Genomic DNA, 72,089 nt, shown 5'->3' on the forward strand with positions numbered 1-72,089 from the left:
ATTCATCTAAAAAGATTTCTATACACTCAACCCAATTTGATTCTTTCTTGAAAAAGATATTTTTCTTTTTTATTTACTTGAGATATGTTAAGAATATTGTTATACTTTGAGGGCATTCTTTCTTTATTGTCAATTCTTCGATCTTCTGTGTGTTTGATTATTCACATTGTTTTTCTTTTTCCTTTTATTCCTTTGTTGCAAATAGATAAAGTGGATATATATTGATGAATCAGTATGATTCTTTCCCTTTCTTACAGTATATTGGAAGATGGCATGTTAAAGGGAAAAAAGAAGGGGAAATTAACATAAAACCAACAAAAAGAAGAAAATTAAAACAAAATAGAGAATTGATGATACCTTTTTGAGAAATTTATAGTGAATTCAGTAGTAGCACAGTGCCTTCTTTCCCTCTTTCAACTTTTAATTTTTATTACTCATCATTAAAAGCACATAAGATTATACAATTCATCACACGATGAATTTGCATTAATATGCCATAACTTAAAGAACTTGGAGATAAGTTAAAATTTTAAATAAGGTAAAATATTAATTGATTTTATTATCCTAAATATTAGGACTTTCTATATAATTCAAATAAGGATAAATTTAATAAGCAAAATTTTAGTTGATTTCAAAATTCTAAATATTGAAGAAATAATTAAATGACGATTTTCTTTAGTGTGAAATCTATTTTTAAAAGATAAAAAATATAAACGACATTTCGTTAAAGATTTTTGTGTTATATCAATTATTTGTTTCATTCATTTTCTAAAAGAATCGCAGGACTTACATGCCTTGGCCGACTTAATAAATCAATAATCTATAAATCACGACTTATTAAACTTGGGAAAGGTTTAAATTTTACCCCATATACTATACAAAATTGTTCAATATTTGCCACGTTGCATTTTTTGGTTTATTCATGTCCTTGTAATTGGCAAATCGTCTTGTGCCCTTATCATATACAGAGAGCTCTGGGTGAAATGGATGAATACCACGTGCCGAAATTCTTTTAAAAAAAAAATCAAATCTACCTTACAACTTTGGTTAACTATAGTAAAATGTTAACCAAACTAAGTCATCTTTGGAGTACGCATTAGAATAACTGGCCAATTATATACATCAAATTCACTGCTTATTCACATGAAGCAACCGTGTATGTGAAAATCAATAAGAAAATAGAAAGAGTGTCATAAAATACACCTTCAAAAAGATTAATACTTTACTATTAAAATTAAACCTATTCAAATTTAACATTTCTTTATTTACTCTTGTAGACATAACTTGTTACAGCACCACTTAATATAAATTTTTATTTATTACTAAGAAAGACAAAGATGAAATTGCATATTGAACTCATACTCATTTAATTGTTGGTAGTTAGGAGAGCTACCCTTTATAAAAATCTTCCTTTGTTTTAAAGACTTAAACTTATTGTAAAGTCCAACAATGTCACATTAAACGGGACCAAAAAAAAAAAAAGGAAGTAGTACTCACTCCGTTTCAAGTTATGTGAACCCATTTGACTGGACACGAAATTTAAAAAAAGAGAGAAGACTTTTAAACTTGTGGTGTAAAATGATGCACATATATTTTGTGTGGCTATAAATCATTGCAAAAAGTAAATTATTTACAAATAAGGAAAGGGGTCATTCTTTTTGACACGGACTTAAAAAAAAATAAGTTCACATAAATTGAAACAGAGAGTATTAATTATCAGCCAAAGCCTATATGCTTCTAATTTGCCAGTATCTAATTGCTTTTTTTTATTTGAAAAAAAGAAGGAAAAGCAGTACTATAATCTACTCTTATTTCCCCCCTTTTATAATGTGGGAAGAGGACTAAAATCACATCACAGGTCCACACTCACACATAAACAGTACAACAAAAAGGACAAAGAATTGCAGCTGTTATGTGTCACAGAAAGTAGCAAAGAAACAGACTCCACAACTCTTAAACCATTGCCCCCCACCCCATACTCTCCACCTCTCCACATTCCAATTTCATCCATTACCATTCTTTTCTCCTTCTCCTCCTTCTTGGAATATTCCCCATTTTACCCTCCCCTCTTCACGAGCGTCGGCACATTAACTTGTTTTTTTTCTGACCCACATAGCAAAAGCTGCTTCCTTTTTACAAATTTTAAGTTTATCTCCAAATATTCATTCATGGTTGAAGAATTCAAGGAACCCCACTTCACTTAAGTAACACCAAAAAGCTTGGAATTTTTTCTGTTCATGGCTAAGGTGTGCTTTTACAATGTGAAGATGAAGATGAATATAGAAGTGGTGTGTTGTTTGCTTTTGCTGTTTATGGTGTCACTATGTTGTGATGCTGCTGAAGCTAAACAGGGCATGTCTCTTACTGCCCAAAAGTTTGAGGTTCAAAAGCACTTGAATCGCTTAAACAAACCTGCAATCAAATCCATAAAGGTTAAACCTTTATACCCTTTTTATGCTCCTTTTTTCGTGTGTCTTTTTTTATTAATGGTCTCTTTTGGGAATAATAACAGAGCCCAGATGGTGATATTATTGATTGTGTTCATATGTCTCATCAACCAGCTTTTGATCATCCTTTGCTCAAGAATCACACTGTACAGGTTAACAAAAATACCCCTTTTTCTGTTTGATTCCTAATTCTTTTGGTTTATCTTGGTGGGAAAATTTTGATTTTTTTGGGGTTATTAGATGATGCCAAATTATCATCCAGAAGGGCTATTTCGTGATGGAAAATTGTCTACAGCAAAAACCAAGAATGAAGGTTCAAAGTCAATTACTCAACTGTGGCATTTGAATGGAAAATGTCCAGAAGGAACAATTCCAATTAGAAGAACTAAAAAAGATGATATTTTAAGAGCAAGTTCCATGAAAAGTTATGGTAGGAAGAAAAAACATTCTACTATTCCTAAACCAGAGTCTGGTCGCCCTGGCCTAGTTAGCCAAACTGGTCATCAGGTAAATGAATTTTGGTATAAGAAGTAAAATGAGAAGTTTTGTTTCATTGAATTAATGGTTTTCATGTTCTGCTTCTATGCTTTTTTTTGGAGTTATTTTAGCATGCAATAGCTTATGTTGAAGGAGACAAGTATTATGGTGCAAAAGCAACCATAAATGTTTGGGAACCTAAAATTCAGCAACCCAATGAGTTTAGCTTGTCTCAACTTTGGATTCTTGGAGGTTCTTTTGATTCAGATCTTAATAGCATTGAAGCTGGATGGCAGGTACACTGTTCTTTTTCCAGTTACTTACATCTTTTTTAGATCACAATTCAATTTATTTGTTTGTTTGAACAATTAGATAATGATATTATTGTCATATTATATGTCTCTATTTGGTTGTCTTGTGACTTCTTCTTTTTTACTTTTCTTGTCCTTTTGGGGATAAAAACAGGTTAGCCCAGATTTATATGGAGATAACAACACAAGACTTTTCACCTACTGGACTGTAAGTGAAATAGTTTTTCCTTAATACAGCTAGCATACATACATAAATATCTAAAATCAAAGGGTGTGTGCTATATAAAGTTCATGTTTGAAAACTGAAAATTGGGAAAAATTATATTTTGTACAGAGTGATGCTTATCAAGCCACAGGCTGCTACAACCTGCTATGCTCAGGATTTATTCAAATCAATAATGAAATAGCAATGGGGGCCACCATTTCCCCTCTTTCCGGCTATCATGGTTCACAATATGATATAAGCATTCTTGTCTGGAAGGTAATTTAATTTAAGAGATTCACAAATCTTGGATTGGCCCTTTTCAGTTTACTTAATTCTTATCAACAATTATACCTCATATTGTATTGAAAAATACACCCTTGTATGTTCCACAGCATATTTTATTGAGGTGTCCATTATTTGCATGTGAATGCATAATTGATTAATTAACTTATGAGAAGACAGAGAGAATCTCTGACATTTCCTGTTGAGTCCATGCTCTTCTTTTTTCGTTTTCATAAAAATCTGTTCCTCGTAGGGGAGCCTCCTTGCGGTAACCGATAAAGTTATTGCCATGTGACCAGGAATTTACGGGTTCAAGCTGTGGAAACAGCCTCGTGCAGAAATGTAGGATAAGACTGCATACAATAGACTCTTGTGGTCCGGCCCTTCTCCGGATCTCACGCATAACGAGAGTTTAGTGCACCGGGCTGCCCTCTAATAAAAATCTGTTCTTTAACTTTTGTTATTTATCTTGAAAATATTTTTAAATTTGATTTGGCTTAACTTATAGGACCCAAAAGAGGGAAACTGGTGGATGCAATTTGGGAATGACTATGTACTGGGATATTGGCCAGGCTTTTTATTTTCATATTTAACAGACAGTGCTTCAATGATTGAATGGGGTGGGGAAGTTGTGAATTCAGAATCAGATGGACTTCACACCACAACTCAAATGGGGAGTGGCCATTTCCCAGATGAAGGCTTTGGGAAATCAAGCTATTTCAGGAATATACAAGTAGTTGATGGTTCAAATAATTTGAGAGCTCCTCAAGATCTTGGGATTTATACTGAGGATAACAATTGCTATGATGTTCAACTAGGAAAAAATAATGACTGGGGGAACTACTTTTACTATGGTGGACCTGGTAGAAATTCTAATTGTCCATGACCAAGATTCTAAGTGTTTTTACTTAATTTTTTTTCCCCTCTTATAATGTAGTAAAATTAGTAATGTAGACAATGAGTCCTTTGTATGGTCATTGTTTTACTCTGTAAAACTTTTATTTTTTAGGGGATATGTTAGTGCAGTAAAATGTGTATCATTGTTGGTCTTTGTATGAAAACTTTTTCACCTTTCTCTTTAGGCCTCCAGTCTATATATAAAAATGTTATTGGGGTTAGAATGGAGGGGTGAAGTTTCTTTGAATGAAAAGGAATAATCCCCTTTTACATGTAACATTGTAGCTGTTTGTTTGCTCCTGTCTTAGGAGCTGTATCATTAATAATGTAGGAGTTTCATATGTTTAAGTTTTTACTTTTCATGTTAGTGTTTTCTGGAAAAGGTTAATAGCTTTTAGAGTGAGAATCTTCATAGGTTAGTGGGTAGCATATATATATAAAGGAGATTCCTAGTGGAGCTGCATTGAAAGATGCTTCAATCATGATTAACATATTGTCACTGTTATTCCTTTCTGTCTCAGGAAAGCTCTTTGAGACTTTCTTTGTGTCATGTCTATGTCAGTGAATTCTCTTGTTTTTGCAAAGGAGTATTTAGTTTCCTTTTTAGAATATCTATCTTTAAAACTTCTGAGACTTAACTTATTACTGCACATTTACTGAACTACATTAATTAGACTACAATGAATGAGATACCAGTGAACTTTTTTTATTGGCTTTTAAAGGAATTGTTGTTCCTAGACCTATAAATTACTTCCTCGGTCCATTTTTAGTTGTTCACTTTTGTTTTTACAATTTTTTTAAGAAAAAATAAATGAATTATATATTTTATAATTTTACCCATAATAAGACAAGTAAAAGTGAACGGATAAGTATAATGTAGTTATTGATGTCCTTGAATGTTTAAATTTAGATTTCGTACGAGAAACTTGGGAAAGAGAAAGAAGATGTAGACTTTGATTCATAAAACCGTCGACCCCCTCACTGGGTGACCCTCCTTTTTCCTCCATTTTTAAAAATAAAATAAAAATAAGAAACAGAAAACAAAAGAAGATACTACGGTGTAATCTTATCTTAAGAGGCAATGAAACAATTCCGAAAATAATTTTTTCAGATAGCTAAAAACACAAATTAAAGGTTACGAGAAGAAAAAAACAAAGGTCATTGCATATTTTACAAGGAATACATATTTCCAGTCAAGGAATACATAGTCCTAGCGAGTTATTGCATGTTTTTGGGAGCTTAATATATTATGTTCTTCCCCCTTACGTATTTTCTACTTTTGAGAATGATCGTTTAGGAATCATGTGTCCTAGACAAATCAAGCTATATACTAAACTCTATTTGTAGCCATATTATTTAGTACTTATCTTTCCTAGAAAAAGATAAAAATAGTTCCAGTCGTAGCAGTTGGCAACACTACGTCTTTCTGATTCAAGTCCTCCAGATCACTCCAAGGTTCATCATATCCTGTCACAAAAATTATGATATGAGCAATCATCTAAAATGGTAAATAACTTTAAATTTTAGTCAATTTATCAACTAATTACTTAAAGTTAAATATAACTAGCGTGTAATGTCTTTTCTACCTAATAGTTATTCTCTCCGTTTCAATTTAGATGAGGTAGTTTGACTCGGTACGGAATTGAAGAAAAAAAGAAAAGACTTTTGAAACTTGTGGTCTTAAAAGCTTAAGGGGTCATGATATTTGTGTGGTTATAAAAGTTTCTCATTAAGGGTAAAATAAGTAAAATAAAGAGTTTAAAGATGAATTATTTCCAAATTTAGAAATGTGTCATTTATTTTGGAACAGACTAAAAAGAAAAGCAGCTCATCTAATACGAAACAGAGGCAGGGGCATACACATAAATTTTTGTAAGTGGTGTCGAAATTTATAGAAGAACGAGAATAATAATGTTAATTATCTTACTTTCAGACAAGAAATAATCTCCGTCTATTGATTTTGTTGAGTCTTAAGTAGAAAATGTCATGAGTTCAATTATACTTCATCACAATTTTTAACTACATGCTCTTTCAAATATTTGCAAAAAAAATGTGCTAGCTGAATTCGAACTTTTGACCTCTTTGAACAAAATCAAGCAGATAGCCAACACACCAAAAGATAATTTATCAACCGGTGTCATTTGTTTTTCTATTTATTTATTTTCTCACAGTATTAATATGTATAATTAGTAAAAAAAATTGGACGAAGCAGTGTCGCGCGACACCGCTTGATCCGGCCGTGAACTGAGGGACTAATAAAATATGTATATTCCAAATTCACGAGAAACATCTATTCACCAAATTGTTTGATAACTATTGCAACATCTTAATCTCAAAAATTTATTAAAGTGTTATATGATTTCTTTCTATCTAACTAAGTCTTTCGGAGTTAACAGATATCCGACACTTGACTTTAGAGGAGAAAGGGAAGGGCAAGGTGAGTTGACAGCGGCATGCAGGAAGTGATTGGACTACTAATTATATCGTTGATCTTCACATCTTTGATTACAGACTTCACACATTTAATTTACAAATAGCTTTCTTATCATCATTGTTTCTTGCCATGGTTGAATTAAGGCTCGACATTTCGGTGCAACAAGCATCTGGAGGCACCCGGTTCTCTTTTAGCCAGTCGTCAACCATTCTATGCAAGGTTTCATAGGTTTAGCTATATCTTTGCACTGAATATCAGCATTTGATGAAGAAAAATAGAACCACAACTGCACAAAGAAGAGTAAATGTTCTCATAGTGAAGATTACTGAGGTTCAGATAGATTTATATGGTGAAGACAAAATATGACGATATTGGGAGTGTAGAAAGAACCTATCTGGAAAAGAAATATTTGTTTCGGTTACTTTTTTGAAGTGCTTTATGTTGAATATGATGGAAAATGGAAGAGAAAAATCAGGAATAAGCTGGCATATTGTTTTCTTGTATGTGAGGTCAGTATTTCAACTTTGGATTATTTTCCTACATCTACATATCTAAGAAGGTTACATCTTTAATTTCATTTCGACGTGTAAGTAGATACGCAAATGGGGGAAGGCGGTGCGTAGTTTATTCTCGGCAAGAAAAGAGTGTTTTAGGCCTCTAAAATCCTGTTTAGTAGAGGATTCAAAAAAGTTACGTGTTAATGTGCCAACTTGCTATAAATTAGAATGATATACGTCTATTTGGAAATTATATTACTGCTCCAACGAACACTTAGATACACTCAAAATATTCATCAAACACTCTCCGATTATTAATATTACTATCATATATTTTTTTCGAAAGATATTTTTCACTTATTGCAAATACTAGATTTTTTTTTAGAAGAACATTCTTTTATGGAAAATGAATTTGATCATATCACACACACTTGATATATATCTTTAGCTTTTTTCCTCTTCCTGACGAACCTAATTTATAACTACACTACATAAGATCTTTTGCTACGCATTCGCCCGCATTTTGCATAAACTGAGAAATTTTGCATGAAATTTCTTCACGGAAATGATGAGGAAGAAGAAGAAAGGAGGCCATTTCAGATTACTACGTACAACTACAAAAACGCTCACACAAGACGAGAGACAGAAAATTTAGAAATGACATGAAGAAACAGGAAGAGGAAAACAAAATACGTACACAAGACAAAATAAAAAGAAAAAAGCACAAAATGTATGCGAATATTTATAGTCAGTCCAGCGCATCATCTTTGTGATTTACATCCTCCAGACTAGTCCAAATTAAGCTCATTTTATCCTGTCAAAAGAACAAACATAACACGATAGTTTAGCAAACATTAAATATAGTAATAAGTAAAAATCAATTCACTTGCAACTCATTAAAAGTAAAAATTAAAGCTTTAATTTCTTGGCTGGTTTGTTCCAACTTGACGGAAAAAGAAAAAGATGATTCACCTTTGTCTTGTTACGTGGTCAAGCTAGTTATTTGAACATACTCGTCTGTTCACTTTTACTTTACAGATATATTAAAAATAAATTTTTATTTTTACTTGTTGCTTTACGCATATCAAGAGAAGACAAAAAAAATTTCTGAATACCCACAATATTTATTACTCATTTCAAATCATTTTCTTAAATTCAATAAAATATGCATAAATTAATATGGGTATCGTGGTAAATTATGCACTTCATTTATTATTTCTTAAGGGGCGTGAAAAGTCAAAACGTGCCAAGTAAAAGTGAACGGAGGGAGTATATGTTATGATGATCACAACATACGGCTACAAGGTTAAAGGAATTAAATTTTACATATTGACCACTACCAACCACGAGGTTGTGAGTTCGAGTCACCCCAAGAGTAAGGTGGGGAGTTCTTGGAGGGAGGGAGCCGAGGGTCTATCGGAAACAACCTCTCTACCCAAGGGTAGGGGTAAGGTCTGCGTACACATTACCCTCCCCAGACCCCACTAGTGAGATTATACTGGGTTGTTGTTGTTGTTGTTGTTGTTGTCATAATCTAGAACAACAACATTCGCCATTATTAAGAATTTATCTTTGAGCGCAGGATCAACATGAACGCAATACACTTTTGAGATTATGGTTTCACAATATTTATTGAAATTTTAATGCTCTTCTAAACATATGTATGGCATGTTAAAAATAATAGGTTCATTTGAACACGTTAACTACATGCTACATATGTATCTAGTACAAGTGTTCTGATTTATTTTTCAGGCTACTAATCCACTTTTTATAAAAGATTATCCGTAATCATGCATCAAAGTTGGAGTATTTTTTAAGTGACTTGATGGCTAGTGTAAAATTTATTGACGCCGTCATCAGGGCGGCTCTAAGGCTTTGGGTAGTGAGGCCATTGTCTTAGACCCCAAATTTTGAAGGCCCCCAAATTTATTTTAAATTCTTATTATTATTGTTACTATTATATATTATATAATTTATATAAATAATTAGAAAAAAAATATTACAGTATCTTTTTTGTTACTTGATTGAAGTTATTTTATACAATAAATTTATAAATTATGATAATTTTCTTCCCCCATTAATTAGTATATTTGACATGAGCGGGTTGCTCTAGTGGTGAACACCCTCCACTTCCAACCAAGAGGTTGTGAGTTCGAGTCACCCCAAGAGCAAGGTGGGGAGTTCTTGGAGGGAGGGAACCGAGGGTCTATCGGAAACAGACTCTTTACTCCAGGGTAGGGGTAAGGTCTGCGTACAAACTACCCTCCCCAGATCCACTAGTGAGATTATACTGGAATTAAGAGCCTCCGAATATGATTTCGCCTATGGCCCGAGATTTTTGAGCCGCCCCTGGCCGTCAGCTCATGGAAGTTAAACTCGTATAAGTAGAGCCAAGCCAGGTGATTTACGTACGTACCAGGACACTTGACGTTTGGAGAGAAAGTGAAGGGCAAAGTGACTCCACATCTGCGAGGAAGTGCTTTAACTGTAGCATCTGTAGCTCTAAGATTTTTAATTGCTGACTGAACACATCTGCAAACAGCTTGCCTGTTCTTAGCCGCTGCCATTTTTGAAAGAGTTGAAACTCCAGCACAGCAAGCAGCTGGAGGCATCCCAGTTACCCCACTCCCTCCCCTAAAGAACACCACACAAGGTCTCACTGCTCCTACCACGTTGCTGCACTGAATTCTTGTTTCACCATTTGAAGTAATTGGGAAAAGAAAGAACATCATCAGTATCAGAATTATTGTCGGAAGAAAAGTATATGTAGGCTTCATGGTGAAGTATATGCAATAAATGTTAAGGATTGAGATTTTGAGTTTTGTTTCTTTCCACATGGTTTGTGGTTTTATATATAGAAGTTTTGAGGGGACATGAAGACAAATAAAAGTTGTTGATTGATAACGATCAAATATGCTAAGACAAATGGAGAAGATGAGAATGAAATGCACCCTAGGGTATGGTTTATCAGTTAATTTAATGAAGTAGGTGAAAATTATATCCGATGAGGTTCAAATTTCATTAGAGATAAAAAAAAATAAAAAAAATAGGTGATGGCCGGCAAAGCAACACAATCATATATGATGGTAGGATGGAGGTGGCAGAAATAATGTGAAAGAATAGAGATGCGTGCAAGTCGACTTGAATACTACTGTTATTACAAATATCATGAAAAGCATTGCTAGCAACTTACGTATGATTTTCCGGTGCAGGTGCGGAAGGTGCTATGTTGAGTTTGTTGGCGATCGAGTTTGCCAAAAAAATTTTGCGGCTCATAGTTATCCGTGTCTCAAATGCACACAATATTGGATGAGCCAATAAGGAAATGAAACGGAATGTTTTAGCTTTAGCTTGGATCATATCATACATTTGGCAGATTCCCCTCGACTAGTTTTGACCTAGCTAGAAGGATATATATATATATATATATATATATATATATATATAGTGCTAACTTGTGATTGACATGAACCCTGAACTACATTGAATAGTCTCAATCAAAGTAGGACAAGATAAAATTTGAAACTTTTTTACAAATGATAATTATATATAACATAATATAATTAGTAAATCTTGTGGCCTTAATTTTGTGGCCTAAAGTAATTACTTTACGTCCCTTCCGGGATATCCGATAAAATTAAAAAAGGCAATTACTTTACTGCCTTGGGATTGACCAGGGCTCATAAATTATACTTGTGAAATTAAATGAATGTTAGACCAGCATAATATATTAATTAGGCTAATCCATCAATAAATACCACTAAATCTAATCACACAGAACAACCTAAAAAATAGAAAAGGGAAACCGAAACTTTGATATATTAAATTCTCATAACATAGAGCATTTACATTATAACGTAAACTCAGCTCGTTTATTACTCCACAACTAGTAAGAAAATTTCTCAATTCTCATTGTATTTTCTCCTCATCAGAGAAAGCACAATTTATTACATGCAAAACAGAAGTGCAAAAACTGAACACAATGTGACAATGTCTACATACACCAAACCAGGAAAAGCCACAGTTACATCCCAACAGATTAAATATATCGCCTTCCTCATGCCAAAGGAATACGATCTAGCAGAATCATCATCCTTAAAATACTTCAATTGATCCTGCAAAGTAGTAAAATTGGAGAAATTATCAGATACACATCTGTAATTTGGGATAGGGAAGATATCAATTCTGTATATTTCATCACTAATGGCTGATGATATTGCCAAGAAATTCACCTTTTTAGAGCATGTGATAAGATGCACATGAACCAAAGATTGCTCCAAAAATACCAAAGCTTTGTCGTTTAAAGTTTTGGTATATCCATTAAAAATTCATCTGACACCATTAATTATAAGGTCTATTTGACTAAATTATCATACATCCATTAAAACATTATTTGATACCATTAGTTATAAGGTCTACTTTACTAAATTACCTTCTTTTTTCTTAAACGAGTAATTAAGGACTATATATCCTCTTGGTGCAGTAAGAGTGTAATTAGAAAAAATATAATGTTTTCTTGACTTTATAAAGTAACAAATATTTTAGACAAAATTTTCGGCCAAAGTGACAGATAAGAACTAAAGGGAGTAACTTTTTTCTGTTTTTTTTTTTAGCAGGGAAAGGGAAGAGTAATAGTACTTGGTGCAGTCAACACTGGTTGAGATAGGGAAGGACAAGGAGATTCCACAACTCTGAGGAAGACCCTGTGCTAGTTGAGCATTAATGTTGATTTTTTGAGCTGCATTCTTGAGACAAGTGCAAGCAGCTTGCCTATCTGGTGTAGTTGAAGTAGCAGATGCAAGAGATTGACAAGCAGTACAACAAGGTTGTGGTGGCTTCCCACCAGTGCCTTGTAAATAGCTTAAGCAAGGCCTAATTGTGCTAATCACAGTGCCACAAGTGATAGCACTTTCTGAAGCTGGTGCAAGTAAGAGAATTAGCAACATAAAACTAATTAGAGCCATGATCAGTGGTTGTACTGCTTTTGCTCGGCTTGAAAAGTTCAGATTTGTGTTGAATTTGTTGCTGATGAGACTCTTTTGTTGTGAGTCTGGTTTTATAGATGAGATTTAAGAAAACTCATTAGCACAAGAAATTTATAAAAATGAAAAAAAATGTTTGATTTAAGTGATTGAGTGCAAGAAATAGTAATGTAACGCATTGATTGTATTTTTTTTGGTTAAGATGGTGTACAGCTTTCTGGAAAAAGTCAAAGTTTGGTGAAATGGAGATTGAGGCAAGGAACTGCTATCCATTCAACATAATGGCTATTCACCATTTCACTTGTCTATTTAGTAAAAAATTAGACCTCTTCTAAAGCAAAAGAATACACCCTAGTTCAAAGCGGATCAATGGTAACCGGGTTTTGTATGCTTAACATAATCCATTACATTTAGGCCGAACATGTACTCATATATAACATCACACTCATTTTGAAGCTACTGATTCTAAATTCTGAATTTATCTATGTCCTAGTCGAGCATGGTAGTTACAATCATACTTACAGCTCAGCCCTCTGTGAGCTGTAGTTGCATATTCGATCTATTCTCCACTCTTACCTAGTAATAATAATTAATTAAGCTGCAATCGGCAGTTCCAATGGCACGGTCTAGAATCAAGCAGGACTATATAAGTAAAATTAATCTGGAAAAGGCCACTTGGAAGAAGTAGAGATGATAAGATTTTGCTTGAATGTTAAGATATGGCATTGGTAACTTTTTAGAATAATAAAATTTGCATAAGGAGGACTAAATGTTGTTTCTAAATTATGGAACGTAACATTTACTTTACTAGCTTGAGTGTCAAACATTTGATTCGTTACTTCTTTTTTATTAGGTTAAATTGTATAAGAAAACATTTTCCAACTGCATCATTCATATGTATTACCAGAGTTTTGCAAGTAATCCTACTCTAGGGGCAAAGTCATTATATTGAAACATCAAGGTGTCACAGAAATGAAGTTTCTTGAATTCATGTCATTAAGTGGGCGTTTGGACATAAGAATTGTAAAATTCTAAAATAGGGGGAAAAAAAATTTCAAGTGAAAATGATATTTGAAATTTAGAGTTGTGTTTGGACATGAATATAATTTTGGGTTGTTTTTGAAGTTTTGTGAGTGAAAATTTTGAAAAACAGCTTTTTGGAGTTTTTTCAAATTTTAGAAAATTTCCAAAATGCATTTTCAAGTGAAAATTGGAAATTTTATGAACAAACGCTGATTTTAAAAAAAGTAATTTTTTTTTTTGGAAAATAGCGAAAAAATTCTTATGTCCAAACGGGCTCAAGTGTACAATATTTTTACTAATTTAATGATCTGAATTTTGCGTTAACTTTTAATAAAAGTGTGTAATTCTTTATACTAGTATTAGTACCCGCGCGATGCGCGGTCAATATTAAAAGAAACTAATTGTAGTATATTGATATTTATATCTTATTTATAATATCACATCAAAATTCCTATTTTAATATTTAAATTATCTGAAAAGTTCAGATCTTTTAATCCGAGAAGTTCAGATCTTTCAGCGAAATTCTCAAACTCGAAAGGCACTATGTATCCATCCCTCCTTATCTTTAGAAATTCATATTGTTCACATCGGTTGAAATCCCTGAAAGTAACAAAGGCACCGAGAGAGGAAAAAAAAGGCGTCTGCGAGAAAACATGAAATTTGCAACATAATGAACAATTTTCTAAAATAAATTCACTATTACTTTGGCTTAGCAGATGTGGTAGAGAATTATATCCAAAAAATTATATTATTATTTTTCAACATGTAGTTCCCCATCTTTTTTCTTCTCTAGAGAAGATCGAGGTTGGCAACAAAATTATACATATGTAAGATAGTTGCAAGCTCTCTTTATGAAAGTGATTATCTTTAAGGTCTCAACGAATTCAGGAATTCTTTTTTAGCAAGATAAACAGAAACATATTCAATATGTGTTCTTCCATTTTTTCAATTCTTTCTCTTTCATCCTTTCTAAATTGATGAAAATAGTAGAAAGACCGGAAAATGTACATAAAAATATATCTTCCAGTTTACCATCCAAAATACAGAAAGATAAGAAGGCAAAAAGATAATTAGAAAATTCAAATAGTTAAGTAAGGAAGATCATATATAAAAACAAAAACTTGCCTGAAAAAGAAATGCGCGTCCTTGTTTCTTATGTCACTATATGACTTTCTGCAATTACCAAAAGGCTAAAAAGATTAACATTCGCAATCAATTAATAGAAAAAGAATGCAGTCAGCTCTTTGATAAACATTTCAATCAAATGAGGTGTGAAGTATACTGAGATTAAAAAATATTTCAATCCCAGTAAAAATTGGGATTAGTATCTACAGTATCATACATGAAAGCAGACAAATTTATATATGACTATGAAAGAGAACTTGTCTGAAACAAATAAATTCGGTGTCACGACCCGAAATTTCCACCTTCGGGATCGTGATGGCGTCTAATATTTCACTTGCTAGGCAAGCCAACGTTAGAATAATTTAACCATTTTTAACAATTCATCTTAATTAAATAGTAACGAAACCAACAACCAGAATAATATCTGAATTTAAATGTGCAAACCAAAAATAATACAATGCCTAAATACCATCCCAGAACTGGAGTTCAATACTCTAATAAATACCACATTTAATAAGAAATTATTAGACAACAAAACATACAATTATTATGATTTATTTAGGAAACAAGTCATGACAAGTAGCAAATAAATTGTGGAAATGAGGGAGAAAATAGGCAATTTAATATTTAATATGCTAGCAAGTAGCAATTACGACGCATAAGTCAAATAGGCATGTAGCAATAATAGCATGAATTCAAAACACAATATTGGACAAGGAATATGAGAAAAATGATTAATATAATAATTAATTCATGATTTAACATAATTTATGATTTTCAGATAAATATGGAAACAATCAATTTCACAACGTATAGGCACTCATCACCACGCCTATACGTCGTTACACATAAAATTCACGTAACAAATAATTCAAGGGTTCCTATTCCCTCAAGTCAAGGTTAACCACGACACTTACCTTGTTTTGCAATTTCAACTGATCACTCGACCACATCCTTTCCTTTTGAATTAGTTTCCAAACCAATCAAACCCAAGTCGAAGTTGTGAAAAACCTCTTTGGAATCGCCCAAATCTGAGACTCAAAACTCAAAAATGAGTAAAAATAGCTAACACCCGATTTTTAAGTATTATGTCCAGCATTTTCGCATCTGCGGACATTATTTTCGCATCTGCAAGCTTGCATTTGCGAGAAAAATCTCGCATTTACGAAATGGGCTTGCCAAGCAAAATTTCGAATCTGCGGACTTCAATGTCGCACCTGCGACATCGCAGAAGCGACCAAACGACCACAGAAGCGGTCACGCATCTGTGCCTCATTTCTCCGTAGAAGCGAAGGAGCTGCCCAAGGCCTAAGTCACATAAGCGACACTGCCTCCGCAGAAGCGATCACGCACCTGTAGCCAAAATTGCGCAGGTGCGAAACACTAGAACCAGACTTGCAAAGTTTTACCAAAATGGTCCGAAACACGTCCGAAACTCACCCGAGCCACTCGGGGCCTCGTCCAATTATACCAACTAGTCTTGTAACATAACGCGGACTTACTCGGGGTCTCAAATCACGTCAAATAACGTCGAATTACAATTCACACCTCGATTCAGACTTATGAGTTTCAAACTTTTCACTTTACAAAACTCGTGCCGAAACGTATTAAATAAATCTGGAATGATTTCAAATTTGGCGCGCAAGTCATAAATGACATAACAGAGCTATTTCAACTCTCGGAATCTCATTCCGAATCCTATATCAATAAAGTCAAATTCACGGTCAAACTTTGGTAATCTTAAGCCTTTAAGTTTCTAGTTTTAATTAAATGGCGATAATTCGATATAGGGACCTCCGAATTTGATTCAGGGCATACACCCAAGTCCCAAATAGCGATACGGATCTACCAGAACTGTCAAAATACTGATCCGGGTCCGTTTGCTCAAAACGTTGACCAAAGTCAACTCAAATAAATTTTAAAGCTCCATTTCACATTTAAATCAAAAAATTTACGGACTGCACACACAAGTCGAAAAATACTAAAAGGTGCTATGAGGTCTTAGAACACAGAAATGAATGTTTAAAATTTAAAGATAGACATATTGCGTCGTCACATTAGGCAATAGCCTCTAAACATGTTTTCTCGAGGAACAGTGGGCACTAAATTACCTGATCCTTCACCACTCACATTGCTTTACATCTCCTCATTTTGTACTTTCTTCTGCATCCACAATTAATGGTTAACTTTTATAATTAATGGTTAACTTTTATAATTAATGGTTAACTTTCTTTGCTCTCAAATTATAAGCTGAAATTGAGTAGAATGCAAAAATTGTGCATTGTTCTGTGAGGTTCAAATCGCAGCATTTTGCTTTACCTTTGCGAGTAAACAGAGTTTGACCCATTCTAAGTTTCAATCCCTGCATTTTAACATAGTTAGTTTAAGACCTTGGAATTAAAAAAAATCTAAGCAATTCAGTTTTCATGAATATTGACTGCCCTGGAACATGAAGAAAAAGTGATAAGATATCAGAATCAATTGACTTTTGACATTCAAACTTAACTTGGAATGTGTAAAGATTCTATTAAATAGAGGACGGGAAAAAAATTATTTGAAGTTGTATTTGAAAACTCTTGGAAACTACAGAGAAAATGCAGAAAAAGAATTTTGAAGGCTGCTGGACTGTTAAAGCTACTGTTTTGTTGAAGAAGAATAACCATTGTACAAACCCTTTGATATTCTTAGCGACATTGTTGACTGTTCTTTCGCATCCATTATAGTCCATTTAAATATTTATTTAAACCTCTTGCAAAGAAAAAGTAAGAAGATTTTTTCAAATAATACAAAAATATAAATTGAGAATAAGCAAAGAGAAAAAAGGAGAAAGAAAGATAGAAGAGTAAAAAAACAGGAATAGAAATTACAAAAATCTATCTATAATTGCTCCAATTATCCCTAAAATCGGCACAGATCCATGTTCCTTTGATCCCAAATCTTCAAATTCTTTGTTCATTGCAAAGTGTGATCTTTGGTTTGGTTCTCAGCGGTTTCAATCTCTTAGAGAGAGAGGGGGAGGGCTCTTTTAATTGTAGCAGTTATTTTGGCTTTCAAGAGCAGTTTTGGACAACCGTTTTTGGAGCCATTTTCTGCCTATTTTCTAGTTTCAAATAATTTTAGTAGGCGTTTGGACTTAAGAATTGTAAAATTCGAATAAATGTTGAAATTTTTTTTCGTGAAAATGATATTTGAAATTTAGAGTTGTGTTTGGACATAAATTTCAGTTTGGGTTGTTTTTGAAGTTTTGCGAGTGATTTGAGTGAAAATTTTGAAAAACAGTTTTTTGTAGTTTTTCAAATTTTCGAAAATTTCCAAAATGCATCTTCAAGTGAATTGAAAATTTTATGAACAAACGATGATTTCGAAAAAAATTAAAATTTTTTTGGAAAAATCTTTCATCAAATTTTATATCCAAACGGGCTCTTAAATTTTAAATTTAAATTCCAATTTTTTTGGAGATTTATCTAGAAAATGACACTTGTTGATATGTGATTATGCCACTTGGCATCATTACTTCTCCTTTTATATATATAGATAGATAGATAGGACAGTACATTTATTTATTTTGATTATGCAACTATTTTTTTGATATGTCATAATCTAAGCATTTGCATTCTCCACCTTTTATCCTCATCACAGGAAGTGCGTTCTGCACAGAGTTTGCTGCAACTAGTTTCACAAAGTAGCGTCCTGAGCAAGTAGAGATTGAAAAAACAGCAATATTGAAAATTCCCGAATTCATTTGCTTAGTAAAATCTCAGTAATGTGGTAACGTTAACAGAAGGTAACATTACAATAAGAAACTGACAATGAATTAGAAGATAATACAAATAATTAATTGACCCCCTTTTCAGTTATGAATAAAATTGAGAGGAAATGAGAAAGCAAACTGAAAAGGGACCAGTACACACAGATGAACAATCAGCTAGTAAATGGATGAACTGTGTTACACATGCCTGGGTTTTTGACACACCAAAGTGGCTGAATCGGTTCGGCACCTATTCCCCTGGCAACCATTCTGTACCTCCATTCATTCAGTCGATCAGTAGCCTCTGCATATCTCTTCATTCCTGTTTCATCGCGATTCCCTGACCACAATGTTTCTGCCATTGCTGATGCTCTTGGCCAGATTCTTGAATCCATAACAGTTGAATCAGCTTGTTCGGACCATAATGCTACTTCCCCTCCAATTACCAATTGAGCCTCCTCATCAGTCAGGCCATAGGTTATATCATAGTTGTAAATGGTTTCCCAGGTCTTGAAAGGTCCGCACCAGGATCCACCATTGCCTTGGTCAGTACCTGGTGGCTGGTCATAGCGGCTGTCATTTCCAACGAAGCTCCCATGGCCACAATCCAAGTAATAGTAATCTGCAGATGACACAATGACACGGTAGCCAGAAGTGACAAGCTGCTTAGTATTGTTTGGTCCATTATTCCAAGTTTGCATAATAACATTCTCTGGAGAAAGCAGAGATGGATTCACTTTCACATTAGCACTCAATATAACATCCTCCCAGTAGACCACCGTACGGTTGAGTGAGAGGATTTCAGGTAAGGTATTATTGATAAACAATTCGAGTAGCTGACTGAGAGTTCCATTGCTAGCGACAAACTTTTGGATTGATGGATCAGTATTCCAACACGCTGAATTGATCTCATCTGCTCCCCCGTGAAAGAGCGAATCTGGAAACATGGCGATAGTATCGTGGATGACATTCTTGGCTACTTCATAGGTCTTGGGACTCAAGGGGTTCAGTTGACCAGTGCCTGGTTCAGCTGCGAGAGCTGGACTACTTGCAGCAGGCCACCAGAACATATTTGCACATGTGATAATCTCAGGGTAAGCTTCAGCCCATGATCCTGTATGTGCTGCAATATTTTCAAAATTACAAAAATTTCAGAAGTTAGTAAGTTTTTGAAGCAAGACACAGCTTTTCCGAATTGTTAAAGTTAGATTCACATGATTTGTAAAGGTAAAAGTTCTAGTTCCGACCAGATAATGCGCTAGCAGTTCTAGTTCTTAAAGAACTTTTTTTGTGGATTAATGCGTGCTCAAATCAGCACAAGTGATGCACGCCCAAAGAAGTAATTGACAAAAGGTGTCTCCTTTCTCAGTTTAAGTGTTTAAATGAGACTGGTCACAAAATTCAATTTGATACTAGAGCACTACGCAGCAACAAATTAGTTTCACAAACTTAACACGAGAGAAACATTTAGGGAACGTGTTGAAAACCTATAATAAATAAAATTAAACTTTCTTCAAGATTTAAGCTTTTAGATGAGACCCTCCGTAGAATTGAAACAGTATGTTGTAATGGCTTTCCTCCTTACTTAGTGCATGATGTGAGTTCACTGTCTTTGTGAGCCTTACTGTAAGATAGATGACTGTGCCTAGCATCTGCATTTGGAATAGGGATTCTAAGAGAAAAGAAAAAGGAAATTCATATCTTAGGCTATATAGGTCCCAGGTCTGCTGATGAAAATTAAGATCCAATTCGGATAAAAAATATCAAGGCCACACCATCAATTAGCTGAATATTTTTAACCAGAAAAAGAAAAGAATCTGATCAAAATATTCAATATGATAACTTCCATGGCATGCCATTCAGTATTTTCACAAAAAAAGAAAAGAATCCATGGCATGGCCTTACCTAGGAATATCTAAACAAAATAATTGTACTTTGTAATCCACTGTGCATGAATCTATATTACCTTTTCTATAGCCGTATTCCAAGCTCTATACGTCCAGAAATAATTTTTTTGCCAATGGTGCTTTTATCATTATAGAAGTTGTTATTCAAGAAAAAGCTACCCCAAAACTCTAATTTCCCTTTGGCAAAGAGCAATTTTACTTAGCTTTGCTTTCACTTCAGATGCTACTAAAAGCATTAGGTAAACTTAGTTTACACTATTTATACACAGGAATCAATGTGACATTTATGGGGAAAATGGTTTTCTATGTGCTTTTCAAAACTATCACTACCTGCTTGCTTCTGGGGAGGGTTATTGCGTTTTGCCTCTAATTACTGGGATTATGGCATTTTGGTCAAGTAGAACAAAATGAGTTTTGGATATATTAATCTAGAACTTCTAAAATTATGAGCTCAAAATCTAATATTTATTGAAATTTCAATAATGTTTTACATGTATGTCCATGCTACTCTCTTCCGCCACTGGACTAGTTATTCCTAAAGGTTTTGTTTTCCATCAATTGTTTTGTATATGTAAAAAGTTATTCAAACCTTTTCACATAAGACAAAAAGTACAAAATAAATAAAAATATAAATTCACGAAGGTTCCTTTAAGTTCCAACAAATTAATTAATGATCCCCATGTTCTGATAAATTAAAATAATAGTACTTCATAAAGTCCAATCTTGTTCATTTACGGGGTTACCGAGAAAATTTAAACAACATTATCCGTTTGGGTGTAATAGGCATCCAAAAGTAACTTACCAGGCATGTCAATTTCGGGTAAAACTCTAACTCCATGCTCCAATCCAAATTCCACGATCTTCTGCACGTCCGCCGGCGAGTACATCATCTCATTGCCGTATGCTCCTTTTCCGGCGAGCTCCGGCTCCGAAGGAATCACAAGCGGAAACGACTGTGAATCAGTTATGTGCCAGTGGAAAACATTCAACTTGTTCATACTCATAGCTTTAATAAGCCTCAACAAGTCATCGACGCCGTAGAAGTTTCTCGAAGTGTCCAGCATCACACCTCGGTGCGCGAAAATCGGCAGATCGTGTATGTACACGCCGGCGGCGGCTCTGGTAGGGTTTCCGTACACGAGTTGCGAGAACGTCTCGAGACCTCGCATGGCTCCCCATACGGTTTCGGCGGTGATATAGGCGGAGGGGGAGCCGTCGGAAGGAGTGGAGAGAGCATAGGATTCGTTGACTCCGTGAGCAAGGGGTGAAGTGACGTCAGAGATGGAGATGATGAGGCTATGTAACGGTGTGGATGACGTCAGATTTATTGCGGGAGTGATGATTGTACGGTGGTGCTCGGAGAGGATGAGATGGAGGTAACGGTAAACGGCGGGAGTGAGGTAACGGTGGGGTGGGTGGGAGATGGTGAAGTTTGGGGAGAGGGAGATGGATTTTGGGTTGGGCCAATTGAATGTGGTGGGCTTGGGCCAGACATTGATTGGGTAATTTGTAGCTGTTGTTTGAGAAATGACGATAAAGAATAACAAGGAGATTAGGAATAGTGGAAGAAAGGAGAAAAATGTTTTCTCTTCTTTCATTTTGTGGTGTTGTTTTGAGGAGAGAAATGAAATGACTGAAGTTGAAGTAAGCCATTCAAAGAGTGGGGAGGAGTATTTATGTATGTTATTTTCTAGATATTAAATTTAGAATAAGAGTATGTGTTTGTTTGTTGAATCTTGTGTTGGAGATGTGTAGTTTGTTTGATTATGCTTGGAGTCATTTTCTCATAGATGAAGACTTGACTTTTAGTTTACTTTCCTTTCAGCTTCCAAGTCTTTGCTTCTTTGTTTGTCATTTGGATATCAAGTGACTGAAACTTCAATCTTCTTTTACTCTTAGTAAATTATTTTCAACTTGAGGCATTTCTTCTTTGGTCGTTTTGAGTCTCTTTTCCTGTCCAAAATAAAGCAAGAAGCAGTAAGCTAGTACTTTTTTAAAAATAAATTCATACTTACTGCCCCAATTAATGGCGTGTCAAATTAAATTAGATGTTTAGGATAAATATTCGTATGGTTAAGACTATTATATCTTTTGTAATTTTGTGCTTATTATGCTAGTAACTCTAGTTTAGCAAGATTTACCTTCTTGATAGGAAAATACAAAGCGTTTACGTTTACTTTCTCGTATAGACTAAGTACCTGATTTTTGGTTATTTGGTCCGGTGCAAATGATTTGCTATTGAGGAAGATGTACCTTGAGTCCTCTTACCAACGCCTTTTTATTTTTTTTATTTTTATAAATGATAATTAAGTTACGGCAATTAACCTAACTTTAAGTTTTTTACACTACTCGTGATTAGTGAAACAATTAGATGAACGTGAAAAAGGTTAATCAACGGCCTATAAGAGGTAAAGATTAGTTTACAGAGATTGCAGGCGAGCAGCTAAAGATTAGAAATAGTCGTAATCGTTGTCCCCTAAAAAATGGCCGGACGGCTGGAAATCTTTAACTTACTCTCGAATTTTTAGGATTTTTTTCTCACTTCTTCTCATTTCCTGCGTCCTAATATCTTGCAGATTTCCTCTTCTCTCTCTCTCTCTCTCTCTCTCTCTCTCTCTCTCTCTCTCTCTCTCTCTCTCTCTCTCTCTCTCTCTCTCTCTCTCTCTCTCTCTCTTTTTAAAAAGAAAAGAAAATATGATTCTTCTTAGGCCTTTGGGAACTCAGATTATGAAATGGTGCAGTGCCAAATGTTTTTTGTTGAGTATTTCCTAGTATTATTGTAGATATTCACTATGATGCAAAAGCCGACACCCCTGGTTTTTGTTTTTAATTTGTTTTTGCCCCTATGAAAAAATTGTTTTGTTAATAATGCGTTAAGGTTAAGCATTAAGATAGTTCTATATTGTGGTCTCAAGTGCAAAAATTGTATACTTTTCAGTTTGGCATTTCATGACCTCCAGGAACCAAAATGAATGAATAAATAATTACAAAATTAATTAGAAGGAAAATTGTTTGCATATAATAGAAGCAAATGACGAAAAAAAGGTTTGGTATAAATGCACATTGTAGAATCTAGTGATGCCTTTATTTATCGAGATCATATTTCAATCTCACACTTGTGGGTGTTTGACACATTTTGAGATCTACTTAATTTGAGGGGTTATTTTTTCAACTTCTACGTCAATTATGGAGAGAGATCAAAGATTTTAATGTTCTTTTGCTGGCATTTCTAATGCACAGATTTTTACTAATAACAGATTAAATAATTTTCACTGATGCAGAAGATTTTTAAGAAGTCACTTTCTACTTTGAGAATTCTCCTTCAACTTTACTCTCATTTTGAAAATTCAGCTTCAAATGATGCGGTTTATCGGTTCGATTAAGCTTAAAAGCGTATACCAATGAAATATTCTCATTAGACTAAAAAAATAGTAAGAGTAAAGTTTAAAAATACAGAATAGTTTACAAAGACCTGCTTGAGTTTAAAAGGCCAGAAGTATTCTCATTTATACAAAATACAAATATGAAACTGCCAATGAAACTAACTACAACACTATTTACAATAATATCCTTGTCACCCTCCCTCAATCTGAAGGGGAGGAACGAAAATGAAGATTGTCACGACCCATTTTCTGAACAAGTCGTGACCGGCACCCGGTCGTTAAATTTAACCGAGCGAACCATCTGCACTTATTAAAACTATTATAACCTCAAACTTTATATGCAACAAGGCAATACTTTAACCAAATACTTTTAATTAATTTGAATATCTAAAATAACCAACTCCTAAACTTTGTTCGTAGTAATTACTGAAACACTGCTAAGTTATTATCAAAAACATTTGAATCTTAACCCACCGACTGTGTCTATGAAGCATCTACTGATAAACTGACGCACTGCTCAGGACATGAGATTTCCTCGCCAGTTCCCCAAGTAAACAAAGAAATAGCTAAATAATGACGACTCAAAGGAATACTCCACGAACAAAAGCGGAGCTCACCAATAGCACTGGAAGCGAGGAAAACCCTAACTTGTAGCCTGCTCGCCTGCAAAACCGGTTCCTACGTTGTACCGCAGACCAACGTAGATTTTCAAAAAAAAAAAAGTCAGTACCATCCATTGTACTCAGTGAGTCTCAACGACAGGGGACAGAATTTTAATAAAATATACATTACGAGCAAAGATTCTAAATGCATGGAAAATATAAAGTTTCTAAGGACAATTCTAAAATAATTGCATAATAGCAGTTTATGAATATTTTAAAAAAAATCTTTTCTTTTTCTTTCTAAAAAAAATACTTCACTTTATACTTCGGGAGTTCCAACTATCCTGAATTATTTCTTTCTTAGTCACCGTGTGATCGGCACGGGTTCGATACCAACCTGATCGAATAGGCCTAATCCACGAGGTGCTAATCGCTTCATGGTTCTCAGCGCTCATGTACCATACCTTAGCCTGGCTAAGTAAATCCTCAGCAACGAGATCCTCAACTTGTGTGCTCCTTACTTTGGCACAAGTAGTTTCAGGAAGTCAACGCCTTAGTGAGGACCCTCAGCATGGACGATGACCCCTTCTCAGAATAAAGGATACTCCCAAAAATCTTTTCTTTCTAAAACTTTTTCTTGTGACTTTTCAAGTCTAAATCTTGTTTGAGAGTGATCTATCAATATTCATATCAATATTCTTGAGTGCATACATAGCATAAGTATGAAATAAAATTACTCAAAGTATCTTAAAAGTTCTATCTAACTCTTGAAACTTTAACATGTAAAATCGTGTAATAAAACATAAAATATGAAAATAGACGCTTATACTTCTCGAGTAATATACATAAGCTTTAGCTAGAATATACTTAGTCAACATATACTCACTCGTTCCAATTAAGCACATGTTGACTCTTTAAAATATTTTATCAAATATTTTTTGGGCATATTTTTGTGAGTAGAACCACTTTAGTAAAGGGTTATCCACTCACCTCAAAACTCCTCGAGCCAATATGTAGGCTCCAGTCCAATTTATACACATCAAACAATCGATTCTACAACAATCAATGCATTTTAATTAATTACAAAGTTTCACACCTAAACATTGAACTTATTATTGATACAGAGGAAGAAGGGAATTAGCTATTCAATTATTATACTGTAGGATAATTAAGAATAGAAAATTGTACATATCTGAGTTCAAGAACCGATGATTTGTAAAGAAACCTAGAATTTTTCGTTGCTTGCGTGAGTATTTCGCTGGGACGTGCTTCTGTTTCTTATCCGCAGAAGTTTGTTGCGTTGGTTTCTTTAGAATTTTTCCCTAACCCCCCTTTTCGTTCAAGGCTTAAGGCTTTAAGACTGCCTTTCGCTTTTCAACAACCCTTTTATGGGCTTAAGGGCTTTAGAATTGTTCCCCACCCTTTTTTGTTATTTTGTTCTTTTTTTATTTTTTAACTTAACTAATAATTAATGATACCCACTTTTAATAATTAATAATATTAAAATTATTAATATTTTCCTAATTGTCTATCCACTTATTTATAAATAGAGAAATAACCCAAAAGTCAATCACAGGAATTTAAATCCGTAATAGAAGTATAATTTTTTTATGCACTCAAGGCAAGATAAAATTAAAAATAAATCTATATTTAGTGTGTCTTGAAATTTTCAAGTGTTCTCTCAACTCATTAAGTTCTACTGGAGCCATCCTATAATGTGATGACCCAAAATGTCATCTTTAAATTTAATAATTAATTCTGTGTTCTAAGACCTCAAAAAATACTATTTATCATTCCTCGACTTGCGTAGCAATCCGTAAAATTTTTCGAAAAGTTTTCAGGTGAAAAAGTGGATTAAAATATGAATTAGAGCTTTAAAACTCAACTGAGTTGACTTTGGTCAATATTTTGAGTAAATGGACTCGGATTAGTGTTTTGACAGTTTCGGTAGGTCCGTATCGTGAATTGGGACTTGGGCGTATGTCCGAAAATAAAATTCGAGGTCCCTAACCCGAGATACGGAATTTTAATAAAAAATTAAAAGTTTAAGTTCAAATAGTGACAGGATGTCGAATTATGTGCAAACGACCCCGAAATAGAATTTTGATGATTCCAACAGCTCCGTATGGTGATTTTGGACTTAGGAGCGTGATCGAAATTTTATTTGGAAGTAGTGCAATTAGACTTGAAATGCCGAAAGATGAATTTTTGGGAAGTTTGACAGGAGGGTTGATTTTTTGATATCGAGGTCGGAATCTGATTCTGTAAATTGTAATAGCTTCGTTATGTCATTTATGACTTGTGTGCAAAATTTGAAGTCATTCCGGATTGATTTGATGTATTTCGGCACAAGATATAAAATTTGAAAGTTCAAAGTTCATAGATTTTTATTTGAGGTGCGACTCGTCGTTTTGATGTTGTTTGATATTATTTGAGGCCTCGAGTAGGTCCGTGTTATGTTATGGAACTTGTTGGTATGTTCGGACGGGGTCCCGAGGGCCTCGGGTGAGTTTCGGATGCTTAACGGATCAAATTTGGATTTGGAGGAGAAGCTGAAGCAGCCGGGCTGCTGGTGTGATCGTGCCTGCGCGAAAAAGGGACGCAGGTGCGAGCTCGCGGATGCGAAGAATGATTCGTAGAAGCGAAAATGCATGGGCTGTCCAGGCACCGCGGGTGCGAAAACAGTCATCGCGGGTGCGAAGACCGCGAGTGCGAAAACAGTCATCGCGGATGCGAAGACCGCAGGTGCGAAGAAATCACCACGGATGCGAAAATACTGGACAGAATGTTAAAAACAGAGGGAGTTCCGAGTTTTGCCATTTTTGGACCTTCAAGCACGATTTTTGGGGCGATTTTGAGAGAGAATTCAAGAGAAAACTTGAGATAAGTCACATGTGATCATTGTTAGTCAATTATATTGGATTATCATTGAATATTTCGAATAGATTACATGTTTTTGAGGTGAAATTAGAGAATTTGGGCCTAGGGATTTCAAAATGAGAATTTGAGATTTTGAGGTCAAGTTGATGTCGAATTTTTGTAAGAATGGTATGGTTGGACTCGTAATTTAATGGACGTTCATATTTCGTAACTTTCGCCGGATTCTGAGACGTGGGCCCCACGAGCTTTTTTTGAGTTAATTTCGGATTTTTATTAAAAAATATAGTATTTTCTTACAGAATTAATTTTATAATTTTGTTGACTGTATCGAATTAATTATGACTAGATACGAGTCGACCGGAATCGAAAAATCGAGAAAAAAGCATACTACTTGGTTAAATTGGAGCAAGTCGAGGTAAGTGACTTGTCTAACCTTGTGTGGGGGAAATTTCTCCTAAGATTGGTATTAATTGTAATGTGATGAAAGTCGTGTACACGAGGTGACGAGTGTGTACACGGACTAAATGTGAAGGATTATGTTTTTTAAATTGTGAAAATCATTGTTGCATATTAATTAATTTATTGAATCTTGTTATATTCTCCATCATTGATTTGATTTGTATACTTTAAATTTGCTTGACCTTTTCCTGCTAGTTGTTTTACATGTTTGGTTGAAACTTGGGTTCTTTTATTCTGTGCATTATTTAAAATTGATTTTTTTTAAATTAAATATATTTAATATGAAGTATTTGACATTTTAAATTTCGTATTGAAGCAACGTATTAAAAATTTTGAAATATTATTTTGCTAAATTATTTATTCTTGAATATTTTTGTAAGATTTTTGTACTCATTGTGATGGAGCCGTGGGCTCTTTATTATGGAAAAATATTATTGATGATTATGTTGGCATGAGCCGGGAGCTCTTTATTGTGGAAAATATCGTTGATTTATTTTGGCAAATTAAAATATTTGGGCACTTGAGGTGCAAATTGTGATATATTGTAATATTGATACGCATGCGGTGGTATAAGGTCTGGGTATTGAAACGCATACGGTGAGATAAGGGTAGCTTGATACGCGTGGCTAGTAGGGAGAACTACTAGAAGTCATGCGGTGTGATAAGGATAGCTAAAACGCGGGATGCTATTTCGGGAAAAATATTTTCTTTCAAATAAATTGTGAAGGCTCCCCCGGTGAGATAAGGAAATGAGATATTGTGAATTTATTTATGATTTGGGACTACGAGGCGGTACCTCGGGAGTGCCCTTGTTGATATTTATTTATGGCCGTAGTTGCCTTTGATTTTTGTTGTGATCTTTCTTAAAGTTGAAAAGAAATTCTATTTTGTTTCCACGAGGTATTTATTTGCCATTATTTTGTGTAATTAAATGTGACATACTACTTGATTCATTTTCATTGTCATTTTATCTTATTATATTATTTAAACATTTTTACCATGTCATTATTTATTCTCCAGTAGGGCCTGACCTGACCTTGTCACTACTCTACCGAGGTTAGGCTTGGCACTTACTGGGTACCGCTGTAGTGTACTCATACTACGCTTACGTACATCTTTTTGTGCAGATCCGGGTACATCTTATCAGACCAGGCATCAGTAAACTAGCCGTACGAGGAGACTTCGAGGTATATCTGCCAGCGCCCGCAGACTCCGGAGTAACCTTCTATTCTTGTTATGTTGCTTCCTTATTTTCTTTAGACTCTGTTATATAGAGATATTGAGGATAAATTCTTAGAAGCTTGTGACTTATTTCTACCGGGTTTTGGGAGTTAAAATTGTTTGAATTGTTGTTTATTTATTTCAGATATTTATTATTATTTCGCATTGATAGGCTTACCTAGTCTTAGAGACTAGGTGCCATCACGACATCCTACGGAGGAAATTTGGGGTTGTGATAAGTTGGTATCAGAGCTCTAGGTTCATAGGTGTCATGAGTCACAAGCATGTTTAGTAGAGTCTTGCGGGTCGGTACGGAGACGTCTGTACTTATCTTCGAGAGGCTATGGAACTGTTAGGAAATATCCACTTCTTTGATTCCTTATCGTGCGGCATTGATTTAGCTTAAAACATATATCTTATATTCCTTTGTATCCACTCATGTATGATATTGTGCACTCGGTATCAGTTGTGCGTCGACGGTTCGTGATGCCGCATATAGACTACGAGGGAGCCAGAGATGCTCAAACATTGCCTCAAGGTGTGGTTCCGACTGAAGATGCGTGGTACTGAAAGGTTCCCTGAAATTTACACGTGTTTAAGGCTTGAAATTTTGTAGAGGATAAGGTTGGGACTTGCGGTATGTCCGCCTCCTTAATAATCATATACTTCAGTACCAAAGGAGTTATAGAAACAACTCTAAATTTGCAGAAGGTCTACTCAGCGTGGACGTCACGGTTGCGGATTTTGGGGTGCTTTGGAGGAAGTACAGTTGTTGACGAGATTTTGGACTATGTGGTTCGTGCCAAGATTTGTCTGTATGGAGCTCTACGTTTGTGATCGTTGTGTATAAATTGGGGTACGGGTTACCCCAAAGAAGAATCGAAGAGTATGCTAAGAAATGGGTCAGCTCAACAGCGTTGAGTCAGCATAACAAAAGAAGAAATTTGCCTTGGGAGAGATAATTCTCCTCCGGTGTTCATGGCAAGCCTATGAAGAGGGCAGATCAGCCAATGCAACACCGCCCACTTGGCTCAATTCTCAGAAATATTTTTGAAAGAGTTTGTTTCCCGGGCTCTCCGTAATGCATGGTGCATAGGGTTTGAACGATTGCATCAGGTCACCATTGACGGTGTCAGAATATGTCATCAAGTTCAATAAGTTAGCCCGTCATACTCCTACTTTACTTCCTACAACTAGAGGGCGAGTCCACAGACTCATTAAAGGACTCAATTATGATCGTAAAATTTTGTACGACTTGGGAGCTACAAGATGATACTTTATTTCTGCTAGTTGTACGAATTGCCAAGATATTAGAATGTATTCGGGGTGAGGAAAAAGGAAACTAAGGAGACCAAGACGTCTGGAGGTTCTGGGGGATTCAGTGGATTCTACTCTGCAAGTATAAATCATTATGGCGGGGGCTCAGGCAGTCGGCCAGCCCAGTCTGCACATCGGATTACTTGGGGTACTCTAGTAAGTTCTTTTAATGAACCACCGACATGAGTTCCTATAATGGTTATTCCAGTTATCTGGCACAGATTCAATATGAGCAGCCAAACCGCAAAGGGGTTGTTATGAATATGGTGATACTAGGCACATCATGAGAAAATTGTCTCAAACTTGGGAGAGACTTATTTCATCAAAACACTCAGGCTACGTGCCCCATTGCACTTACTACACCACCCATACGACCAGTAAGGGGTGGAGGACAGAGGGGTAGAAGGCATCCTAGAGGTGGAGACCCAACCGTTGATATATTTGTTTTATGCTATGGCGGATATCGCTACATCAGTTGGTGTCGTTACAGGTACGACCTTGATATTATATAAAGGAATAATTTTCTTAACTTGATTCGGTTTTGAGTATCGAGACGAGTCCTCCTATTGTGCTCCACTTATGAGTGAGCTTCATAATTCTATAATCTACTTATGTGTTTACCCTTGTTGGGAGATTTTATGGAGATAACTACGCCTATCATTTCGTGTTGGTCACTAATAAGAGCTGCGAGGCTAAATGTGGCTTTCTGTTACTCATTTCGCTAAATTTTGATGTAAATTTCGAATAATTAATTATAAATTATGAATTATATGCCCTACCGTTGTGGGGTTCATTATGTGTTGTGATTTGGTGTAACCGGAATTATTTAAAAGGAGAAAATGGAAATTTTCGATTGCCACGATGTGCATATTACTTGTGATTCAGAACTAAGGACGAGATCCTCACATTTTTATATAAATTAATATGTTTAAACCGAGCTACGAGCTGCGGTGGAAGTTATATAAGGACGAGATCCTTGTGAGAAAAATTCTTGTGTTTAAGTTCTCCCTTGTGAAATTAAATTTGTACTATAGTACTAATAGGGAGTCATGCCTGTTAGGCTTATTGGAAAATTCTTATATGAAATTCTCTATGCATAGTTGTCAAATTCATGTTGTAATTATTAATTTTTAACCTACGAGGTAGGTGCCCGCCCAGGTGGCGTTAAATGTGACTCGTTAATTCAGATAAATAATTATGAGGTCTTTATGCCTCACATCTAGTTATCAGTATTGTGAAGGTTTGCAATGAGATTTTTGTTAACATGAGGTTAAATGACGATTCTGTAATTGATTATGAACAACTATTAAGACCAAATTGACCCAAGAGGGTGACCCATTTACAAGGTCAGACGAGTGTGAGTTGAGCTTTCAGAAGCTCAAGATCACTTTGACTCCGACACAAGCGTTGGTATTACTTACTTATTCAAGGTCTTATACTGTGTATTGTGATGTGTCACGTATTGGTCTCAGCGCGGTGTTGATGCAAGACGGTAGGGTGATTGCCTACGCGTCCAGACAGTTAAAGGTACATGAGAAGGATTTTTCGGTCCACAGCCTTGAGTTAGCAACTATTGTTCATGTCTTGAAGATTTTGGCGGCATTATTTGTATGGTGTCCATTGTGAGGTCTACACCGATCACCGGAGTCTACAACATCTGTTTAAATAGAAGGATCTTAATTGCGGCAGCGGAGATGGTTGGAGTTGCTTAAGGATTATGATATCACCATTCTCTATCATCTTGGGAAGGCCAATGTAGTGGCCGATGCCTTGAGTCGTAAGGCGGAGAGTTTGGGCAGCTTAGCATATTTACCGGTAGCAAAGAGGCCTTTGGCCTTGGATGTTCAGGCCTTGGCCAACCAGTTTGTCAGATTGGATGTTTCCGAGCCGAGTCGAGTTTTGGCTTGTGTGGTTTCTCAATCTTCTCTTTATGATCGTATCAGGGAGTGTCAGTATGATGACCCTCATTTGCTTGTCCTTAAGGATACAGTTCAACACGGTGATTCCGAGGAAGTCGCAATTGGAGATGACGGTGTATTACGGATGCAGGGCAGGCTATGTATGCCTAATGTATTACGACCCTGCATTCGTAGAACCCCATCTTCCCCCAAAGGAACCTGTTTGGCATCATCGTGCTGCACCGTGTCCTTAAGGACAATTAAGTGAGGATCATCATACTGCCTCTCTCTGATGCGCTCATATAAAGAAGACCGAGCGACTGTGCAAGCTAAACTTTCCGAAAAATTTTACGTACTGCGCACGCAAGTCGAGGAATGATAAATAGTACTTTTCTAGGTCTTGGAACACAGAATTATTTAATAAATTTAAAGATGACATTTTGGGTCATCACAAGAAACCTAGAATTTTCCGTTGCTTGCGTGAGTATTTCGCTGAGACGTGCTTCTATTTCTTATCCGCAGAAGTTTGTTGCATTGGTTTCTTTGGAATGTTTCCCTAACCCCCCTGTTCGTTCAAGGCTTAAGGTTTTAAGCCTGCCTTTCGCTTTTCAACATCCCTTTTATGGGCTTCAAGGTTTTAGGATTGTTCCCCATCCTTTTTTTATTTTGTTCTACTTCTTTTTTTAACTTAACTAATAATTAGTGATACCCACTTTTAATAATTAATAATATTAAAATTATTAATATTCCCCTAATGGTCTATCTACTTATTTATAAATAGAGAAATAACTCAAAAGTCAATCACAAGGATTTAAATCCGTAACAGAAGTATAATTTTTTTATGCACTCAAGGCAAGTTAAAATTAAAAAAATAAAATAAAAATTAAATTCTATATTTAGTGTGTCTTGAAATATTTATAAATTTGAGAAGTGTTACAAAGATTGGCAATAAACTCCTTGAATTTTGTAGCAGAGACAGCTTTAGTAAAGACATCTGCAAGTTGTTGCGAGGTGGGAAGATGAGAAACAGTAAGATCACCTTGACTAATCTTCTCACGAATAAAATGATAGTCCAAAGCCACATGTTTCTATCTGGAGTGAAATACTGGATTATACGCCAGATGTATGGCACTAATATTATCACATTTTGCAAGAATAGGAGTACGTAGATAAATGCCCAAGTCACGTAAGATAAATTGTATCCATGTAGCTTCAGCAGTTGCAACAACTAGTGCACGATATTCAGCTTCTGTGCTGGAACGGGAAATAGTCAGTTGTTTCTTTATAGAGCAAGAGATCAAGTTATTCCCAAGAAAGATGCAAAATCCAGATGTTGACCGACAAGTTGCTGCACCACCTGCCCAGTCCGAATCTGAAAATATTGTTAGAGAGACGGAGGATTGTTTGCAGAGCTGCAGGCCATGAGAATGGGTTCCTTTAAGATAACGAAAAATCTACTTAACAGCTTTAAGATGAACTAGCCGAGGTTGATGGAGAAATTGTGAAGCCATGTTCATAGCAAATAGTATATTCGGTCGCGTAAATGATTACTATTGAAGGCTTCCTACCATTTGGCGATATAGAGAAGGATCAATAAAATTGGCCGCGTAAATGATTACTATTGAGGCTTTTCTTGAAACATAGAAACATAGGGAAACAAGGATTCTATAAAATTTACATGACGTGAAATAATTATCCAATTAGTGGATGGATCCAAACATTTGAACCCCTTGTGTTGAGTAGATAGTCCAAGAAATAAGTAAGGTGTAGAACGAGGCTGAAACTTGTGAGCAAAAGAATGTGCAACATAAGGGTAGTACAGACACCCAAATATCTTAATTAAATTGTAATCTGGTGGTTTACCATACAATTTTTCATAAGGAGAAATAAAATAGAGAACAGGAAGTGGAGTAGTATTAATTAAATTAAATGAACACCAAAGAGAGAGGCATCCGCCCAAAAAGAACAAGGCATTGAAGCTTGAAAGAGAAGACATCGTATCAGATTATTAACATGTCGGTGCTTTCTTTCTGCACGACCATTTTGAGCAGAGGTATATGGACAAGAGAAGCGATGAACAATTCCATGCTCGCTAAAAAAAGAACGAAAATGAGAATTGTTATACTCTCTGCCACCATCGGATTGAAAATATGCAATAGATGAATTGAAAATGTTTGAGTCCGATCTATAGAACTCTTTGAATTTATCAAAAGCCTCTGATTTGTTCCGCATTAAATAAATCAAAGAGTATTTTATGTAGTCATCAAAAAATAAAATATAATAATGAAAATCAGAATTTGAACTAAATGGAGCTTGCCATACATCGAAATGAATTAAAACAAAAGGAGAGTTTGCAATATTATGAGAAGAATTAAATTGCAACTTAGATTGTTTACCTAGGTGGCAAATATTACAACCAGAATTTTCAAAAGATGAATTACATGGAATAAAATCCCTACGAACTAAAGCTGCTAGAGAACGTTGCCCCGGATGGCCTAAACGTTGGTGCCAAAGAAAGGAAGACGAGACAACACTTGAAAGAGAAACATGAGAGGAGCTACTGGAGACTGTGCGAACTGGATAGAGAGAGCCATTATTCTCACAATGAAGTAACACTTGCTTGGTCTTCTTGTCCTTAACAAAAAAACCAGAGCCAGTGAACTCAATGAGACAATTTTTGTTATCCGCACATAAATGCTGAATTGACATTAGATTCTTCTGTAGAGAGGGAACATATAAAACATTCTTTAATTGAAGAGGCTTCGAAGACGTAATAATAAAAGAAAAACCAGTAGATAAAATGGAAAGATGATTACCATTTCCAACCATCACCTGTATTGAACCAGTGTAAGTAGAGGGAGATGATAACAGAGATTGATTGTTCGTCATATGCGCAAAAGCACCAGAATCAGGATACCATACAGAAGGTTGGACTTCCTCCAAATTCATAGCAGCAAATGATTTTGGTAGTGAATTGGGAACTTAAGAATGGTTAAACCGGTTCCTACACTCGAGAGCAATATAATTAAAGTGAAAACAGATTTGACATTGTTTAGTCGACGTGAAAGGAGGTCGACCAAGAACTCCATCACCTGGAGAGGAAGGACAAAATATTTGTTAAAAACCAACCCATTGATTTGAGAAATTAGAGCGAGAAGAGTATTGACCTCGACCCCTGCCTTTGTTCGATCTACCACGACCATGTCCATTGTATGATACTTTTGAATATGTATTAGTATGAGATAAACTAGAAAAATGAGGTTGAGAAACTGGTTGTGTTGGAGTAGCAGCAACTAAGGCAGTGTAAGAAGTGGAATCATCATTATTTGTTGCATTAATATGTGCTTCTTCAGTGCAATGCTAGAAAAGTTGGGAGAGTTCCTGTAGCAATCAATCCAGAGACAAAAGTTCGATAGGAAGATGGAAGTCCTTGCAATGCTTGGATTACTAAATCATCATCAGAAACTGGTTTTCCAACTGCTCTAAGTGAACAGGCAAGAGAGTGGAGTTGTTGAAGATAATCCTCCATGGAAAGTGAGTCTTTCTTAAAATTTTGAAATTTTGATTTCAGATGAATTGACGAGGATGAAACCTGATAAAGGTAGAGAGAAGCAAGAACATCCCACGCCTCTTTGGAAGTTTCACAAGCATAGTTAAGAAGGGAATCAAGAACTTTAGGTGAAAGAGTGGCATTGATCCAACTGAGTGTTATGGTATCACATTGAATCCACAGTCGATACTCATCATGGGTTGATGCTTGACATGGAATAGAGCCATCAACCAAAGAAAGAAGGTTGACTTTTTAGAACAGTAAGAAAAACCTTTTTCCATGTAACATAATTAAGATATGTCAACTCAATAGGTACAAAACCTTTAATATTAGAAATAGTTGGAGGAGGATTTGGAAGACACAAAGAGGATTGAGAGGAGATCATCTGATTTGGAGAAGAAGTTTGAGTGGAAGAACAAGTTTGGGAAGCCATGGTGCTCTTGATACCAAGTTGAAGTTTAAAAATACAGAATAGTTTACAAAGACCTGCTTGAGTTTAAAAGGCCAGAAGTACTCTCATTTATACAAAATACAAATATGAAACTGCCAATGAAACTAACTACAACATATGCATACAACACTATTTACAATAATATCCTTGTCAGTAAGTATCATGTGTGAATTCTCTCATAATTGTTTTTTAATAAATTATATGTTTGTTAATTTGTTCAATTCTTACTAAACATATTTTAATTTATCAAAACCTTACCTGTAACTCTCACAAAGTAAGATTAAAATAACTTTTATAAAAAAAAAAAAACTCCAAACTGATATAAGTAGTTGGTTATAAAACAGAACCAAGCCTTCTCATGTATAGGACAAGTTGAAGAATAATATATTTCGCGCATCTCAAATTGTTAGTCACTTTTCTTTTTGAGGGATAACTAATTTTATGAATTTTAGAAGTGAAACTACACGTTAAGTTTTTAAAAATTAAAAACAAAACAAAACTTTTCAGTCACAAAATATATCTTCTTAAAATTGTGTGGGCCGTGAAAGACGTACCTGTTGATTACTAATTTGATTTAAATAGTAATATTCCAAGTGTGAATGCAGTGATTTATCCATTTTCGTATCTTCCGGCTAATTAAGTAAAAGAAAGATAATTAAGAGCTAATTAACAGGTGAAGCTTACATTTGTAACCCCCAAATCTCACCATAACTATAGGAACTAATAATAACAGTAGATTTAGGAAAAATGCATCCCAAAGAATACTCTCTTTAACAGATACTGTAGTTTATCTAATGTGTAAATTCAAACGACGATTATGATACACAAATCTGAAAATGAGAAGCGGAGCGATCTTCTCCGATCAAATATTTTTTTGAGTATTTGTATTGCTCTCAAACCATTTTCATTTTTTTAGTACAGCTTAACACTATATATTCTTCAATTTTCCTCCCAAAAATTAACCAGAAAATTAGTTAAGGTTTTTGTGACAGTGAATGCTACCGGTAGTGATTGTATTGTATGTGACTGTGTGTATCGGCGGCGGCGACGCTTTCGACGGTGAGAGGAAATTCGGAAGAGCTGCGACGCTTTCGACGCCGATCATGTCGTCAATATTTTGGTCTCAGCTCTTTCTGTTACGCACAATTCTCTTCAAGGTACTAATGAACAACTCTTTCTCTCTATCATTTTATAACTTCCATGCAAAAAAAAGAGTTTCTCTTTCCATATTCTTATAATTTTCAATTCTCCATTTCGTTCCTCTTCTTTGAGCGTGTTTAATTGTATTATAGTGTTTGGTTAATTTTCATAAGAAAACATGTTTTGAGAATGATTTCTTCCACTTATTGGTGCAAGTCATTTTGCCAAGTCTTATTCCATACTACTCGCTCCTACCAATACTTTAACATTATTCTTAGGGTGTGTTTGGTGCGAAGGATAATATTTTCTTTTTTCCTAGAAAATGTTTTCATGAAAAATGAGTGGTTTTATCACTTATTTTTCTTTGTTTGGTTGGTAAGTGAAAATATTATTTCGGAAAATACTTTCTAGTGTTTGGTTAGAGGGTAGAAAATATTTTTTAGGAAAATAATTTTTTATGCTACTCTCCTCAGCCATCTTCCCCCAAGTCCCTATGTTTCTTGTGCTCTCCCCTCCCCCAGCACCACCAAATACTCAATATTTTCATTACTCTATTTTCTTCAAAAATTTAATTATTCTTCTAAAAATTCGCACAAACCCAAAGGAACTAATGCGTTGCTTTACTTTTTTACACAAAAATAAAGTTGAAATTTGTGCTCCATAACTAAAAAAAATACTTTTTTTTTTAGTTGAAAAAGAAAGTACTATTTTCTACAATATGAAAATAAAGTACTCATTTTGTTGAAATAAAAGAAAATACATTTTCTACATCATGAAAAGAAAATACTCATTTTGTTAAAATGAAAGAAAATATTTTTTCTACATCATGAAAAGAAAGTACTGTTTTTGTTAAAACGAAAAAATAAAAAAAAAAATTTATATCATGAAAAGAAAATACTTATTTGTTGAAATGAAAAAACAATTACTACTTTATCTATAACATGAAAAAAAGTATTATTAATAATATTTTCATTTAGGATGGGGGTGAGGGGATTGGGTGGGTATGGGGTGGGCGTGTGGGGGTGGGTTGGTGGGAATGGAAAATGGGAGAAAGGTTGGAAAAGAGTTTTGGAAAATATTTTTTTTTCTCTTGATCGGGAAAACATTTTCCTTCAATTGTAGGGAAATGAGTTCACGAGGAAAATATTTTTCAAAATATTTAAGCCAACCAAACATGGAAAAATTGAAAAAAATTTCGAAAAATATTTTCCTTTGTACCAAATACACCCTTAATCTTAATATTTAAACATTTTCAACATCCTTTCGTTCCAATATATGTTGCCGAGTTTACCACGGAATGAAGTTGAAAAAATATAGAAAAACTTCTCACACTTAGGTTCGCACCATATAATGCGCATTAAAGGAGGAAATCTTCTCTATTTAAGAACTTTTCTATTTGAGGGGCTCAAAATTGAAACTTATTTTAATGGTGAGGCATCTTATGTATTCCAGCATAACTCTTGACATTCAATATCAAACCCACTTAATATTGGAAAACAATATGGATCTCTATAAGTGTTCAATAATAAAACTTCAATATCAAAACGAATGAACCTTTTACAATTTAAGAAGTCAAAATATTTCTTTGACTATATTCTTTACAAATAGTGTTTAAATATTTAGAAATATTAATTATAGTGACTTATAATACTCTTTGTTCAGTTTCTATATAAATATATAAATTATCTTGAAAAACATAAGGAATCTATATCTTAATTCACATTAAAAATAAGTAAATGACCCTCGTATTCCGAAAAGGTTCAAAGAAAATGAAACAGAGGGAGTATTATCCAGATATTCAATGTCTAAAGGGGTGCGGGTTTGATGATTTGCTGGTAGAAACTAGGGGGAGATTTGCACATATAGGATTTTTTTGTGCCACCGTTTGAATTTTGATCCGTCAAAAAATATTTTAAAAGAATAGTCCCAATGCCATAATTTTAAAGCATGTTGACTAAAATTTTAGCGCTCATTGCTGGAATTTTAAAGTACACTGCCAAAATTTTGAAGCACGCCGCTAGAATTTTGAAGTATGCTGTCAGAATAGAAAATTCTGGTAGCGTGCTTTAAAATTCCGACAGCGAACTTTCAAATTTTGGTGCTGAGCTATTTTATCAAAATTAATTTTTACACGTTTGCCCAAAGAAATTTAGGCCACTATCTTAGATGGGCTGCCCAAAGAAATTTAGGATTGGGCCTTTGGGTGAAATATGGGATATTACTTCACTGTACTTTGGTTCAAATGTATGCCAGCTTCGTTAGGATCCAAAATAAAATCACGGCCTGGGCTTTTTGAGTGAAATGTGCAGTAAACTTTTACACGTTTAGGTGAGTCTTTTTGCATTAGATGCACCAATTTCTAATTGTCAATCTAGGATCCTATTTAGTACTACAATTTTCTCCTTAATTTATTCTTTCTTTGAAAACCATAAAACATTTCTTTTTGTGAAGGGCAAAATATGAATTATATACTCAATTTGTTTCTATTTATGCAACATTCTCTCCGTTTTTGTACGTCCCAAAATCTTTTTTATTCCTCCATTTATATCATGCTTTCACAACATCTATGAATTCAAATACATTTAATTACTCAAATAATACTTAAATGTAATAATTTCTCAATGAAACAACCTTAATCACTATTATTTTCTTCCACTATCATTAATAAAAATAACATAAATCTTAATGAATAATCTAAGCTCCTTTCATATTTGATCATTGTCATATAAATTGATGGAAGGAATAAAGTAAAAGGAAGGGTAGGAAGGGGAAGGGAACGAGGAAGTGAGAAAAGGGAACAGGGTGAAGGAAGAAGCGTTTACAAACACATATAAGAATCCTAACATATGAAAACACGTTAACAGAATTAAAGTAACGAAAACATGGAAAATAAGTGTATGACTTTTTCTATGCCAGCATGGGTATTATTTTAAGTCAAATATATATATTTCTATTGTATAGAAGCTGAAAGGTTTCCACAGATTAGGTTAAGGTCAATAAAAGTTAGCTTGAGGGTAATTTAGACTTTTAAATCATTATTTAAGTTACGTGTCCTTTAACCCATTAAATGAATAGCCAGCACATTTTGCTGTTTCACTTTCCATTTCACCGTTGCTCTAAATTGGTCCACATCTTCCTTTATTTTCTATACATATATATGTGTGAGATAAATTCTACACAATTTATCAGAAACAACACACATGCGAGCTAACAATGTTGAAGAAGAAGAGGAGAAGAAATAGGAGATGCAGAAAATGAGATGGAGAAGAAGAGCTCAAAGTGTTATTTCATCTGTCTATTATTTCACACGTGAGTGTGGTCCCCTTTATACACCACATAACCTACTCTAACTAACCATTCTTCTTTACACTTTAGTCCCTCAACTAGTTACTTAGTACACTTTAGTCCAGTCTTTATAACAATACTCCCCTTCAAGTTGGGAGGTGAAACACATCGAGCACCCCAAGCTTGGACAGAAGAAAATGGTGTTGTGATGAACCCAAGCCTTTGGTCATGAGATCAGCCAGCTGCAAACTGGTAGAGATTTATTGTGGTGCCAGCTGCCCATTCTTGATCTTCTCTCGAACAAAATGACAATCGATCTCGATATGCTTAGTGCGTTCATGGAATATAGGATTAGCAGCTATTTGCAGGGTTGCTTTACTATCACAGTGTAAAGACACTGGTTGCTGAATCTGAACCTGCAGTTCCTTAAGCAATCCTAAGAACCATGTGATTTCTGCAGCTGCTGGTGCTAAACTTCTGTACTCTGCTTCGGCTGAGCTTCGACTGACAGTTTGTTGCTTATTTGACTTCCATGAAAATAAAGAATCTCCCAGTTTGATGAAATACCCTGTGACAGATCTCCTGATATTAGGATATAGGCCCAATCTGAATCACAATAAGCAGACAATGTATCTATGGGCTCTGTCCCTAGCAAAATACCAAAGCCTGGTGTTGCCTTTACATATCTCACCACTCGCAATGCTGCATCCCAATAAGATTGTTTGGGATGTTGCATGAACTGACTAAGTACCTGGACTGCAAAACTGAGATCTGGTCTGGTGATGGTCAAGTATAGCAACTTACCAATAAGTTTTTGATAGCTCCATATGTCCTCAAGTTCTTCATCTCCATTCACCCCTACATGCTTGTCATATTCAATAGTGGTCAACTTCTAGTTAAGCTCTATTGGGGTGGAGATTGATTTAGCTCCTGCAAGCTCAACTTCTGATATCAACTGAAGTGCATACTTTCTTTGCGTGAGCAGGATCCTTTTCCTTGATCGTAGAACCTCAATACCAAGGAAATATCTTAGTTCCTAGGTCCTTAACTTTAAAGGAATTGTGTAGTGTCTGTTTGGATTCATCTATCAGTTCTGCACTGCTCCAAGTGATAAGCAAGTCATCCACATACACTAAGATAACAACAATGTCAGATTTTGTGTTCTTAGTAAAGAGTGAATGATCAGAAGCACTCTGATGATATCCTGCTTCTACTAAAGCCTCAGTTAATTTGATGTTCCATTGACTTGAAGCCTGCTTAAGACCATATAGTGATTTAAGTAGTTTGCAGACCTTATACTCCCCTTGTTTCTGGAAACCCTGTGGCAGTTGCATGTAGACATCTTCATAAAGACCCCCTTGCAAGAAAGCATTATTGACATCCATTTGAAGCAAATTCCATCATCTAGAGGCTGCTATGCTAATGATTGTTCTCACAGTAACCATTTTGGCTATAGGAGAGAAGGTCTCATGATAGTCCAATCCTTCTTGTTGTGTATAACCTTTTGCCACTAACCGAGCCTTGTATCTTTCTACTTCCCCATTTGCCTTATACTTTATGTTAAACACCCATTTGGATCCTATGGCTCTTTTTCCTGCAGGTAGGTCAACAATTTCCCATGTTGCATTGTCCTCAAGAGCTTTAATCAATTGTGACATTGCTTCTACCCAGTTTTTATCCTGACAAGCTTCTTTGAAGTTCTTTGGTTCAACTGTTGCAGAGAACACACCCAAATAGGCCTTGTAATTGGCTGACAAATGAGAGTAGGACACAGTGCTTGAGATACAATGAGGATGATTCTGAGTGTTTGAGGTTGTAACATAGTCTTTCATCCATATGGAAGGTCTTGCAATCCCGCTAAATTTCCTGACACCAGCTTCCTCAGTATGTACTTGCTCTATATGTGATTGGCTTGTATCTGGATCTGTGACTGGTTACACTCCAACTTGTTCTATAGGTTGGTGCATAGCAGAAGTATCAATTGAATCCACTGTGTTCTCAATGGGTTCCAGTGTCTGAGTGTCTGCTGCAGCTGTTGATTCCATGGCTGGTGCATGTGAGACATGATCATGGGTAGGTTCAATTTTATCATGGGCTGTGGAGAAGTTTGAGTCTTCAGTGGTTGCCTGTTCCTCACTAGAAGAACCCTACACCAATTGTTCAGGCAGAAGATCATTTGTCATAGGATGTTCAGCACATAGAAATATGTCTTCAGTGAGCTGAGTTCCTTCCCTGAAGGGAAACACTTGTTCCCTGAATGAGACATCTCTACTAATGAACACTCTTCTGCTATCTAAATCATACAGCCTGTACCCTTTTTGTGTTTCTGAGTATCATATAAGGACTGACTTTCTTGCTCTTGGAGCAAACTTGTCACCACCAGGCAAGTTACTTGCAAAACACAAACAACCAAACACCCTTAAGTGCTCTATCTTTGCTGTTTTGCTATGCAGCACTTCATTTGGACACTTCTCTTGTAGCACTTCTGTGGGCAGCTTATTAATCAAATATGATGTTGTTATTATACAATCACCCCAGAATCTCATTGGCACTGAACTTTGGAACATCAGTGCCCTTGCAACTTCTAGGATATATCTATATTTCCTTTCCACTGTGCCATTTTATTGAGGTGTATATGGATAACTACTCTGATGTATAATTTCCAGAGATGTCAATAAATCATTGCGCTGAGAATTAAAGAATTCACTACCATTATCTGACCTCAACACTTTCACAGTTATACCAAACTGATTCTTTATCATAGCAAGAAAGTTTTTTATTACAACTAGCACTTCACACTTTGATTGAATCAAACATACCCAGGTATATCTACTGTAGTCATCCACAATGGTAACAAAGTAATACTTTCTATCATATGTGGATACTCTATGGGGGCCCCAAACATGTAGGTGAACAAGCTAAAAAGAACTATTAGAGCTCGTATCACTTGAAGAAAAATTTAACCTACACTGTCTAGCTAATAGACAAACATGACAATTCTCTTGCACCTACATATCCACCTTATTCTTTAACTCTGAAATATGTTGCATTGACTTCAATGATGCATGTCCTAACCTTAGGTGCCAGTGTTCACTTTCTGCTCTATTGTTCATAAAGAAACCTGTTGCAGCTACTGTTATGTTCTCCTTTAGCAGATACAATCCATTGTGCTCTCTACTAATCCCCATCACCCTGCCACTGTAAAGATCCTGAAACATACCAAAATCAGGAAAGAATGTGGCTGAGCGACTGAGATCTTTGGTGAGTTTTGATACTGACAACAGATTGAATTTAAAATCTGGTACATATAAGACATTTTTAACTGTCTTATTCCCTAGTATAGATGCTTCTCCAGTGTGTGTTATTTGTGCCTTATTTCCTGTGGGTAATTGCACTTCATTCCTTCCTTGATCATCAGTTCTTCTCATACTACTCAGAATATCTTTACAATATGTGACATGATGAGTTGCTCCCGTATCTATCACCCAATCACACATACCTGCATTTGCTAGCAAGGAAATTATACCTGTCATATTTATGGAACACTCTGGTGTTGCTGGTTTTGACAAAAGCTTGACAAGCTGTTTGTACTGTTCTTCTGTGAAGAATTGTCCATTCCCCTACACTTACACAGCTGCTGCCCTGCCTTCCTCATTGTTTACATTCACACTGTTGGTATAAACCTTTCCTCCTCCAGTCTGATTTTTTCTCTTGCTTTTGAAATCAGCTGGATAGCCAATTATCTTAAAACAGTTTTCCTTAAGGTGACCTTTGTATCCACAATGCTCACAAATGATCCCTGGCCTTTTACCTTTAAAGTCTTGACCCCTTCCTGCTAGCATGGTGAGTGGTTCCTTATGTGTATCAACCACACCTAAGGACCTTTTACTCTCTTCCTGAGTAACTATTGCATACGCTTCATTAACAGTCACTACAGGTCTTTTTGCTAGTACATTACTCCTTATGTTACTATACCTTTCATTTAAACCCATAAGAAACTGCAGCAAACATTATGACCTTAAATGTTCAACTGAATGTCTAGCCTCCTCACAATCACATGAGGACAGAGGCACTAATACATCAAGTTCATCCCACAAATACTTCATTTTAGAGAAATAGGTAGTTACAGGGTCAGTACCTTGTCTTAATGTTGCTATGGATGTCCAAAGGTGATAGATTCTAGTCACATTTGATCTATCAAACCTCTCCTGGAAATCACTTCAGACTTTTCTCGCATTTGAAGCATAGACAATGCTTGGCATCAACTCACTCGATATAATTCTTCCAATCCACGACAAAATGATTGCATTGCATTTTTCCCACTGCTCTGCCAATTCGCCTCTATACATGCTCTTCACACAAGTTCCGTCCACAAACCCTAGTTTACTCTTTTCCCGAAGTGCCAATTTTATCACCCTGCTCCACAACGCGTAATTATCAGGCCCTGTGAGCTTGAGCGGTATTAGGACAAGTCTAGGAGCATCTGAGGATTGCAAAAATAGCGGATGATTGTGATCTAGTGAGGCGACCTCATTTCCTGCCATCACTGATCAGATCGAAGTTCTGTCGAACTTCGATTCTATAAATTTCTTCCTAATTTCGATGAATCTATAATCGTCGCTCTGATACCATGATAAATTCTACACAATTCATCAGAAACAACACACATGCGAGCTAACAATGTTGAAGAAGAAGAGGAGAAGAAATGGGAGATGCAGAAAGTGAGATGGAGAAGAAGAGCTGAAAGTGTTATTTCATCTATCTATTACACGTGAGTGTGGTCCCCTTTATACACCACATAACCTACTCTAACTAACCATTCTTATTTATATTTTAGTCCCTCAACTAGTTACTTAGTACACTTCAGTCTAGTCTCTATAACAACAGTGTGTGTAAGTTTATTATAGATCATTAAAGTATCCAAAAATAAGATATTTATCCAATTAATCCAAAGTTAAACAACCGGACTACTGATGATTTGATACCAAGCGGATTAATAGTAATATTCACTGTCATTTGAGTTACTTTAGTTTAGGGGGGACTTGGTCATAAATGGAAAGCTTTGAAATGAAGGTCACCATGTTTTCCCTCTTCATTTCTCGAACATAATGTGATTTCCCCGTGAGAAAAGATCTATAACCAAGATACTGAAATCAATGATCAATAATAAATAGGAGGATAGAATGTAAATCAGAAAATAGTCTATACATGATTAGAAGTCCAACTTTAATATAACTCTTAGGCATTCAAAAGGTATGACCTAACCGTCAATGAAATTGAATGAAAATGACGAAAGATCATAGTTCATATCTCATCAACAACAACAAACTTAGAGAATTTTTATAAATAGGGTATGAGGAGGGTAATATGTATGCAAACCTTATCCCTAGGTTTCTGGTAGACCATTGGCTAAAGAAATAGTTCATATCTCAACAAAGGTAAAAATTATTATGTAGTAACTATTTAAGCCTTGATGTTAGAAGATATCCAATACCTATGTTGACGGAAGATAGTAGATAGCGACACCAAAATTTCATTAAAGTATACACAAGTTGATCCGAACAATATCGTTTTAAAAAAGAAAAACAACTCCAAACTTAGTATGTAGTTGGACTTAGCAAATGTTAAACATGGTTGGTGCTGGAGCCTAATCCACGCCATGGTCCACTTCAACGCGGTCTTAGTAGACTATTGTAAGTTAACTACCTTTTTCATGTGCTAATTAGGTTCTATAATATTGTCACCGTCCTATTTGATTCATTGTTTTTTTTTCCTGTTCTTTTGAACTGTTCTCTGACAACAACGAAAAAAATTATTTCTTCTGATTTCGTTTGAAATAGTGAATATTTACATGTGGACATGTGGTAAGTATTCATATGCTTTTTAACATTTTATTTTCAATAAATTTGTCGATTTGAAGTTAACTGTTAAGATATAGGTACCTTTCCTACTGTTATTTATCTAAATTTGATCGCCAGAAGTATATTTTTTATCTATATTCAAGCAGTCATAATATAGGCCTTTACATTAGAAGAAAGGAATATAAAGAATAAAAATGAAACAAACATGTTACCCAAGTTGCTTCATTTTATTATAGAAATTTATTCTTCTCAATAGGTACTGCTACATTTTTATTTTTATTTTGTAAAATAAATACAAAAGGATATACTTTTACCTAGACAATAATATAGAAAAAAAATACCTATATAGTAACAAAGTCATTGGCATAACCATCAACCACACGAAAGCCAATTTAATCAGCATTATCATGATAAATACATGACGTGCAATCTAAATAACGATTATCGCTTCAAATATGGCTAAGAACTTAGCTTGAAGAATATTATTCCACAAATACCCGAGTATTCAAGAATTCAACCACAGAAAGCAAGACAAGTGGACAACTATCAATTTAATTTACTTTTCAGTAGCTATCACTCAAGAGGCGAACATTAATCTTATTATTTTAGTGATTTATTAAGTTAATTAGTTGCCCCTGACTTCCAATATTATATTGATGCCGCCCCTTTTATTTTTAAGCCCGCTGGACTTCGTTAATCTATATTAATAGACTACCTAACTGTTTCAATTATCAATCTATGATTAGGTATTGCCATTATCTGTAAAAAAAAAAATGTTTTACTTCCTTGTTGCATTAGCTTCTTTTTGCATAAAACTTAAGAGAGAAATGAAATTTTGACTTGATAGCGTTTGTTGAGGGAACATGTAAGAACAAAAAGGAAACTTTGTAGTCTAGTCAAATAAAATGGTGAAAAGATTGTAATAAAAAAGAGTAAATATAATGTTGGTCTCTCTTATGATCTTTTGTTAATTAGAAAATTTTCAGTTTAAAAAATTGAACACTCTGACACATGTTAGTATTTAAAAAGAATGTCAACAATGAATTTGAACGGAATGAATAGCATCGTTTAGCATATTCCTAAACGTGTGAAACATTACCTATCTAAATTATATCTATTATTCGTACAAGGAAGATGCTGATTAAAATCAAGATCAAGAAATGTGTTTTTTAAGAAATGGCCTGTGTTAAATTATTAAGCTTTGGCTCAACCCTCTTGACCATTTGACTAGAATTTGCAATGTGCAATTTGTTTTATGCATATATAAATTCCAATTTTGTAAAATAAAGCAGAGAAGCCAAGATTTTGGTAGGTATACTCTTGATATTGTCAACAACTAGGAAGATAAGTTTGTCAAGGCTAGGAATATTATTATAGTATATATATAACCATCACACTAAGGTTTCCTTGCACGATTTACCCATTCAACTCTTAGCTTATAAATCGTAGCTAGTTCTTCCTTCACATTATTCAACTTCTCTTTTGCAGAACATATTTGTTGCTTGCCTCATTTTATTCCTTGCACTTCCTTCAAGTCATTCCTTGAGAGATTCAACTATGGGGAACAGAAGTTCAAATCTTGATAATGACAACAATATTTCACGTCCAATTGATACTCCATTTAAGCTTCCTTCTCCGTTGCCCACTTGGCCCTCAGGTACTTTCTGTCTATCAATGTGTAATCTTCCATTATCTTATCATTTTTGCTTTACTAGTATCTGATCACTTCTGGTGTTGTTAAAGGCTCGCTTAAAGCGCGCTTAATTCTAAAGCTCGGTAAAGCCCAAGTTGTGTGATTTGCCTCGCTTAGTTGACGCGTGCCTATTTTCATTGATGGGCTATGTCTTAAGATAACAACACTAGACAATAAATATATTTGGCAAATAGAAAAAAAAAAGGCAGTCCGATGCACAAAATATCCCGTTCATGTACGGTCGGGGGAAAGACCGCACCTTAAGGCTATGATGTTGACAGTCTGTCCTAATACAAGCATTAGAGGGTTCGAGCCGTGAAACCAATCATTAATACTTGCATTAGAAAAAGTCATGGCTGAAATTTTAGTGATTATTGTTTGTGTTATAGTTATATTTTCTTGCAATACATGTTTATCTTTTTGTAAATATTTTGTTCATTGTCGCTTTTCTCTGCTAAAGCCCACGCTTTAGTTGTGCTTTGCGCTTAAAGATTTAATAGACTTTGGCCCTTTTTGTGCTTTTCTCATTTGGCTACTTTGATCAATTGTTCTGTTTATTTTGATTGTTTAAATATTAGGTCAAGCCTTTGCTACTGGAGTTATTGATCTTGGAGGTTTAGAAGTGTCTCAAACATCATCATTGGCTAAAGTTTGGGCTACTCAAGAAAGTGGACCAGATGATCTTGGAGCTACATTCTTTGAACCATCAAATTTACCAAATGGCTTCTTTATGCTTGGATCCTATAGCCAACCTAACAATTTACCCCTCTTCGGATCGGTTCTTGTTGGAAAAGATTCAAAAGGAGACGCGCTAAAGATTCCAATTGACTATACACTTGTATGGAGTAGTGAGAACTTGAATATCAAGCAGGATAGTGTTGGCTATATTTGGCTGCCAATTCCTCCTGAAGGCTATAAAGCCGTAGGCCACGTTGTAACAACGTCGCCTCAAAAGCCTTCTCTTGACAAAATTCGTTGTGTTCGTTCTGATTTAACCGATGTGTCTGAAAGTGATGATTGGATTTGGGGCAATAATGGATTGAATGTGTATTCTTCAAGACCAAGAGACAGAGGAATCAATGCTTTAGGAGTCTCTACTGGTGCTTTTGTGGCTTCAAATAATGGAACTGCAGATTCATTAGCTTGTTTGAAAAATGTCAATGCTAATTTATCTGCTATGCCAAATTTGAACCAAGTTAAAGCACTATTTCAAGCCTACTCTCCTTTGTACTACTTCCATCCTGATGAACAATATTATCCTTCTTCTGTCACTTGGTTTTTTCAGAATGGAGCATTATTATATACCAAAGGTCAAGAATCTGCACCAGTTGCTATTGAGTCAAATGGTTCAAATCTTCCTCAAGGTGGTTCAAATGATGGTGCTTTTTGGTTGGATTTGCCAACTGATGATTCCGCGAAAGATCAAGTCAAAAAAGGAGATTTGCAGGCTGCTACAGCCTACTTACACATTAAACCAATGTTTGGCGCGACGTATACTGATATTGCTCTGTGGCTATTTTACCCCTTTAATGGCCCTGCTAGAGCAAAAATTGAATTCATGACTATTCCATTAGGGAAAATTGGACAACATGTCGGCGATTGGGAACATGTTACGTTAAGGATTAGCAACTTCAATGGGGAGTTACAAGGTGTGTACTTTTCTCAACACAGTGGAGGAAATTGGGTAAGTGCTTCTCAGCTTGAATTCCAAAATGGTAACAAACCCGTGGCCTATTCATCGTTGCACGGTCACGCTTCTTATGCCCAACCAGGAAAAAATCTGCAGGGGAATAACAACATAGGCTTAAGAAATGACACAGCAAAAGGGCAAATGATGGACACTGGAGCAAACTATTCAATAGTTGCTGCTGAATACTTAACAATTGTTGAGCCAGCATGGTTGAACTATGCTAGAGAATGGGGTCTGAAAATCAGTTATGATATTGCAAATGAACTCCAAAAAGTGGAGAGATTTTTGCCAGGAAAACTGAAGAATGCTGTTGAGAAACTTGTGAAAAGTCTACCAAATGAGGTGTTGGGTGAGGAAGGACCAACTGGACCCAAGTTTAAGGACATGTGGAATGGGGATGAAAGGGGTTAAACATTGTATATGATCGATTGTGATCAAAATGGGGTTCGGTTTTTACTTGTTTTAATATTATTTTTTTCCACAATTCCTGTAAGATTTCTTTAATAAAAAGATGGGATTGGGTGAAAAGTGTTTGTTGTAAATTGCATGAAAATTTTTATTCTTGACAATTTGGAGAAGTGATCCGGAAACACCGGATGAAACAAAAGATGATGCAGAAGTTTAGTGCCAATGAGATTGTTCAGGTGACATTTCTCATAATCCTAACTATATGACAACATCTAAATATTTGGACTTCATTAATTTTCTGAAGGTTATGACACAAATATACACGGGGATAGAGGTGTTTATTTGATTGGTTCATTGATATATAACATATGTCCTTATAAAATGGTATATTTTTTTAAAAAATCATTCTTCCAAGAGTAAAATTCAAATAAGCACAATACAAACGCATTTTTTTCTCAAGAACAAACTAGAAACCAAACGGAGAAGAATGGGCTTTTGGATGTCTGAGTGTTTGGCTTCATAAAAACAATGAGAAACACACACACACACACACACACACACACACACACACACACACACACACACACACACACACACACACACACACACACACACACACACACACACACACACACACACACACACACACACACACACACACACACACACACACACACACATATATATATATATATATATATATATATATATATATATATATATATATATATATATATATATATATATATAAGACAGAACAACGAAAATAAGAATAATAAGTCTTTATAATTCAAATGGGCATCAGTTGCAATTTAATAACGGATAGTGATCCATCAATAGCCTCGACTAGCACGAGGACACAATATTACTCCACCACAAAATTGACTACTTACGCCTGACGGGGTATTTTGGCAGTTTATAATTAGGAGTTTCATTTTTCTATTGCCACATGCTTAAAGTTTACTATTTTGTATCTGAGAAAAACTCGATAAATAGTTTGAGCGATAGTTGACTTTTGGATTTCATACGAGATTGAGATCAATTCGTTGTATAAGTGGAGAGTTCCAAACCTGCACATACATACTGTATGTGTTGACAACAACACTATATGGATCAATACGCATAATGCTGATTAGTTTATGTGACAGTGTTCGAATTTCGAGAGTCAAACAAATTATTTTTTGACCACAAGTTTTTTATATGCATTATAAATATTTTGAATTATTAATTATTGTAATTTAGAATAGTTTTTACGTAGATCCCAAATATGTAAATTTATTTTGAAAAATTAAAATATTCTATGTCCAAATACATGGTCCAAATTAAGAATTTTAAATCTCGAAAAATAAAAAGTATCACATAAATTGGGACAGAAGTAGTATCATTTACTGCTAGAGTTACTTAGGTCTCTAACTATTGGAGTTACATGAGGCAGTGTAGCAGATCAGTTTTATTTTGGATTATTTATGTGTATTGGGCCTAGCCCACAGTGACTTTGAGATTAGGACCGAGTCTAGCCCATAGTTTAGTATAGCTAGATTTTTCAATTTTGCCCATTGTATAAAGATGATATCTGGAACCTTCCTTGTAGCTTTTGAGTTTGATAGTTGAATAAGAAAATATTTGATTCTCTCAATGCTCTCTTTTCTCTCAAGCCCTAGCATAATCTTCTTCAAATTTCGCTGCAAATCAAAGCTTTTCATGGTATCAGAGCAAGGAATATTGTAGATCTTGCATTTTCGAATCCACCGATGGTACCCTAGTCCAATTTTGTTCGAGTTTGATTTCGCCGATATTTTGTCTTCACACCAGTTTTTCACTTTTCGATTGGTTTTTTGATTTCACGGTCTAATCTCTCTATTTGGATGGGAGTCCAGTCGGATTGAGTTTTTTTTGTATGAAATTTTTCGGTTTCGAAGAGAAGCTTCAGAACTAGGGTTTCTGGCTCGTCGACGTTTCTTTTGCTGTTCCGAGGTGTAATTTCAATGCTGTGGTATCTTCGTTCTCTAGGTCATTCTTCTCCGGTTGCGAAGAAGGCTGGTAAAGCTGTTCTATTTTTCAATATTCTCTGTTGATGTCGATCCAGTCTACAAGCCGAGTTCTTCTTATGATATTACTTGCTCTTGTTCTCCTGATAGTATTTTGCTTGCATAACAACTGATGTACATATTAATATGGGGATAATCTTTCTGGTGTGCTACATTTGTATTTTTCGTATGTTTTCAATCATGACAAATAGTGATAGTAGCAATACTAGTGATTCTGAGTATACTCCTCGTGCCTCTAGTCCGTTATTTCTTCATTCCTCTGATATACCGGGAATGTCTCTCGTTGTTGTTCCCTTTTCTGGTTCTGGTTTTGGTTGGTGGAGGAGAAGCATTATCGTATCCTTGTCAGCAAGAAACAAAATTATTTTCATGATGGTACCTATCCCAAACCTACTGTGGGTTCCCCTGTATCTAAGTAGTGGGGCAGGTGTAACAACATAGTTATATCCTGGTTAACTAGCTCTCTCACACCTGAGTGTTCAATATTCTGATACTGCTGAGAGTATTTGGAAGCAATTGAATAGTAGATATGGGAATTAATGGGACAAAAAAATTTGAAATAAAGAAGGAATTAGCATCTACATGTCAGGGTCCTCTTGATATAACATCATATTTCAACAAGCTAAAGAAACTTTGGGATGAATTGGGAATTATGGGTTCAAATCATGCAAACACACGTACATGTGCTGCAAAAGATCGTTTACCAAAGGAAGATGAAGAAAATAAAGTTCACCAATTCTTAATGGGTCTGAATGATACTTACATTACTGTCAGAAGTAATATCCTCATGATGAACCCACTTCCTTCACTTGACAATGTATATAACATTCTCTTGCAAGATGAAAAGCAGAAATAAGTGATTCCCAATACCCATTTTACACCTGATCTGGCCACTTTTAATGCAAATGCAACTAATAAGTTTCCTCCTCAATATCAGCCCCAAAAGCAATATATTCAGAAGGTTAATTTTGATCCAACAAATCAGAGAGTGATTTCTGATCAGAACAAAGCTTTATTCTACAAGTACTGTAGGAAGAATGGACATACTATTGATAAATGCTATAAATTGAATGGGTTTCCCCAAAATTTCAAGTTTACCAAGGGCAAAAAATTTGGAACTGCTGCAAATACTGAGTCCTCAACTTTTGGGAACTCTGAGTCTGCCCCAACATTTGTTTCCACTGGTTATGATTCTGTTATACCTGGTCTTACTAAAGAACAATATTCTCAACTCATGACTTTGCTGCAACAATCAAATCTTGTTGATTCCAGTCCCCAACCCAACTTTGTGGGATCTACTAACTTTGCTGGTAGTATTCCTACTCTGCCTGTGTTTAATGGTGTTGCTTATTCTGCTTGCATGTTAACTAATGTAGCTAAAAGTATTTGGATAGTGTATTCCGGAGCAACATACCACATGACTTCTGATAAAGACCTCCTCTTTGATATTACACCACTTTCGGTCCTTTATCTTGTCACTTTGCCCAATGGATACAAAGTGAAGGTCACTGTCACACTTCTTTTTTCTGAAGATAAGGAGTTTTTCCAATTAAAGTGACATTGATTGAAATGAGATTATTTATTTAATATTTTAGAGTCGCCACTTGGAATAATTATTTACGGTGTCCCAAGTTACCATTTATTTTAGAATCCCAAATCAAGGAAGATTGACTCTGTTTACGGTCCGCGAAACACAGAAGATCGGGTAAGAAATTCTATTAACTCGGGAGAAAGTGTGAGGCACTCTCGGATTTCATAGTTTTAGCACGGTCGCTTCAATCATACCTGGCATGATTATATTATTATCACGTATTTTAACTTATGTGCGTTTTACCTTTTACCGTATTTAAATTACTTATTATGGAGTTATGGAATTTTCTTGAAACGAACCACGTGTGTGTGAATTCATTTTATTTAGTATGCTAAAAATCATATCACGCGTACATATACACGATTAATAACACTTTATTATTATTAAGATTGTTTCGCCCAAAGTTGCGCGAACGCATACTTTGGTTTTAATTTTTGAAATCATAATTATGTCACGCGAACGTATACATAATCACGATAATTTGATTAATTAAGAGCGTTCCTAAAGCTACTAACGTGTTTATGAATATTATAAAATTATTTACGCACTAATAAAAGAGGGCAGCTATATGATATTAACGGGCCTAGCAAATTAAACATGTTTGGTCAAAGATTTTCTTATTCACAACAAACTTCAACAGCCCACTTTATTCTCACAACCCAAATCCTTTCACCTAACCTAACCAAAAGCCCAAAAGATCAGCACATTTTTCATGATAAAGTTGGCTCAAAATTAGTTATTTTCTCAAAACTCAGCTACTAAATGTAACTCATTCTTTATGAATTAAATTAGATCTAAACGCATTAAAAGCTTGAACAGTAAAACTATATTGGATAAAGGCAACCGTAAATGAAAAAGAAAACTAGTACAATTAACATGCCTTCAACCAGAAAAACAAAACAAAACAACATATAGTTACAAAAATATACGAAGAATAAAACAACGAAGAGGGAGAACTGGACCTTCATTAATGTAAAACCATCTTTAGCATAATAGAGGAGCTCCATAGAAGTTTGAACAACAGCTACAAACCACGACAGACCTACGACCGGAAACCTCGACTCGATGACCTTGACCCAAAATATCGTTGTGTTATGTGAAAGGGGGAGATGTTTTAAAGTGTTTTCTGGTGGTCTTGGAGCTGATTTCTGTGGGTGTTGAAGCTGGGTTTCGTCAAAGTTTTTGGTGGCGGAAAAAAACTGGTCTTTGTGGAGCTCTTCGCTGCTTTCTTGAGCTGGTTTTTAGGTGTAGTTGCAGCTGTTTAGGGGTCAGTTTTAGCTGCCTTTCATGGCTGAATTTTAAGGTTATTTTGATGGAGATTCAAGGACTATTTTTGGGTGGCTTTCATGGGTTTTGTGGCTGTTTCGAGGTTGTTTTGGCTGATTTTCGAGTTTGATGTTTTGGCCTTTTTGGAGTGATTTTGTGGCTGTTTAATGGATGAAGTTTGGGGCATTTTGTCTGGTGTTTTAGGCTGTGTTTTGGTGGTTGTTTAGAGCTGGATTTGCGGCTATTTTATGGTGTTTATACAACTGGTTTTGAACTTGATTTCAGGTGTAAAAGGGTATGTTATACTGAGCTGGAGTTTGGGGTATTTTCAGTGTGTTCATGGCCAACTCGAGATCTGATATTAATGGATGAAAACCAGGTATTATAATGGAGGTTTCATGGTGGAGATAAGGAAAAAGAAGAAGGTGAAAGTTACTGATTTTTTTGGTGCAGTATGGTGGTAGACAGTGAGGTTAAAATTGTAACTCGGGAAGAAAGGCTCCTCTGGCTCTTTTGCGTTTTTAGCTCTCGGTCCCCTCTAACTGTTTCTATTTGCTCTATTCTGTGTGCGTATGTGCGTATGAGTGAGAGAGAATGAGGGAGGGGAAAATGAATTGGAAGGAGCAAGTGTGAAAATTTCTTGGGAGGAATTTTTCTCGCTTTCCAATGCACTCAAAAGAAAAAAATATGTTAATAAAGTGTCTGAGAGCATGTGAGGCACGAAAATAGAATTGGCAATGCCATTGTGAGGAAATCTTTTGCAGCTTGATTATTTCTGATTGGTTCTTTTTTTTAATAGTTTTTTTGTATTATTTTCTTTTCTTGATAATAGATGAACAAAATAAAGCTTACTCCTACTAAATTTAAAATAGCAAAATAAAATTACTACCTACTCAATAGTCATTTATTGAAAACATCTAAAAAATTGCACTAAACTAAATAAAACTATATTGTTTGAAACTTTTCTACCCTTTGCAAGAATAAAAACTACAACTCTAAACATGCGACTCTTTTTGTATGATTTTTAATTTTATCTAATAAACCTACTAAAAAGTGAAATAAAGGCTAAAATATTAAGATTAAACTTAAAAGATATTTCACTACTAAAAAGTAGTAAAAACTTAAATATGGTCAAAAATTAGGTGCTCACAGCATGTCCCTCTTTGCTTGGAAACATGAAGAGTTTTCAGGCAAAGACAAGGTGAGCCATGTGACTAATTTTGTCACGCCTTGAACCATGGCATGGGCGTAACACGTCACTCGGTGCCTAACTGCATGTGACCGAGCGAACTAACTGGATGGCTGGATCAACATGTGGTATAACGGTAAGCTGAATATAAACATGCAATACGCCGATCTACTAAAGAGTCTCATCGAAATATCATAAATGCAGAAAGTGCTGAAAAAGTCTGCAAGTATAAACGAGTAGCCGACAAGGCTAACACATAAAAGCCTGCTACTATCTGACTGACTGGACCATAGTCTACGAAGCCTCTAAAGAATACAGAAATGCTAACTGTTTACCGAGACGAGATCCCCAGTATACCTTATTAACTGAAATACTATAAAGACTGAAAGAAAAGAGGAATAATGCCCCGAAAAGACTGGGGCTCACCAATAGCTGATACAGGATGCAGGCCCCGGGTAAAAAGGGACGTCAGTACATTTAAATTGTATTGGTATGTAAAACAACTGAAAGAAGGAAATGTAAATACTGAAACTAAAACTGAACTTATAACTGAGAACTGAACAAATAACTAAGAATTGATAACTGATAAACTTATAACTGAACAAGGAAGTAAGGATATGAATACTCCCTCTTCTGAATGATGAACATCTTGTTTTTCTGATAAACTACGGCCTTAGGCCCAATATATATATGTGCACAAGCTACGGTCTCGGGCTCAAATACACGTATACATAACTACGACCTTAGGCCCAAAGATGCATAAAGCGTAAACTACGGCCTCCTGTGTTCAACATTCAGGATTTAAAATAAGGAACTGAGAATCATACTGCAATATATAATACTGAAATGCTGAATAGGACTCGACTGGAATATGTATTCATAATAAAATGATATCTCATAACTAAGACTCATGGGATATTAAATAAATTATGAAACCATGTCATCTAGAGAATAAAAGTTCTATAACTATTCATGGAACTGAGGCATAATTACTTTCTGAGAAAATTTGTAATTGTCATAAGAATGAGACGTAGGGAGAACCATAAACATTCCCAAACGTAGAGAGTTAGCCTCACATACCTTAACTTCCTGCTCTTGAGCGTAATACAATATTTTTCAACCCTTTCGACTTTAATCTATAGCAATACAAGTCAAAGGGATTCCATATTAGCAATAACACTCATATTTTGGTCACTTAGGCATTTTATAAAATACTTGGTGGGTATAAAGCTTCATAGTCCTTATTAATAGTGTTTCTACACCCAATAACACATTCTCTTGCTCCTAGATAAATTCTAAAATATCAAATGGTTATAATCAAAATCATCCTTCATCACCCATAAGATAAATAACATCTTTCACCAATAATCAACAATCAACAATCAACAACCCAAACCTATAATCGTTCATGCCTTTTTGTCAAACTCATCAATTCATCCTATGAACTAGAGTCTATAGTCATTAACCCAATACTATAATCAAGTAGAGGGTGAAAATATTACCTTTTTGACATTCAATCCTCTTGAATTTGAGTCCAAGAGTTTCTTTTCTCAACAATGATGTCCCAATACAATATCTAATGATTTGAAGGGTTTATACATGTTAATAAGGTGTTGAAGAATTGAAATTAACTTAAAATTACCATTAGAACTCACCTTGGATGGTGGAGGGACCTTGGGGGAGGTTAGGTTCTTGAGAGCTTCCATTTCTAGAGCAAGTTTTTGTGTTTTGGAGTATGCGGGACGTAATAGGGCTTTAAAAATTACTCCCCATGTGCGCTCCAGCACACCTGAAGGCCCAACCGCGCAGCTAACACGCAGAAAGTCAGTAACACTGCCTCAAGTGCGCGGCCGCGCACGAGACCATCCGGGCGGGCACCTGGCACACATATTGTGCATTGCTCAGTAAAACGCACATAACCTTTTACACAGAGATCCGTTTAGGCTCCAAAATATATTGTTGGAAATCTATTTAAAAGGGCTACAACTGTCGTGTTTTGAGTTTTTCCCAATTCCTTACACATTTTCACTACATCGTGCTGCAAGACAGACATTTTGTAAACTTAGTCAATTTTATCGAATCTTGAATACTTCACTCTCCGTCTTGATTCTAAAATAACTATTTCCACCCATACTCATACCGATAGAACTTCACATGTCCAAAATATAACATTACTACTCATTTAACACATTCATACATAAGCCGAATTTACGGGGTGTGACATTATCTCCCCTTGGGATCATTCGTCCTCGAATGATTGTCTTGGTTGTAACTATGACTAACTCTGGACCTTAAACAAGTCTGATAGAGATATGCGAATACTAAACTGAATGACTACTGAATTGATTGAATACTGAGCTGACTAAATACTGAAATATATGGAGATTATAATATAAGGTCTAAATGGAAAGGTTAATTACCTTCTACATTTTCTGCTTGCTCTTCAAAGACATGGGGATATCTGGACTTCATGTAATCTTCAGCTTCCCATGTAGCCTCTTCAACCTTTTGATTCCTCCAAAGCACTTTCACTGAAGCAATTTCCTTAGTTCCGAGCTTGCGGATTTGACGATCAAGAATAGCCACTGGAATTTCTTCGTAAGTCGGGCTATCTTTAACCCCTATAATCTCCGTAGGAACCACAAGAGACGGGTCTCCCATGAATTTCTTCAACATAGACACATGAAACACTAGGTGTATAACATCTAATTCTTGTGGCAACTCTAACTCATAAGCCACCTGCCCGATCCTTCGCATGATTCTATATGGCCTAATATAGTGGGGGCTGTACTTCCCCTTCTTCCCAAATCTCATAACGCCTTTCATAGGCGAAACTTTCAGAAACACCCAATCATCAACTTGGAACTCTAAGTCTCTACGACTTACGTTTGAATAGGACTTTTGGAGACTCTGAGCCGTCTTCAAACGCTCTTGTATCATGTTGACTTTCTCCGTAGCATAATAGACCAAATCGGTTCCTAACAACTCCGCTTCGCCAACTTCGAACCAACAAATTAATGATCTACACCTTCGCCCATACAGAGCTTCATACGGTGCCATCTTGATACTAGAGTGGTAGTTGTTATTATAAGCAAACTCAATGAGGGGTAGATGATCATACTAATTACCTTCAAAATCGATAACACACGCCCTCAACATATCCTCAAGAGTCTGAATGGTGCGCTCTGCCTGGCCATATGTCTGAGGATGAAAAGTTGTGCTGAGGTTCACCCTTATGCCCAATCCTTTCTGAAAGGATTTCCAAAAGTTTGTTGTGAACTGAGCACCGCGATCTGAGATGATGGACAAAGTAATCCCATGCAATCAAAAAATTTCTTGGATATACAACTTGGCATAATCCTCTGCTGAATCTGTAGTCTTTACTGGCAAGAAGTGAGCTGACTTGGTAAGTCGGTCTACAATCACCCAAATCGAATCATGCTTCCGAAACAAGTAAGGTAAACCTGTTATGAAGTCCATGTTTATCATCTCCCATTTCCAAACGGGAATTTCTATACTCTGAGACAAACCACCAGGCCTCTGGTGTTCGGATTTCACTTGCTGATAATTTGGACACTTAGCCACAAAATCTGCTATGTTTTTTTTCATATCGTTCCACCAATAAATCTTCTTAAGATCATGATATATTTTTTGTGGAACCTGGGTGAATAGAATACCTGAAATTGTTGGATTCAGACATAATCCGCTCTCTGAGCCCATCTACGTCTGTAACGCATAGTCTGCCTCTGTACCCCAAAGTACCATCATCTCCCCCTAGTTCAAAAGTCGTAGTCTTGTGTTTGTTAATCCCAACCTTCAGCTGCAATAAGTAGGGATCATTGAACTGCTTTTCCTTCACTTGGACTACTAAGGAGGATTCAGCCCTATTCTGAAGAACAATGCCACCATCTTCGGATTCCAAAAGTCAAACTCCTAGACTTGCTAAGCGGTGGACTTACTTCGTCATAGTTCTCTTGTCTTCTTCAACGTGAGCTAAGCTTCCCGAAGAACGTCGACTGAGAGCATCAGCTACAACATTTTCTTTCCCCGGATGATAGAGGATATCAACATCATAATCTTTGAGCAATTCGAGCCACCTTCTCTTATGTAGATTCAATTCTCTTTGCTTGAAGATGTACTGGAGGCTCTTGTGATTTGTGAAAATATCAACATGCACCCCATACAAATAATGGCGCCAGATCTTTAATGCAAATACCACAGCTGCTAACTCAAGATAATGAGTGGAATATTTTTTCTCGTGAGCCTTGAGCTATCTCAATGCGTAGGCTATGACTTTACTATGCTGCATTAACACACACCCAAGACCAATCACTGAAGTATTACAATAAATAACGAACCTTTCGGTTCCTTCCGGTAGTGTCAAAACTGGCGCTGAAGTCAACCTCTTCTTTAACTCCTCAAAACTTTTCTCGCAAGCGTCTGACCACTGAAACGTGACCTTCTTCTGAGTCAATCTAGTCAAAGGGGATGAGATAGAGGAAAATCCCTCTACGAAACGTGTGTTATAGCCTACTAGACCCAAGAAACTTTTTATATCTGATATTGAGGTGGGTCTAGGCCAATTCTTCACTGCCTCTATTTTCTGAAAGTCCACCTTCACGCATTCCCCTGAGATGACATGGCCCAAAAATGCTACTGATTTCAACCAGAATTCACACTTAGAAAATTTCGCATATAGTTTGTGATCTTGTAGTGTCTGCAACACAATTCTTAGATGTTCTTCATGGTTAGTCTCGCTACGGGAATAAATCAAGATGTCATCAATAAACACAATAACAAACAAATCAAGATAAGTCTTGAAGACCCTATTCATAAGGTCCATGAAAACTGTTGGTGCATTTGTTAAACCAAATGGCATTACCAAAATTTTGAAATGCCCATATCGAGTCCAGAAAGCTATTTTTGGAATATCCACTTCCTTGATCTTCAACCGACGGTACCCCGATCTGAGGTTAATTTTGGAATAACACTGGACACCCTGAAGTTGATCAAATAAATCATCTATTCTGGGAAAAGGGTACTTGTTCTTGATGGTGACTTTATTCAACTGACGATAGTCAATGCATATACGTAAAGACCCATCCTTCTTTCGGACAAACAAGACTGGTGCGCCCCAAGGTGAGACACTTGGCCTTATAAATCCCTTATCTAGAAGATCTTTCAACTGGACTTTTAGCTCTTTCAACTCTGCTGGAGCCATTATATAAGGCGGAATAGATATCGGCTTAGTGCCAGGGAGAAGATCAATTCCAAAGTCAATCTCTTGATCGGGAGGGACTTCGGTAAGATCTTCAAGAAACACTTATAGGAACTCATTTACAATTGGTACCGATTGGAGAGTGGGAATCTGAGCATCTGTATCCCTAACTCGAATTAGGTGATAGATATACTCTTTAGAAATCATCTTTCTGGCTTTAAGGTAGGAAATAAACCTACCCATAGGTGCTACTGCATCACCCTTCCATTCTAAGACCGGTTCACCGGGAAATTCGAAACTTACTATTTTGATTCTACAACCCATTGTGGTATAACAAGACTTTAACCAATCCATGCCCATGATTACATTGAAGTCTACCATCTCCAATTCCACTAAGTCTGTTACAGTAAGGCGATGATACACTTTGACTGGACATCCCCTATAGATACGTCTAGCGATAACTGATTCTCCAACTAGAGTGGACACTTCAAAGGTTCACACAACTTTTCTTGTTCTATCCCAAATTTCTTAGCAATATATGGGGTTACATAAGATAGGGTGGATCCCGGATGCATAAGAGCGTAAACATCAAAAGTGAAGACTGTTAGCATACTTGTGAAAACATCTCCACGAGCCTCTGTATCCTGATTGTCTGCCAGCGCATACAAGCGGTTTCGTCCACCGCCTGCATTACCAGACTTTGCTGCACCACGTCCTTGTTGGGCCTGAGAGTTCTGAGGGGCTGCTGAGTTAGTGGACTAAGCTACATTGTCTTCATTACTCTGCCCTACTGATGGACAATCCCTCAAGAAGTGGCCCTGCTGACCATATCCAAAACAACCATTTGTGCCCAAACGACACACCCTTGGATGCTTCTTACCACACGTGTTGCAAGTAGGGTACTCAAGGCCTCTGTAGCCCACACTAGTCTATGACTATGAGCCTGCTGCTATGAAATTATCGTTTTTCTTGTTAAATTTGGACCTCTGAACTGGTGCACTAGCTAAAGATGGAGAAGGTCCTGATTTTGATTTCCTGAAGAACTGGCGATTGCCACCTGTTTGAGATCCCTCATGGCTGAAATTTCCTGCAAACTTAGCTCTCTTGTTAAATTCCCTGTCCTTCTCTCTATATAGCCGCTCTTCTTCCTTTAACCTGTCTTTGTTTCCTTGAAAAAAGGCAACCATCTTAGTAATGGTCATGTCATTATTCTGAGCAGCTATATTAGCATCAGCAAACAGATTATCTGAAAGCCCCAACACAAATCGCCTAACTCTGGCCCTCATATCACGTACCATTTCCGGAGCATACTTGGCCAAAGAGACGAACTTAAGGTAATACTCATTCACACTTATCTCATTCTGTTGGAGCCTCTCAAACTCTAAAGCCTTAACTTCCAAGACCTAAATGGGTAGAAAATGTTCAAGGAACGCATCTGCATACTCCTTCCAAGTCGCAGGAGCCACATCCTCCCTTCGGGACTCTTCCCGTGTTTCATACCAAGTGTTAGCAACATCCTTCAGCTGGTACGCAGCAAGCTCCGCTACCTCAGTATCTGTAGCATGCATTACTCAAAATATCTTCTGAACCTCATCAATGAAGTTTTGCGGATCCTCATTATTTCTAGGCCTTATGAAAACTGAAGGTTTCATATTGAGGAATTCCCTGGACCTGGAACTACCTGTCTCAGGAACAACATTTGTTCCCTGCCTTTGAGAATGAGTAGCAACAATCTGGGTGAGCAACTGGATAAATCCCCTGACATCCATGTCTGAAGTATTGATCACTGAGCCCGATGCAACTCCCTGGGCCGGAGTGTCCTCCTAAGCAGCATTAGTCGTAGCCCCTGGCTAGTAACTAATGCCCTCTTAGTGTACTTTCTTTTTGCAGGCATTTTTCTAAAATACGCAATTCGCACGAGTTAGAAGGATTCCTAAAAGCATATCTCTAACTGCACGATCTAGAGTATGAAAGAAATGAAACGTTCCTAGATGTCTTGGTGGTCAACTGTTTACACGCGTGGCACGCACACACATAAAACTGGCCCCACTAGACACGACTTCATAGACTCCTTAGGACTTTGAACCTAGTGCTATGATACCAAGCTTTGTCACGCCCCAAACCATGGCCTGGGCGTAACATGGCACTCCGTGCCTAACTGCATGTGACCGAGCGAACCAACTGGATGGACTGGATCAACATGTGGTATAATTGTAAGCTAAATATAAATATGCAACATGCCGATCTACTAAAGAGTCTAACTGAAATATCATAAATGCAGAAAGTACTGAAAAAGTCTGCAAGTATAAACGAGAGGCTAACACATAAAAGCCAGCTACTATCTGACTGACTGGACTATAGTCTACGAAGCCTCTAAAGAATACTGAAATGCTAACTATATACCGGGACAAGATCCCCGGTATACCTTATTAACTAAAATACTATAAAGACTAAAATAAAAGAGGAATAATGCCCCGAAAAGACTAGGGCTCACCAATATCTAATACGGGATGCACTAGCAAGCAGAGTCATCAACCTCGAGAATGCCAAACAAGTATCCTTTCACGATCATAGCATTGATGAACATGTATGCCTTTTTGGTCATGTCTAGTGCAATTTTTAACAGTTAGATCATGACGTGTCGTGGTCGAAAGACACTTTCCATTCATTAATGTCAAACTTTCCCCCAAACTTTAATTGATTCTTTCTCAAACCCGATCTGAAATAATGATTTGAAGGCAAAGATCATTAACCTCCAGGGATATGACTGTTCTAGTTCTATGTGAATTTTACTTGAGCTTAATTGCAAAGTGTTTCGACTCTTTATTCATCCTCAAAAGTATCTTTTTCTGAGTTATCCAATTCAAGACTAAATTAGTTTTCTAGGATCTTGCCAAAAATTCTGTATGCATGTCATGTCACGAGAACTAATGGCGAAAGAACTAAGTATAGAATGACACAAAGGAAAAACTGCATTTTATTGAATAATGGATAGAAGGATTTGATGACAAGACAAACAAACTGAAATATGGGTTACAACCCTGAATAACCTAGATAACAAAAAAGACGACAAAATAAGCTACCAAGACTCCTCCCTAGCTAAAGAGGAGTGACTTTTCAGTTACCAAGCGACATCTTAGCCACAGACTTGCACATCAGCATTACTATGACATTCAACCATTTTTATTGCTATGGATTCATCACTCAAATATTGACATTTGATCAAACCGCTTCCCATATTGGCTATCGGATTTTAGGACTAACAACATGGGAACTTTCACAGTAACTAATTTGCCAAAGGACTTGAACGAATTCTCATGTCTCCCTATCATCACAGATCATCCAAGCAGAGCATGTCCTGTTGCTCAAAACTGATAGAAGTCAGCCAACATTTGTCTCCATTTCTTAACCTTGGTTGGATCAACAATAGTGGTTCTTGTTCCTTCGGTTGAGAAGATGCTTTTATTTTTGAGGGATCTTGGATTCGCCATTGCAAACCAACAAACCGACCACCTTTAACCAGATTTTATTTCAAAACAACAAGCATGTTAGAATGAACACTCTCCTTTTTCCTTTTCTTTTTTTTTTCTTTTTTTTCTTTTTTTTCTTTTGTCACTCTTTTTATTTCTTTTCTTTTTTTCAAAATCATTCGATCGAACCTGATGTGGGTTGTCTATGTATAATGTGGGAATATGAATTAGATCTTGCGAAGTTCGTGAAGATCAGGAATAAAGTAAATAAACTAACTCATTTTTTTTTACTCTTTAAGAAATCTAATCGTAAAAGCTCCTAACAAGAAAAATATTTTTGGATTTTAAATTTTTTCTCTTTTTTTAGATTGGAAATTTTCGAAAGAAAGATTTCTAAACAAGAAAGAAAATACTTTTTGGATTTTGATTTGTTTTTTTTGGTTTTCTTTTCCTTTTTCGGTGAAATTTCGAAAGAAAAACTTCTAGAGAAGAAATAAACTATTTTTGAATTTTTCGTGTGAATATATATATATATATATATATATATATATATATATATATATATATATATATATATATATTTGGGATGTTGATTTTTTTTTTTTTCGAATGAAAGACTTCTAAAAGAAAGAAAATATTTTTGGGTTAAATTTTTTTTTCTTTGAAATTTTCTAAGGAAATACTTCTAAAGAAGGAATTAAAGGAAAATATTTTTGGATTTTTGAAAATTGGGGGTCGGAACCTATGAGGTTTGCCTACGTATCTCACATTCGGTGAGAATCAGACCCGCATTGTTCGGTCGGAAGCGGAGAATATTACAAAATCCCAGTCTATCTTTCAACACCTTTTGAGTAAATTTTTGACACTTATTCTATTTTTGAACACATGGATTTTATGAGAACCGGGTTAATTTCACTCTTATTTTCATCTTGGTTTTTCTTATTTTCTTTTCCTATTCTAGAAGCCAATCAACATGCAAGCCGGAACAAACATATGCCCTAGTAGCACGCAAAATGTATGAGGATAGTTTTTTAATTTTGGGTGCACCTGCCCTAGAGGGACTCAACCCCTGTATTGAGTCCCCAAAGTCAAATGCATGTGATGCAAACAAATGTTCCTACTAGGGATCCGGCATGAGGCTATGTTATTCTAGGTTTGAATCCTGGGGTGTGTTATTCTAGACCTCGCTTACTCGAGCGGACAACTTGAGCCGAGGTGGGGGCAACGTACCGGGAGTACGAAAGTCTACCCGGTCTAGTTACTGACCCAGCCTCGTTCTATTTGGTATGACCTCTAACAGAAATATGGGCCACGCACACGTGTGCACCGATAGTTCAGAAGACTCAGAAGGGAGGCGTAAGAAAGCTGTTTATACAATTCAAATAATATCAAAGCGGTAATTGAGCGACAATTAGCATATTAGGCCCACAAACACAGTAATATCAACAATCAAGAAAGTCAAGTATAGATCACATTACAAGCTCGAATTCTGAACCTTGAACCAAAGATTCTGGGTTCTTATCCCTAGCAGAGTCTCCAGAGCTGTCACACCTCTTTTTTTCGAAGATAAGGAGTTTTTCTAATTAAAGTGACATTATTTGAAATGGGATTATTTATGTAATTTTTTAGAGTCTCCACTTGGAATAATTATTTACGGTGTCCCAAGTCACCATTTATTTTAGAATTCCAAATCAATAAAGATTGACTCTGTTTACGGTGAGCGAAACACAGAAGACCGGGTAAGGGATTCTGTTAACTTGGAAAAAGGTGTGAGGCACTCCCGTATTTCGTGGTTCTAGCATGGTCGCTTCAATCATATCTGGCGTGATTATATGATTATTACGTATTTTAACCCTATGTGTGTTTTACCTTTTACTGCATTTAAATTACTTATTATGGCGTTATGGAATTATATTGAAACGAACCACGTGTGTGTGAATTCGTTTTATTTAGTATGATAAAAATCATGTCACGCGTACGTGTACACGATTAATAACACTTTATTATTATTAAGATTGTTTCGCCCAAAGTTACGGAAATGCATACCTTGGTTTTAATTTTGGGAATCGTAATTATGTCATGCAAACATATACATAATCACGATAATTTGATTAATTAAGAGCGTACCTAAAGCTACTAACGTGTTTATGAATATTATAAAATTATTTACGGACTAATAAAAGAGGGCAGCTATATGATATTAACGGGCCTAGCAAATTAGACTTAAAGATTTTCTGATTCACAACAAACTTCAACGGCCCACTTTATTCTCACAACCCAAATCCTTTCACCTAACCTAACCAAAAGCCCAAAGGATCAGCACATTTCTCATGACAAAGTTGGCTCAAAATTAGTTGTTTTCTCACAACTCAACTACTAAATGTGACTCATTCTTTATAAATTAAATTAGATCTAAACACATTAAAAGCTTGTACAGTAAACCTATATTGGATAAAGGCAACGGTAAATGAAAAATAAAACTAGTACAAATAACATGATTTCAACTAGAAAAACAAAACAAAACAACATATAGTAACAAAAATATACGAAGAATAAAACATCGAAGAGGGAGTACTGGACCTTCATTAATGTAAAACCATCTTTAGCATAATAGAGGAGCTCCATAGAAGTTTGAACAACAGCTACAAACCACGACAGACCCACGACCGGAAACCTCAACTCGGTGACCTCGACCCAAAATGCCATTGTGTTATGTGAAAAGGGGGGCTGTTTTGAAGTGTTTACTGGTGGTCTTGCAGCTGGTTTCCGTGGGTGTTGAAGCTGGGTTTCGCCAAAGTTTTTGGTGGCGGAACAAAACTGGTCTTTGTGGAGTTCTTCGCTGCTTTCTTGAGCTGTATTTAGGTATAGGTGCATGACGAGCTCAAAACACACACTTAAATTGTGCTCGTTAGTCAAAGATAGTATAGTATGCTATCTTCTCCCCATGGATTGAATTTAAATAGTATTCTCGTAGTTTGTAGCTAGATTGTTATCGAGGAGGATAAACAATAGGGATTTATATAATTAATAATCTAAACTCTACAGCTATTGACTATTGACAATCGCAACAAAGGTAAGCAAGGAAGTTATCAATGGGAGAAAATATGGGTTGATAGGATAGGTGCAAGATAATAGTTCGGGATCTAACTCTAGATAATTCACTTCTAATGTTCAAGTGAGTCTCTCGAATTCACTTAATTATCAATACAATTATTTAGTAGAAACTACTCTCTCGATTAAGTCTCAACCTCACAATATAAACCAATTTAAGCTCAGTGAAAAGATATGCAAGAATTCAAAATAGATTGGTCTTTAAAAGAACCTCTTTCGATTATCCTCCTAACTAGGTTTAATCAATGATTCAACTATCCTCTTTCGATTACTTAGAAGAATCTATGAACTCAACCAACAATGTAGTTGTCATGCCCCGAACCTGGGGGCGAGACCGGCACTCGGTGCCTCACCTGTCTTTGCATTCCATCTTGTGACTAAGGGACTCTGAACATATAATGTCATACTTTGGCCATGGGCCACATTGCAAGACAATTTGCGAAAACTGACTAAATATCAATATAAAGCTGGGCCGACAAGGCCGTCATAACTACTACAGCTGGCAAACCAACAAAATATACATACAAGGCTTACAAGCCCAACATACTGTACTAACTGACAAGATATGTCTTCAAGCCTCTACTAATGGATGTACTGTGATCGGAACAGGGCCCTGACCTATCCATAACATATATATACATATATACACAAGATGTACTTAAAACTCTAGACTCGGCAAATCTGAAGGACGCGGAGCTTACTGAACAAGCTGAACTCGGGCAACAATTACTGAGGAGGTCTACTTGTCTGTCTGTCTGAACCTGCACGCATGAAATGCAGCGTCCCCGACAAAAGGGACGTCAGAACAAAATAATGTACCGAGTATGTAAGGCAACAGAATAACTGAAAGCTGAGACTAAACTGATAATATAATAACTGAAAATAATTGGGAGTCAAAGATGATCTGGAGATATACTTACCTATTGATACTGACTCAACTCCTTCAATATAGTAAGTAAAATAATTGTACGGCCTTATAAGGCTCGGTATATATAACTGCTATGCCATAGTAGGCTCGCTCATAGGCGCTCGGCCATACTAGGCTATGTATCTCGACCATGCTGGGCTCGCTCATAGGCGCTCGGCCACAGTAGGCTCGGTATATAACTTACCATCTGATCAGAGGTTGCCCAATAGGGGCCTGCCCACCGATTATAGCTCGATGGTGGTAAAAATACTGTAACACTGTATATATATACACTCTATGCTCTATTGGCTAAATATATATATATATATATATATATATATATATATATATATATATATATATATATATATAATATTCTCATTGTCCTGACTAGAAGAAGACAATACTCAATTGAATATAAAGTCCCGATAAGGGAGAATACTGTAATTTATGAGACTAGGATAATGTACATAAGTTCAGGAATACGGACTTCTCTTTATGCCTCGTTATCAAACTCGTGTAATTACGAGATCATGCCAAAATGAAGGAAGGGCTTATTTTTTGTTACACCCTTTGCATCCCAAGGTGACGTAATGAATATGAGACTTGTTAATCATGATTTAAATGATTTAAAAGTCATAATATGGCTATATATGATGTTTGGATAGAAAATATGAAGTATGAAAAAATTGGATTAAAGTTGTGGAAATACCGACTAAGGATTTACCCTGTAATAGAGCTTTTTGAGAAATATATTTCGTGTGCTATATGAGGTCTTTTTGGGACATGTTATATACAAAATTTAAGGTCTTGAAATGTAGTTTCCAACGCACTTAACCGTTTATTCATACGACACTTGGATAAAAAGTTATAAGTTTTGGAAGAAGGGCCAATCATAGGGTGCCAAGTAGCACCTTTTTGACTTTTAAATAAATGGGATTTTTACATCCCATCTCGTCTCTTTCTCCATATTTACATAGAGCTCTCCCAAATAACATCCCTAACCTTAACCTTAAGCTCTCTACAATAGCTTAAAATAAGATTATCATCCCGGACACGAAATCAAGAAGCGATAACATTAAAACGATCCCTACGACGTAAGTATCGCTATATCGCCTCTCTTTTTCTTTGTAGTTTGAATTTTGGAAGGTACTTAATAGTTAATAAAACGTATAATTTCTGTATGTAAGTGTTTAAATATCAAGGAATGTTGATAAATTCATTTCCTAATAGTTAGAACTCACGGGACGGTGATCGGAAGCCGTGAGTTTGAGTTATTTTACTTGTAGTGGACTGTTTTGTGGGCTGTTTCGTGTTGCCTTTGGGTTGTATATTTTTCTACTGTTTAATGGATTTTTGGAGGACAAATGGTGTGGATTAATGCCACATAATGACGGAATGGTGGGCTGGTCGTTCATCGTTACATATTTTAAGTTGTTTGACATTACTTTGGTTGTCGTTTTATGTATGAAGTGATTAGGGTGTGTGAGCTGTTTTGTGGTATATAGTGATGGATATAAGGTTGGAAAATGATTCTTACATGTTGTTATTATTGTGTTCTTGTTGTTATTGGTATATGGTATTGGAGGAGGGCCTAGTTACAGGGGAGAGGCTGCCCAAATTTACGTAAATGAGCTACTAGTTTAAGTTGCGGACTTAGCCTTTACAATTGCATTGATTTTGAATCTCCTTATGATGTGGTATATTGAATTGAGTTGTTTGAAGAATTTATTTGAAGGTATTAAAGACTCAACGGAGTTAAGGTATGTTAAGGCTATCGCTTCTTTCTTTTTGGCATGATCCAAATGATACAATCGAAACGAGCAAAATACGCAACTTTCATAAATGACTCTATTCATAGAAATACTAGGGGTGTCTATATTCTTGATTCCCCATATGAATTATTATTATATCCTCTGTTCATGGGTCTCAGAAAAATACGTATTTGATTTTATGATAGTCGAGAAATCCTATTAACGTATTTCTTATGCATTTTATGCATTTATACATGTACATTGACCCATGACCAGAAGGAGTTATATACACATATATTATATGTATATGGGATATGGGAAAAGGTTACGGCGTTATATACGAAGCACCACCTGATCAGCTGGTATACGTTGATGATTTGCGCACAATGGCCGAGATGATATGATGGGATGACTCAGAGGCTTGATGATATTATGTACACCTATACCTATGCATGATACGACATTTACACGCACGTGCATGACATTATAAATGTTTCGGGATTCACAAAGTTATTTAGACTCACAGGTGAAATTTTATACTCCATGTTTCATCTATGTCTTTTATGTACTGATTTTCATGCCTTACATACTCAGTACATTAGTCGTAGTGACGTCCCTTTTGCCTGGGGACGCTGCATTTCATGCCCGCAGGTCCCGATAGACCGGTTGAGAGTTCTCCTAGTAGGCTATCAGCTCAGCATAATGTTTGTGCACTCCACTTGCTCCGGAGTTGCCTATTTGGTCAGTATGATTTGAATATGTATCGATTGGTATGGCGGGGCTCTTTCCCGACCTTTATGATATTTATGTACTCTTAGAGGCTAGTAGACAGATGTCATATATACGAATACTGGTATGGCCTTATAGGCCAGTACGTCATATGTATAAGTTGGTTTATCAAGTTGGGTCACCCTATATTGAGTATTTCCTCATGTTTTATTCTACTTATCTCACGACAGCCTCTTAGGCTCATTTACCTATGATATTATGATACGAAAGATACGTTATGTTGGTACTTTATTGAATAAGGTACCGGGTGCCCGTCGCCTCCCATCGGTTTGGGTCGTGACATCCTTAACATACCTGGAGTAGGGAAAATCCGTATGATATTCTTAAGAAAGATTGCATTTTACTCCCTTAGAATCGCAAAATCTCACGTTGCTTAAGATGCTATGAAATCAAGTTCTCCATCGTGTGTTATTTTGGTGTTGTAGTAGGAAAATGTTATGTATTCTCTTAATACATTCTAACGTGTCTTTGTAATAGAAAGAACATTATAATTGAATCACTTGAACATCTAAAGACCAAATGAAGCAGAATGGTTACAAATCTTCTAAGTATATGTTTTACACATAATGAAGA

The 72,089-nt window shown here is 35.8% G+C and overlaps 5 protein-coding genes across 5 annotated transcripts; 2 read left to right on the forward strand and 3 right to left on the reverse strand.

Moving 5' to 3' along the window:
• The first annotated feature begins 1,850 nt into the window (after positions 1 to 1,850).
• Positions 1,851 to 4,896, forward strand: LOC107808928 (protein neprosin-like). Its single transcript, XM_016633488.2, has 7 exons — positions 1,851 to 2,432; positions 2,513 to 2,599; positions 2,688 to 2,954; positions 3,056 to 3,220; positions 3,390 to 3,443; positions 3,570 to 3,716; positions 4,231 to 4,896. Exons 1-7 carry the CDS (start codon positions 2,238 to 2,240, stop codon positions 4,606 to 4,608), a joined length of 1,293 nt encoding a protein of 430 aa, XP_016488974.1. The 5' UTR covers positions 1,851 to 2,237; the 3' UTR covers positions 4,609 to 4,896.
• A 1,095-nt stretch (positions 4,897 to 5,991) lies between these two features.
• Positions 5,992 to 10,282, reverse strand: LOC107808927 (non-specific lipid-transfer protein 1-like). Its single transcript, XM_075239427.1, has 2 exons — positions 9,967 to 10,282; positions 5,992 to 6,086 (listed from the first exon to the last, which is right to left on the reverse strand). Exons 1-2 carry the CDS (start codon positions 10,280 to 10,282, stop codon positions 5,992 to 5,994), a joined length of 411 nt encoding a protein of 136 aa, XP_075095528.1.
• Positions 10,283 to 18,404: 8,122 nt separating this feature from the next.
• LOC107803148 (beta-hexosaminidase 2) lies at positions 18,405 to 22,035 on the reverse strand. Its single transcript, XM_016626786.2, has 2 exons — positions 21,138 to 22,035; positions 18,405 to 19,551 (listed from the first exon to the last, which is right to left on the reverse strand). The coding sequence occupies exons 1-2, from the start codon at positions 21,931 to 21,933 to the stop codon at positions 18,602 to 18,604; spliced, it is 1,746 nt and encodes a 581-aa protein (XP_016482272.1). The 5' UTR covers positions 21,934 to 22,035; the 3' UTR covers positions 18,405 to 18,601.
• A 22,112-nt stretch (positions 22,036 to 44,147) lies between these two features.
• LOC142173778 (uncharacterized) lies at positions 44,148 to 45,065 on the reverse strand. Its single transcript, XM_075239428.1, has 3 exons — positions 44,792 to 45,065; positions 44,601 to 44,674; positions 44,148 to 44,519 (listed from the first exon to the last, which is right to left on the reverse strand). Exons 1-3 carry the CDS (start codon positions 45,063 to 45,065, stop codon positions 44,148 to 44,150), a joined length of 720 nt encoding a protein of 239 aa, XP_075095529.1.
• Positions 45,066 to 47,802: 2,737 nt separating this feature from the next.
• Positions 47,803 to 50,307, forward strand: LOC107803146 (hypothetical protein At1g04090-like). The gene is made up of 2 exons (XM_016626784.2): positions 47,803 to 48,039; positions 48,654 to 50,307. Exons 1-2 carry the CDS (start codon positions 47,940 to 47,942, stop codon positions 50,174 to 50,176), a joined length of 1,623 nt encoding a protein of 540 aa, XP_016482270.1. The 5' UTR covers positions 47,803 to 47,939; the 3' UTR covers positions 50,177 to 50,307.
• The last annotated feature ends 21,782 nt before the right edge of the window (positions 50,308 to 72,089 follow it).

Source organism: Nicotiana tabacum, chromosome 19, assembly GCF_000715075.1.
Source record: "Nicotiana tabacum cultivar K326 chromosome 19, ASM71507v2, whole genome shotgun sequence".
NCBI lineage: Eukaryota > Viridiplantae > Streptophyta > Magnoliopsida > Solanales > Solanaceae > Nicotiana > Nicotiana tabacum.

Excerpts from the sequence above, each read along its gene's own strand:
- LOC107808928 (XM_016633488.2), top strand. The coding sequence starts at position 2,238 with ATGGCTAAGGTGTGCTTTTACAATGTGAAGATGAAGATGAATATAGAA. Across the intron at positions 2,600-2,687 it reads TCAAGAATCACACTGTACAG|ATGATGCCAAATTATCATCC; the intron begins GTTAACAAAAAT and ends TGGGGTTATTAG. Across the intron at positions 3,221-3,389 it reads GCATTGAAGCTGGATGGCAG|GTTAGCCCAGATTTATATGG; the intron begins GTACACTGTTCT and ends GGATAAAAACAG.
- LOC107808927 (XM_075239427.1), bottom strand. The coding sequence starts at position 10,282 with ATGATGTTCTTTCTTTTCCCAATTACTTCAAATGGTGAAACAAGAATT. Across the intron at positions 6,087-9,966 it reads TCCAAACGTCAAGTGTCCTG|GATATGATGAACCTTGGAGT; the intron begins GTACGTACGTAA and ends TTTTTGTGACAG.
- LOC107803146 (XM_016626784.2), top strand. The coding sequence starts at position 47,940 with ATGGGGAACAGAAGTTCAAATCTTGATAATGACAACAATATTTCACGT. Across the intron at positions 48,040-48,653 it reads GTTGCCCACTTGGCCCTCAG|GTCAAGCCTTTGCTACTGGA; the intron begins GTACTTTCTGTC and ends TTTAAATATTAG.
- LOC107803148 (XM_016626786.2), bottom strand. The coding sequence starts at position 21,933 with ATGAAAGAAGAGAAAACATTTTTCTCCTTTCTTCCACTATTCCTAATC. Across the intron at positions 19,552-21,137 it reads ACCCGAAATTGACATGCCTG|CACATACAGGATCATGGGCT; the intron begins GTAAGTTACTTT and ends AAAATATTGCAG.
- LOC142173778 (XM_075239428.1), bottom strand. The coding sequence starts at position 45,065 with ATGGCAGGAAATGAGGTCGCCTCACTAGATCACAATCATCCGCTATTT. Across the intron at positions 44,675-44,791 it reads GATTGGAAGAATTATATCGA|CAACATTAAGACAAGGTACT; the intron begins GTGAGTTGATGC and ends GGACATCCATAG. Across the intron at positions 44,520-44,600 it reads ATTTGTGGGATGAACTTGAT|TTTCTTATGGGTTTAAATGA; the intron begins GTATTAGTGCCT and ends TGTTTGCTGCAG.